The sequence below is a fragment of the Taurulus bubalis genome, assembly GCF_910589615.1.
Source record: "Taurulus bubalis genome assembly, chromosome: 20".
Classification (NCBI taxonomy): Eukaryota; Metazoa; Chordata; class Actinopteri; order Perciformes; family Cottidae; genus Taurulus; species Taurulus bubalis.
This window is the reverse complement of record NC_136608.1, coordinates 11724424-11787421: the sequence shown is the minus strand read 5'-3', so window position 1 is coordinate 11787421 and position 62998 is coordinate 11724424. Positions and strand designations below refer to the sequence as shown.

General features: G+C 42.6%; 1 protein-coding gene across 1 annotated transcript; it reads right to left on the bottom strand.

The window, feature by feature from the left end:
* Positions 1 to 17027: 17027 nt before the first annotated feature.
* sema3aa (sema domain, immunoglobulin domain (Ig), short basic domain, secreted, (semaphorin) 3Aa) lies at positions 17028 to 46604 on the bottom strand (the record flags this gene model as incomplete). Its single annotated transcript, XM_079236228.1, has 17 exons — positions 17028 to 17744; positions 18847 to 18992; positions 19102 to 19169; positions 20958 to 21115; positions 21351 to 21392; positions 21505 to 21596; positions 22065 to 22284; positions 22426 to 22570; positions 24914 to 24983; positions 25090 to 25204; positions 25351 to 25493; positions 27539 to 27658; positions 27752 to 27842; positions 28680 to 28799; positions 32049 to 32111; positions 33484 to 33644; positions 46499 to 46604. The coding sequence occupies 17 exons, from the start codon at positions 46602 to 46604 to the stop codon at positions 17028 to 17030; spliced, it is 2577 nt and encodes an 858-aa protein (XP_079092354.1).
* Positions 46605 to 62998: the final 16394 nt, after the last annotated feature.

Below are 62998 nucleotides of genomic sequence, written 5' to 3'. Positions count from 1 at the left end.
TCGCTGAAGCGCGGACTGATTGTCTCTACGCTGTGAGGCGGAAGCAACCCGTACATGCATGCTCGCTCTCTCTCCCTCTCTCCTTCCCTCCCTCTGTATCTCACACACACATTCACATAAACACACTGACTGAAGCATCCAGCCGTGCAAAGCAAACGCATTCACCCAGACAGACAGACGGACACACGCACACACAGGTGTAAACACACAACATCAAACACAGGCCTGGGGACAAGCACTCTCTGAGGCATGTGCAAACCCTGCAGTTTATACAGACACACACACACACACACCTGCATACAGTGCACACAGAGTAGACTCACTAGTACAATGCTATCAGGGCCCTTGACTCATATTTCTGTTTTAGAGCAAACAGCACAATGAAATTGCATCTGTTATTGAAATGTATCCAGTGATTGAAGAAGTACTCAGATCCCAGATAAGGATGCCTTCAAAATTATACTTCATGTTCAGAAGTATGTGGAAAAGTACTCATTTAGCAGAAGAATGACCCCTGTGATGTATTATCATTTGTGACAATAATGCAATTGTTACTGTCACAAGCCAAAAAGGTTGGGAAGCACTGTTTGATATTTATTAGATATTTATTAGTGTAGATTTTCAGCATATCATGTATATTATTACATTATGGTATATTAAGTACCTTACAACTGCACATAAGTACAGTGTAGTTACTGAATGTATATTTGACACAGACAGCTTGTGTGAGATGTATTTGTGCCGCGAGGCCTGGCCAATGTAACTTGAGGCTGGTAACCGGATAACACACACTGCACTGTGTTCATTAAATTTGAATACTCAGTCGGAGTATGAGGCAAAGACACGAACAAAAGCAATTGTTTTTGCTGCTGCAGTTGAACTACAAAACCTAGCTTTAAATTACTAATAATATCTTCCTAAATACCACAACTTGCAGGTTTACCCAATAACACAATTTCCCCAAAAACACCTACGATGCTTTTTTAGACATACATGTACCACAACGGCTCTTTTTCCCCTGTGAGAAGGTTGAGTTACTGTCTCAAACAATCTACCAGAACCTTCCCCAGAGAGCTTTATCTCCATAATCCCCTCTTCTATCCAGAATCAAATGGTTACTTATTCAAAAGACAAGCAAAAATGTGTGACATACCTTCACTTAAGTGTGTTACAGGCAGGAGTATGTTTCCTTGAAGTCGCCGTGTGAGGAGGTGAGGCAGCTCCCTGGTGACAGCGTACTCACACGTGATGTTTAATTTCTGGTATATTAGGACTGAGCCTCTGTCATCCCTATTACCAACCTGGCACGCGTCTAACACCGCCCCCTCAACGCCAAATTCTCCAGACCAGCGAGACACTGTGGACTAAAAATACCTTTAAAGTCATAGAAGCTCCCTCCCTCACCTCACTCAATCTCACCATCTACATGCCTGCGCTCATGCACACGGGTAGGCAAGCGTGGGTGCACCTGCTGCCAACACACACACACATACATACACACACACTCCTGCAAACACAAGCTGTGACACAAAGACACACTCATGCGCAGACATAAGAGGTCCCTCTAATCCTCTTTTCTTCTGAGAGATAGGCCAATCACACACTGCTTTGCACCATAAGCTGTTTTTTTTGTACACACAGTGCATTTAAGTCCTGCTGTAGCTCTCTGCTATAGTTGAGGGTCAAGTTAACTCACTGGCAATCGACTGAAACAACAACAAAAAATAAACAGGAAGAAAAAGGCTCCCAAATCAATTATTCATACCGTGTCTAACTAGATTTTACCCTCAGAATACTTTCTATCACAGCAGCCACCAACATCCCAAGAAGCCATAAGACCAGCATCTGTTGAGCCCAGGAAAAGAGAACAAATGAAGTGGATGACAAAACTGCAACATTACAGGAAACATGTATTATATCTCCGCGTCTTTCTGTCTCACTGCATGCAGAGGCAGTTTCCCTTCAGCTAGATTCTGGGACTCATTCTGGGACTCAACACAATGCCGGCGTTGTACAAGTCACTTTTGTTTCATACAAATACACAGCAGCACAAATACAAAGGCACCAGCATGGAAGAAATGTGTGCATCGAACTGAGGAAAAAGCTTGAATTAATGCCTGTCTCTGATATTTAGTGACATGGAGTGTGTTTTAATATCAGCAACGATTTGCTGAAAGCTAAATCTCACATACCGTGTTTATGTCTGGTGGCTCAACAGTCATTCTGGTGCACATCACCTCATCTGCATCTGAGGTGGATTTAGAAAAGGTGCATGGAGTTACTAAGGGAGCATAGTGTTCACTTCCAATTATCCTTTCAGTCTAAATCACCGTCAGGAAGTCCTAAAACTGTATCTTTCAAGGAAAAAGGGGATGCTTTTCGGACAATGAAACAATTCTGAACTTAGTGCCTGTAAGATTTCTTGTACGGAGGTTGTTATGGTGTGTGGGTGAAGGGCGTGAGGAGGAGACTTTAACTGGGAACTGTTAATAGGATTTACTGGTCACAGTCTAGAAGCCAATCTCCAAAATCCACTAGTCCAGTGGCTGGTGGAAGTAGGTGAGAACTAGGACACACTATAGGTGAACAAATACACTCATATTTGTAGTTATACATCTAGAAGGTAGCCACAGTGGCATCCCTGATTTAACTGGAGCAATTTTCAGTTTGTTCCAGGCACTGTTTTTCTCACTGAGATCACTCAGATAGTGTGACAGTTCTCTGATGTCTTGTTCCTTGCAAGTTTTCCTTCCTGCGAGTATACCAGACAGCTTCTTTGTCTCTTCAATGGAGGCTGCTGCTGCTAATTAACAAGGTTTTTCCACAGTGAATCACACACAAGCTGCTGCCAGAAATGGAAACGCATCACCGTTGAAAGACTCACCTAAAACCGGGGTTGTAAGAGCAAAAGGCATGCATGAATGGACATTGCGTTTAAGATGCATCATGGTGTTATAGCTCACATCTGACTCATGCTGCTGTTTGCATGCAATTCATTTTCTTTGGACAAATGTGGCATTTGAGAGAAATCTTTCAATGCTTGGCTCACCAGTGTAATGGATTTGTGTTGTCTCCTCCTCTACTCATCACCCACTCCCGCTCCACATTCCACTTTCATTTTTTCTAAGTGAATTGACAGCAGCAGACATCTTTACTAATGCCGCTCTCGCGTCTAATGGGCTGATTCATCAGAAGTGGAAGCGGACTAAGATGAGTCCTTCAGGCGGAAACAAAATAGGATCATTTTAGAAAGAAATGGATGGGAGATAATGTCAAAGTAATGGGGTTTAAATGCCATTTGAAGTCATAAATAACCCCACAGCTCATGAATCATCAACACCACACACCTGTTGTTAAGGTAGTGCGTCATTGCCAGTGACGTCATCAATTGGCAACAAGGGGGTAAGTCCCTTGAGTTAAGCTAGACTAAACACAGATGAGTCACACCGACGGCAAAATGTGAGCACATGCAAACATGACATTATGAAGCTAACGAGGGGGTTACATAAAATACTTCAAGGCCAACTGTCTCTGTAGGTCTTGGCAGTTTCCAAATGCTGCTTTAAATCTTTGTTCTTGACTTGTAACGTAACAAAAAAGTGACGTTTTCACCAGAACGCGTTGGCAGTCCATGGTGATTTACCAAGTCCTTGATCGTAACCCTGCAGCACAGAGCGAATCAGTATTCTCGTCAGAGACAAAGAGGAATAGGTCATTGATCACCTCATCAATCCCATGTAATCAGTGAGCGGAGAGGTCAAACTTTATATCTCTCCCTGCACTGCTGCGTAAGGCTGTCTCTGTTTAGGACTCCCAACCTTGTAGACTGTGTTGAGGAGGCGGGATCACAGCCATAAATCATGGATTCTCAACAACAGACTAGGAAACAGCACTCCCAGAGGGCACTGGCTATACCGAGGACACCTCAGGGAATATATGTGCAGAGACAAAGCGCTTGGTTATGTAATTAGCATTTTAAAGTGACAGGTAAACCTGGCTGAGTAGCTTTTATTTTCGTCAAAATAGATATATGTTGTTGGTCAGTTAATGCTCTTTTAAGGGACTGTATGGAAGTTATTGGTGTCGGCAGAGAGGTTGAACCTTGCGTTTCACTTTTGAAAAGAAAGGAAGAACGTCAACAGCATTAATTGGACTTCTGCTAATATATATATATCATTATCAATTAATCTAACGATTAGTTTCTTAATTTAGCGATTAATCCTTTATAAAATGTAAGAAAATACATGTTTCCATTATGTTTACGCATACTTGTCTGCACTATTTGACCAATCGGGGGAAGGCAAAAAGAGAAGGCAAAGAGAGTTGCACCTGGAGATCCCAGTTAAGGCTCAGTGGGGTTCGGTCTTCACGGAAAATGTCATCGAGCACCAAGGAGAGCTGCTCTGTATCAGATCCCTCCCCAGTTTCCATGGTTTCCTGCAGCAGCTGCCACTCACCTACAGTGTTCCTAATTATGGGATCAGTTGAAGATTAGTTCAATGCACATGGCAGTTCCGCAGTACAGTGCAGCGCACCTACAAAGCCTACAGCTGTGAGCTTTCACTTCATGGACGTATGTGAACTTTGTGTGTGTGTCCCGGCTTTTTACAGAAGCTCAAAGGGAGAGAGAGAGAGAGAGAGAGAGAGAGAGAGAGAGAGAGAGAGAGAGAGAGAGAGAGAGAAAGAGGGATATGAGCACAAACGTATTAGGCAAACCAGGAAGTGAGAAAAGATGGAGTGATGAGAATAGAGGTGTCGTGATGTACCGGTAAAACATTTATTATTTATATAATAATAATACACTAGACTTGATTTCCCTCAATTCCTTGTGTTTGCTCCTATGCAAGAATGAATGAGCTTCTGAATAGAGACTATTTTCAAGAGTCGTGAGGAGCTTTAGATATACACACTGTCTTGTATCTTCAGCACACACACACACACACACACAGAGAGAGAGAGAGAGAGAGAGAGAGAGAGAGAGAGAGAGAGAGAGAGAGACAGAGAGAGAGAGAGAGAGAGAGAGAACAGTGAGATATAAATATTGAACAGATGTATTGATGCAATGTAAATGTAAAATACTTTAGCGTTTTCATTTCATTTAAAGTTTAGGTAAAACATCACCCATCAAACTCCTTCTGTGGAGTCAAATTATGTTTCGAAAAATAAATAATTTTGGCCTTAAACTTTCTCTATTTTTAGTATGAAGATATCCCCCCAAAAAATCCTCTTAAAAATGTCTCAAATACGATGTCATACATTTCAGATTGGGATAAGGAATTTCAAAATGTAACGTTAGATAAATACATTTGCTGTGGAATTAATTTTCCAATAAATGTAATACAGTTTGCTGTGATAATAATATAATAAGTATGCCTTTTAAATGCTGAATTTGTATGTATCCTTTGACAGCTAAATTGTTGTTGAGAGTCTGCTGTAAAAAAAAAAAAAAAAGGAAGAAAAGAAATGTAGCTGTGAGGAGCAGAAGAAGGGGAAACGCTTTAGACAGTGAAGAAGCTCCCTCAAGCAAAGGACACAGTAATAAAACCCCTCCAACATGATGGTCCAGACAACTCCTTGCTGTGGCGGAAAAATGTGTATTTTTAAGACCGAGACAGACCCACACACATATGCACACAGACACACAGGACATTCAAGGACAGTCGCCATGGTAACAGGACCAGCAAATATATAACAAGTGTGTGAATCTTGAGGGCCGTGGACGTGATTGCAGCACTCTAATCACTTCAGCTGACATGTGTGTGCACGCACGAGCACACCGCTTCTGAGAATGGGTAATTGTGTCCGACCGTGAAAAGAAGAGATTTCCGTGGAAACATTACATGCTAAGATGTTTCAGCTTCCTTCTACAAGAGTCTGATGGGCTTTGACGGACGGGCTGCACGGGCAGTTAGACAACAGTGACCTCTGGTGGTTCCTCATGAGAATCATCATCGTCTCTGCAGGCCGCAGTCCCCTTTGTTGTTTGAGTTTACAGGCATTTTATAATGGAAGACATTTTGACATGTCGCGGTGGAAAATAATATAACTTATTCAGAATTTCCTTTTAGCTGATTGACTGTCAAGGTGCTGGTATTGTGCATGCTGACACGCTGTCACACTGTCATGGTTTCCTGGGACACGAGAAGAACAGAGCCCATGTTCATGTATTAGCAGACAAATACACAGTCAATTTGTCAGTCAATTTTACTCAAACTGAAAAATAAAAATTGGATTCAGTTCTACCTGGAATTGGATTCAGTTCTATATGGAATTGGATTCAGCTCTCTTCTGTCCCATAAACCATCAGCTCAAGTGTAGTGTGTAGAGGTGTCATGGCGGCGGATACGGAACTTATTAAGGAACCGTGGTGGGTGTGGGGAATCGATTCAGCATAGTATCGCGATACTTTGCGTGGCGATATTGTATCGATACACGGAAGCCAAGTATCGATCTTTTATTATATAAATTATAAACTTTTTGTCCAAAATCAATTGCTTTTTCAGTCCACTAGATGGTGCTGTGTTATTTTCTGGTGAGGTCAGCACAGGTCCCGGATCAGCGTGATTGGTAGGAAGGAAATAAAAATGGAGACACCGGAGAAAGAAATTAGAAATGTGCCGTACGTCTCGACTTCCTGCTACTCGTAGCGCCGCTGCTCGTACAGCACTCGCGACACAGCGCTCGTCAAAGACGTTAAAAAAATGAATCAAACCGGCTGCTGGTGCTATAGATGATTCAGATTCAGATTCAACTTTATTGAATAGCAGCGTTGGAAGCGACTGCCATTCAGATACACTTCCTGGAGAAGTCGGTGAAATTCACCGAGCTGTGTGCGCCTACGGATAATATTATGAACCCAGACACGAGGGTGTTTGATGTTCCTGCGTTTTTGGAATTTCCACAACAAGTATAAAGCAGAACTAGTTATTACTAGTTATTTCCATTGTGGATGGCGGAAATGAAAACTGTTTGCATAGAGATAAGCCCCGCCCCCATCTCCGGCGCGAATGACGCGGCTATGTAGACTGTAATACAAGCAGTTCAGTTTGTCAGGTGCAACATTTATGACATGTTGCTCAGTTTGTCTGCTTGACAATCACATTTTGATGCAATAAAAATTATTGAAGTGAGATGAACAGACTGAAAGCTTTATCTTATTAGAACCAAATATGTTGACAAACTTTTCCTTTGGGGACAATTTGCAGTTGGAAAAAGGTAATAAATCACAATATATCGCAATGCTCAATATATCGCAGTATCGTGATAATATTGAATCGTGACTCAAGTATCGAGATAGTACCGAATCGTGGGACCTCTAGTGATTCCCACCCCTACTGCAGGTACATATGTTCTATAGCTGTATTAATGTAGTTCCTCTAATTTCTTTTCACAAACAAAATGAATTACTAAAATAATTAATTATTATTAAAATAATTAGGGCCCGAGAACTGACGTAGTCAGAGCGGAGGACCTATTGTTCTTCTAATTTGTATTATTAGCCCTCGCACCGACAATGTTGAAGAGGGACCTATTGTATTATTAGGGTCCGAGCACCGACAACGTAAGTCTGGGAGGACCCTATTGTATTTGTAATGTTATTTTTATTTTTGTCACTAGGCCAATTCAACTGCCTTTTGGGGGCTTTATCATATCCCGAAACTTGTTAAATTTGATATTTTATCTGAAAGAGGGCTTGTTAAACTATAAAACAAATATATTGGTCAAGCTCAGGATATGATGGTCTAAAAATGTTGACCAATTCTTTACATGTGAGCAAGACCAAATGCCAACAGGACATTCACATCTCTATTAATTTGTTTTTAATACACAGGTATTGGGATAATTACATGTTCTAGGGGTAAACATGTCCCTTACTTTAGCTATAAAATATATTTTACACAGTATTTACAAACAAGCATTCATTTGAAAAAGGTTATTCTCTAGTTTACCCACATTTCTTTTAGAATTAAGGGGAATTTCAATGGAATCTTACCCCATTTTTAGGTTATTTAATTTTGCCAATTCATAACCTGCAAGCAACCACAAAGATATGCTTAATATTTGTTGATTTAATTTAATTACCATGAAAAAAAAAACAGGTGGAAATCATATCAGTGAACAATACATTTCATTAATGAAGGCAATTCAATCACATTTCACATACAAATGATAAATGTAACTTCCATTAACAACCATTAATCATGAACAGACAGATGTAGGTTCAAACTAAAAACAGGCTGCTGCTTAGCTACAAACACTCGGGCAAATATGGAAGTACAACATTGAACTTAAGTCATTTTGGTGGAAACATTGGCTGAACTTTTCAACTGTTTGTGAGCCATGAAAACAATTAGAACATTACTTGAACAGCTGTTACAATAGTAGTGAATCAAAGAGAGAAAGTTCATTCAACAAAAGGTAACATATTCACGTCCTGAAACCCTTCACGTCCTGAAACCCTACATCTTAAAGAGATGAGATCTAGAGGATGATGTTAAAGAAGAAAGAACGATGGAGATAATTAACCACAATTATTTTTTCATTTTTAGTTATTCTTCAGTCATGGAACAAAAGGCAGTTTAATCTTAAGTAATGAGTTTAAACTAGAGAGAAAACATTGCTGAAGAGAAAGAAGGTTCAATATTTACCTCCGTTTCATCACCTTTGATAATTCAGCTCAAACCATAGTGCTGCATAGGGGACAGGGAATACTTTGACAATTTAAAACAATTTAACATGGCAATACAGAACACATGAAACATAATACAATATCAGAGAAACACACACCAAAGAATTTAAACTAATGTGTAGCTTCATCTTAGCTGAATACACTAATTTTGGAGTCTGTCAGCCTGACAGTTTTTAAGTGTTTATTTCTGACACTTTCATGAATACACTTGAATTTTTTTAAATAACCGAGACAAGAGAATCTTGTTGAGCAAACACCACGACTAATGTGTTTCTCTAGTGTGGATAATTAAATGTTGTTTCATATTTTGCTTTTGTGTAAATGATTTACCACAAACTGAACAAATAAATGTTGTCTCTCCTGTGTGGACACGCATGTGAGCATTCAGGCTTCTCTTGTGTGAAAATGTTTTACTACACACAGAACAACTGAATTTCTCTCCTGTGTGGACAGTCATGTGATCCTTCAGGGTTCCCTTGTGTGAAAATGTTTTACTACACACGGAACAACTAAATGGTGTCTCTCCTGTGTGGACAGTCATGTGATCCTTCAGGGTTCTCTTATATGAAAATGTTTTACTACACATGGAACAACTGAATTTCTCTCCTGTGTGGACACGCATGTGATCCTTCAGGGTTCCCTTGTGTGAAAATGTTTTACTACACACGGAACAACTGAATTTCTCTCCTGTGTGGACACGCATGTGAACCTTCAGAACACTATACAATCCAAATCTTTTGTCACAAACCGAGCATTGAAATGGTTTCACTCCTGTTTTGGATTCGGAGTGTTTCTCCAGATGTCCCTTGTGGTCAAAGCTTCCAGCACATTCAGTGGAGCTGATTGATGTATTTCCAGTACTACAGTTCACATCACTTCCAGGTACTTTATTGTTTTGCAGAGGGTTTAAATCTGACCGAGGTTCCTGAGTCTCCATCCAGTCTCTACTGTCATCCGTGTCATCAGTATCTGGTCCTTGATGTCTTTCTGGATCTAACTTCCTGTCTGGTTCTAGTCCTCCACAATCCACTCCATCAGCTTCTGTTTCAGTTTGTCTTTGATGAAGCTGTGAGGACTGAGCTTCCTCTTCATCATCGTCACTCTTTACAGGAGTGAGTGAGAATTTGAGATCAGCCTCCTCCAGCCCTTGAAGCTGCTCTCCCTCCTGACTGATCCAGAGTTCCTCCTGCCCTGGGGGCTCTGGGTCCTCCTGTTCCTCTTTAATGTGTGGGGGCTCTGCGTCCTTCTGGTCCTCTTTAATGTGTGGGGGCTCTGGGTCCTCCTGTTCCTCTTTAATGTGTGGGGGCTCTGCATCCTTCTGGTCCTCTTTAATGTGTGGGGGCTCTGTGTCCTCCTGTTTCTCTTTAATGTGTGGGGGCTCTGGGTCCTCCTGTTCCTCTTTAATGTGTGGGGGCTCTGCGTCCTTCTGGTCCTCTTTAATGTGTGAGGGCTCTGGGTCCTCCTGGTCCTCTTTAATGTGTGGGGGCTCTGGGTCCTCCTGTTCCTCTTTAATGTGTGGGGGCTCTGCATCCTTCTGGTCCTCTTTAATGTGTGGGGGCTCTGTGTCCTCCTGTTTCTCTTTAATGTGTGGGGGCTCTGGGTCCTCCGGTTCCTCTTTAATGTGTGGGGGCTCTGCGTCTTCCTGGTCCTCTTTAATGTGAGGGGGCTGTGGGTCCTCCTGCTCCTCTTTAATGTGGGGGGAGCCTGGGTCTTCCTGGTCCAGACTGGAGTTCCTGTCTGGCTGCTCAGGGGGAACCTCTTCTTGAACCACCAACAGCTGCTGTACGTCTGTAGAGAATAATAAAATACATTCATACGTCTGAGAAATCTCATATTAAACTCTATTACTCAAAAGGTTTATCACTGAAAAAGCAGTGAATTAGTTGTAAATGAGTTTGGCCCACGTGAGGTCTTTTTCTGGTGTTATTGGAGAGTTTTGGAGACTTCTCTGGTGTCTGGGAGACTGTGACGTGAAAGCACATATCGTTCTGCAGTTACTGTCCTCAGCGAGCAGCGGGTGCTGCCGTGAGCTCCTCCGCCGTCCCAAAGCACTCACTTTAGCCCTTACCAGTAGCAGCACATAAACCATGTCATTTACTGTTTTTTTTATAAAGTAATAAAATGAATATTGAGCAGAATTAGGTTCGGCCCTCCACAACGGTCCCAATTTCTCATGTGGCCCCTTGGGAAAATGGATTGGCCAGCCCTGGTTTAAAGTGATAAAGAAAAAAACAGAACCAACCTGCTCTTTGTATCCGGACTTCCGGGTTGAAAACAGCGTCCAGTAGTCTCTGTTGTCGCTCGTTCTCCTCTTTCGAACTAGAAAGTTCCTCCTCGTACTCTGCTATCGTTCTTTCAAACAGCCCAAATATCTCTTCACCAGCCGCAGTTAGTCGCTGGTTGACTAAATATCTCAGCATTTGGACTTTAAACATGTTCAGTAACTCAGTCGCTCACAAAATGTTTCCTCCAGACAAACTCTCAAACCTGCGCAGGAATGAACCAGTATGCAGGACGATGAACCAATGGCTCAGTTATATACAGTGGTAAAAGTAGAAGTAGAAATAGCAACGAAGTAGAAATACTTCTAAAGTAGAAATACTTCGTTACTGTACTTAAATAGTTTTTTGGGGATATCTGTACTCTACTATTTATATTTCTGTCTACTTTTACTTCACTACATTTTGCAAAGAAAACTGATACTTTTACTCCGATACATTTCCCCTGAAACCTTCGTTACTCGCTACAAAATCAAATCTATCTTTAGAAGAAGAGAAAAAACATCCGGGACTGTGGTGGAACACAGACTCCACCAAGCAGGTTTTGCGAATCATTCTGCATTTTCCCTCTACATCCTCTAGTCCAGCGCTCCCAAACCTGTATGCGTCACGGACCGGGTCCGACCTCGGAGAGACGAGAGACAACGACACCTGACGTGTGTTCATTATGTCCAGTCTACTGACTCTACTCCTAACTGACCTTTACTCCAGTCTACTGACTCTACTCCTAACTGACCTTTACTCCAGTCTACTGACTCTACTCCTAACTGACCTTTACTCCAGTCTACTGACTCTACTCCTAACTGACCTTTACTCCAGTCTACTGCTGAACTTATAACCCGCTGCACAAAGACAGGATGTTGAAATGGAAGCAGGTTTCAGAGCTTTTTTGGCGATCTCAGGATACTCTGCCTTGGTTTTAACCTAGAACACCGACAGAGTTGAAACAGACTTAAGTTTCATTTTTAGGGTAACGTAACATCTTGACATGTGTCAAGTGGTTCCGTCAGAGGTTACCACAGACGGATGTATCCGGTCATTTTTCACAATAAAACATCTTTCCGGCCTTGATTTTTTAAATTGAACTTTAATTTTTCATTCTTTCTTGCGGTACCAAGGGCCTCACGGCCCGGTACCAAGGCCCCCACGGAATGAGCATACTTATAACCACAGTTACAACTCTTTCATAGTGTCATATTGCTTTTTGGAGAATTATAATGATAAGTTCATAGTAGATGCAAAAGTATACTTAGGTACAATATATTCTGTTGAACATAATATATATGGATGGATCACAGCCAACCCAGTTATTTTATCAACACAACTCCTTGTCCTTGGTCCTGGTGGCCACAGCACTTTAAAGAATACACTTCATAATTCTCAAAATTCAGACCCATTGCTTTTTTATTAAAAGCATGTACTTGCACTTTTACTTTCAATACTTAAGTACATTTTATATCAGAAAAATACTTTTGATACTTAAGTACAGAAAATATCAGAAGGCTTTTACTTAAGTAGTATTTTAATAGGTGACTTTTACTTTTACTGGAGTAATTTTCCAGTAAGGTATCTTTACTTTTACTCAAGTACGGCTTTTGGGTACTTTATACACCACTGGTTACATAGCACACAAACATGTTCGTGTGTTATGTAGGGAGGAGACTTCATTCATGAGTTGAAGGTTGTAACAGACAAATAAGAGCGTGCGTCTTAGCAAAACAGGTGTAACTTTTTAAGTTGGCAAGCTAGGGGTTAGAAAAGAACGTGTTGATAAGGGAATGCCCATAAATTATGTGGTTTCCCGGGAAGTTTGACAATAGAGAAAATGGAGGAGTTTCACGAAATAGGGGCCTCAAGGTTCTTGCCAGCCTAAGCACAACATGATTATATATATATTATATGATATGATTCAAACCTGCAACAATTATAAGTGCAGTATTGTTTCCATTACATATTCACCCTTTTGTTTATATATAAATTTCAATCACACAAAATAAGAGTAAGAAAAACATGAGAGGCAAATGTCATGAGGACTTCAGAGACACATCATAGGGCTGGGGAGAGAAAAGATGAACATTTCCCAGAGTGTCGGCAAAGCTGGAGGAGGAGTGGGGCGCTGACTGCTCATACATTAACACAGGGGATAAGGTCAGTGTCAGGGCCACCGTCAGGTTTTTTGTGTTCTTACCTGTTATACAGTCTCTGAGCTGTTACCCACTCTGGATGTATCTTATCTTAATCATACTGAGCACTTTAATGCAGTGGCGGGCCGTGGATTTGGTATCTACGTCCGCTGTCTGCATAGTATCGCGATACTTTGCGTGGCGATATCGTATCGATACACGGAAGCCAAGTATCGATCTTTTATTATATAAATTATAAACTTTTTGGTCCAAAATCAATTGCTTTTTCAATCCACTAGATGGTGCTATGTTATTTTCTGGTGAGGTCAGCAGAGGTCCCGGATCAGTGTGATTGGTAGGAAGGAAGCACAAATGGAGACACCGGAGAAAGAAATTACAAATGTGCCGTACGTCTTGACTTCCTGCCACTCGTAGCGCCGCTGCTCGTACAGCTGTTGCTCGACACACAGGATAACACTCGCGACACAGCGCTGGTCAAAGACGTTAAAAAAAGCATGAATCAAACCGGCTGCTGGTGCTATAGTAGCGCTGGAAGCGGCCGTCTCAACATATCGCAATACTCAATATATTGCAGTATCGTGATAGTATCGCAGTATCATGATAGTACCGAATCGTGAGACCTCTAGTGATTCCCACCCCAACTGGCTACTAATTATGCTCCGAAATTATGAAATATTACTACTTTAGAGGAAAATAATTGTAACACCGGAAAAATGACCCTGTTTTTTCTGTGCACCTGTGCAAAGTCAAAATGTCTGTTGTGTCTGCTGTGAAAACCTGTAAATTACCTTGAATAACAACTGCAGGTTAAAGAATGTTATATGTTGAGCACAACAGCGGGTGAGTGCACTTAGCGGTTGTTTTTGTGTGTGATTACTTAAGTGTGGTGGTTTTCTTTGCCAGCTGTAAAACATTCAATTACAGATAACGACAACAACAAATCCCAGTTATCTCTCGCCGTGCAGATAATTTTAGATTCATGTAACATATCCATCTGTGAGATTTTTGCCTCAACGCAAGGGAATCCAATCTTGAAACACTATACTTATTACATTTTAACAATGTAGGAACACCGAGCCCCCTTTCCACAGAAAACGTTTTCACTTGTCACAGTGGGGAAACAAATTTAGTTAATGATGTCTCAGTTCCATTAAGTGTCCCAGTGAGCAATGGCAGTGAGCCAGCATGCACACTACCAGGGTCCTGGAACAGGCTCAACACATGGGGTGCAGTGGTTTCTAATATTCTCAATCAAACCTGTGCTTTTCCTGAAATGACATGCCAAAATATGTGCTGTGAAAAATAATTGGTTGCAGTTACTCTTGATAAACCAAAAAGCTTGCTTTGATGATTTTTCTAAAATTGTTGTTTAATAGTTCAAATCTGTTGACAGCCTGTTCTGTGAATTAGTGCAGGATAATGTGGGAAGTGTTTCTGAAAAGAGACGTTGCACATAAAGTATCTGCAAAACTATATTGACCCTCACATCAGCCTCAGCTGGCGTGCTTTGTGAGCAAACATTAACACGTTAACATGCTAAATTATGATGGTGAACGTGATCAGCATTGTTGTTAAACATCAGCGTGTTAGCTTTCGTTCTGAGCATGCTCAGATTAGCGCTCAGGTAAACCCAGCCTCACACAGCCGTCAGCGTGGCTGTAGGTTATTATTTTGTCTTTTAAATCATTCGAGTGAAAGAAAGTGTTCCAGAGGGTGTGTGTCTCTCTCCGTGCAGCTGTGTTTTACCGGACTGGCAAACATTCATTGTTACCTTGTATAAAATGAAGTGCAGCTGAGGACACCGTGTGTAGGAGGTTTTTGATTGAAATAACTGAAATGAGACTGACATTTTTTTTTTTGTAACGGAGATGTTTATTTAGACAACTGAATGCATGCCAGAAAGAACTGTGCTACAGCAGCGGTAACTTTCAGCTCTCTCACTTTACTAACTCTGAGGGAGAGACCCGAATCAGGGACACACCAAACTTTGGAGTATTGGTAGAGAACACTATTTGCTCTGAATTATTGCATTGACACATTTCTCTTGTCATGTATTAGGGGCACAGGGGAAATGGGTACCATTGTTGAATCGAAGTTTAAGCAGCGTGGATCTCAAACAGCTTTGGCTAGAGTATCATGAGCTGTTAAATATCACTGTTTTGGCAAAAAGGACAAAAGTAAATCACACCTTGCGTTAAGGGAACTTTACCTCTCACACAAAACACGTAAAGAGACGATAAAAAAGATGCATACTGTAGGTAGCATTCACATGCAGTATAACGTGTCTTCTCCTTTAGACTAAATTTAACTTTTTTCTCCACTATTTCTTACAGAGAGTCACAGCTAAGGTTTTTCAGTTTTGGGGAATTATCTTACACATAATGGATACTGGATGAACAAAGACATGTTGAATGGATTTGGGAGAAAGGAACACGTTATGAAGTCATCTGTTATGAAATCATCTGTTATGAAAGTCAAAAGAGACAAAATTGTGCTTATCGTTAGTGGGATCTCTATCAAAAATGTAGCAATGACACAAACCCCTACTCGTACGTCATTTTCAATCCTTTTATCCCCAAAAAGGGATTCCTTGACATTCTTTCACCCAGTTGGTCCATCAAAGTTTTCTCAGTTGCTGTTGCCATTGTTTCTCCAATATATTGATGAGCCAAAAACACCATAATATCAAAAATAAATGCAACCCTTTCACAAAACAATGAGCAATAAATAATAATCAAGTGGTGTTCTTGTACTGTATATGTACTGTATATACACAGATAGTTAAGTTTGTTGTATATATGTACACAAAACAACTGGCAGTCTACTTCAGACTGGGTTTATAGCATAGCCTACAACTGGAATTCGTGCCCAGATTCTATAAATCCCAGAAAAAGCAACACCATAATAACTTACACAGAATCCTCAAGAGCAGAAGGGATAATGCACAATGAGACTACTATGTTGCTTGTAACTTTTGCCTCCCAAAATAGAAGCACTGGTCTGGAAAGGAAATATAAAATAAAAATGTAACATTTCTTTAAGGTAGGGTGTAAAAAAAAAAAAAAAAAGCATCTAGAATTCCATAAAATAACTAGCTTATTAAAACATTGATTGACAACAACATGCACAATGCTTCCCCAGCCTCAGGTGGACATGGTTCTGATGAAGCACTTTCTCTGCACCGTGGCATGACAGTTTCTGCATGTAATAATGCTTCTATTTGTTTTATGAGGGACACAACCCCTCCCTTTGCTCTTTATGGGCGCTGTCGTCTGTCTTCGCTTGAAAGACGGAAGGTTCTTTTCCTCAAACAGTTCTTCAAAATAAGAGTTCTTTATCCATCCATATACGCAATCTTGCAGTTCACATGCTCAGGTCAAAGAGGACGGCAGGTTGCAATGGATGCATAATTGATTCTCCAGAAATGTCTGTGTATCTGTTAACGTCTCCAAAAACTGTCCTATCAGCATACCAAGTCCAGATGCTTGCCAAGAAACGCCTCACTAAACATTTTCGTCCCAGTCTTATTTTAGTAGCTTATGTACAGGAAGTTGAAGTGTCTGCCAGGCAGTATCCTAGGCCACCCGCCATATCCTCACACATTTACAGTTTGCATTCCAGTATTTCAGTCCTCTGTTGATGTCCTCTTCACAATTTATGTGCATTTGTGTATGCGTCTTTGAATTTGAGTTTCATTGTTACACAAGTGCAGCTCATGTCTATCTAAAAGTGTGTGCTGCAGTTGTTCTTTTTTTTTTCTTACGGGTTTTTGTTCTGCTGTTGTGATGGCGAGGTCACTGAATCTTACATTGGACACACAATCTATCGAATGTGTTGGTGTGTTTATGTGTGGATGCGTGGGTTTGTGCTTGTATGTGTAGATCTGGTCGCATGTGTGCATCTCAGTGCTTTTTCTCAAACGCTTCGTGGGGGTCTTTGAAGCTCATGGGTCCTCCTGTTGCGTCCCTTCTTATTTTCCTGCATCCGCCTCCACTTGGCTGCGTGCTGGCTGCTCGCCCGTGACCCCCCCGCAGCCTGAGAACCAGCCTGGCTGCCCTGCCCCTTCTGGCCGTTTTGCGTCTTCTGATTGTTCTTAGGAGTCTGGACACTCAACATACCCAGATTTGGTTGAGCTTTCTGGAGAGTCTGGTTTCGTGCTGACCCTTCCACTGTTGGCCCTGGCCTGCTCTGTGGTGGACTGGCTTGCTGCTTCTGGGCTTTGGGAGGTAAAGCTTTAGGCCGTAATGCAGGGTTTGAACCGCCGGTGCTGTCGGTTCTACCCTGATTGTTTCCGTTGGGCGTCTTCACCCTCTTCTGTTTGCGTTCTTTCTTCCAAACTCGATCGCAAAACTCTTCAACGCTGTTGAGGTCTGGGTGGTCCAAGAGAGACAGGAAATCGCGATACCACAGCCTGTGCTTGGGAGAGTGACCGACCCCGCCTCCTGGGCTGGGAAGTCCGGGTAAGATGTCACCCAGTTTCTGGGCAGGGATGACCTGGAGGTTGAGGCGCAGTAGGGGCTGGATGAAGCCGTGTTCCACAGCCTGGCAGTGGTAGGTACCTGTGTCGGACTGGGCCAGACTGCGTATGAGCAGACCCTGGTCTGTACGGAGCACCCGGTCATCTAGCTTGATCTATAAAAGGAAACAGAGAGAAAATAAGATTTTTATTTTTTTTATTTTAATAAGAGCAAGATATTGGTAAGAGGGAACTAGGCAAACAAACATAAAAGGCAAACAGATGTGTTCCCATCAGGACCAGAGTTTCTAGAACTGCCAAATTCTATAATTGATTCCATGTTCTAGGACATTAAAATACTTTGCTTGAAATAAAAAAAGCATGTGTTGTCTCGGTATCCGCAAAAATAAATCCATTATCGCGTTATAAATTTGTAAACGTCCACCTCAGTGACCTCACACGTCTTTAATTTGCATATTGGACCATAATAAGTTTCCAAACTATTTGTGATGTCATAAAGTCATGCTTGAAAATATTTAAGTGAGCACAGAGAAACTTATACCCTTCAGCAGATGCGTGAAAACAGGCTTATAGTGTCAAACTCAACACATACAACAACACATTGTTCTGCACAGTTAAGCTCAGCAAGTGGAGCAACAGTACTGTACAAGCCAGGCACATGTTCACAGACAAAGACACTGTGTGAAACATGCACCCACATAATTAATCTGAAAGAGACTATTGTGTTATAGCAGTGAGGGCAGTGGCGTGAAAAGAAACACACGATAAGTTGTGTAAAAAAGATAGAATGATTGCTTTCCAGAGAAACAAAAAACCTTCAACATCATATTATAATGATTTGCTTCGGATAAGCCTTAAAACTCTTGGATCTGTTCCTCAAACTCCCTTGATTGTATTTATTTGCATCATCAGTGCCTAAAACCACAGACTCTGAACGCCACAGTAGAAAGTCAGGCAATCGTAATTAGTTACATGATAGGGTCAAAAGTTAATCTAACCATACACACCCCTAGGTTACCACCCTTTTCATGTCACTGAGGGTAAAGGCCACAGAGGTCAGAGTTCATTGCATGATAACACAGAGAAGGAAACATGTGGCCTTTGCCAGAGAGATGTTTTGTTTGCGGCAGTTGAATTAGCGTGACATTGAGCTGGAGTTCAAATTGGGGATGTGTGAGTTTTACAATCATCTAGTTGCATTTTCTGTTGCCTGCTTTTTGAGAGGCAAATCAGCAACAACGTGAGAAACATACACACCTCGTGCTTGCGGTCCTCGTTGGGCTTCTGCAGCTGCCAGTATGTGAGTGCTCTCTGAGACTTTGGGCTGCACTCAAGGAACATACTGCTGTTCTCCACGCCGTACACGCCCCGGTCCTCCACGCCTCCTAAGCCGTCCGCATCGTCTACTCAAACCAAAACACACACAGGTGGGGGGGAGGAGGGGGATGAGGAGTGTGTGGCGAGAAGGGGGGAGAGAGTGTGTGTGTTTGTGTGTAGTGGTCATTAAGCTACCGTGATGCTGAAGATCTGAGCATTGGGAGAGAGGGTCTCCGTTTCTGATGTCCTGTCGTCTGGTTCGCCTGGGAAGAAACCACAGTGAAAGTTAATGGCAGAAGTGGGTGTACTGGTAATGCTGGTAATGCACTTCTCACGTTTTGTTCTCTGTACTGTTTGGTTGCAACCACTAGGGGGCAATGTTACACAATACTGTTCCACATTCAGCTTCTCTTTCCTTTAATAAGGACTGGAGAGTGGCTATTTATTGAATCTCCGCTCCACTGTTAAATCACATTGAGTGAAAAAAACTAAAAACTAAATCCTGGCAGAATTGTAGGACAAATAAACCTGCAGAGCAATGAAACCTTGTGCTTCATTGCTTTCTGATGAACCGTTATTATGAAACACACACAGCATTGTTTCGCCCTTGAAATGACTCGTAAAAGCAGCCCCACTCTTTTTCGTCTCGATATGAAAGTCCACTTTGTCATTCAGATTTTTTTTTACAGTTTGACGGCAAGACGTTTTCACAGCCTGGCTTTACTGAATAACTGCAAATGTGTCTCTCCTTGCTCCTAGTTGTCATGGTCACGTTTAAAATCTCTGATGGGCGCTGCAAAAATCAAAGCAGGAAGAGGTGGGGTAGGTCAAAGGTGAGGTGAGGGTTGGACAGAAGGAAATAAAGTAGATAGAGAAAAAAAGTAGAACCGTTGTAAAAAAAAAGAAAAAAAGAAACGGATGGAGAGAAATAGTCAGCTCGTGTTTGAAAATTCTGCACATAAAATATGGCCGCTAACATCCCTTCCCCTTTTTCTTCTGTGTGCCATATATATCTGGACACTCGTCTTTCTGTCTCTTTCTCACACATGTCCCTCCTCTGTACGCTTCCTGGGCTAACATTCCTGTCTTTTTTGGCCGTCTGAGCACGTGCGGAGCCGGGTGTCTGGTTCTCATTCTGGGAGGGAAAATATTTGCAGTGCAGAGGAGAGCCGAGAGGAGCCGATCCTGGCCTTAACCGCGGGGTGTGCCACCACCTCTGTAACCCTGCCAAGCTGGAGTATACCCGCTGGCCTACTTCTGCTGGTGTGAGAAGTTCTGGATGAATGAGATGCAGAGGTATAGTGCTACGTGTGTGTGTGTGTGTGTGTGTGTGTGTGGGCTATGGTGGTCAGCCTAATCCTGCTGGATACAGCAGAGGGTAATTTGAGGGTGTGTATGTTCATACCTCCTGGCTGCAGTGTGAAGCGGTCAGACAGCTCCTGTTGGCTATAATTTAGTGTGTGTTTACTTGTGTAATGTATGTTCCTGTGCGTCTTTATATTACTCTGTGTGTGTGTGTGTGTGTGTGTGTGTGTGTGTGTGTGTGTGTGTGTGTGTGTGTGTGTGTGTACATCTTGGCTGTAGGGCGACGGCATCACAACTCAAAACAACTATTGCTGGCAGAAGTTATAACCCCGGGTTGCTGGATTGTACCTCTCGGAATGCATACTTGGCCTGTGCGTATTTAATGACTGTATTTTGTGCCCGTATAATATTCTAACTCCTGATTACTTCCATGCTTAGATGTTCTGGCATGTACCGTGAAGCTGTGTACTTTTTTTTTGGGATTCACAGCACTCGCTGTCTAAATGCTGGTTGAGGTCTGAGGTAAAAGGAACAACGTTGTATATTAGGATGCCTTCGAGCAAAGCATTTAAAGCCGATTGCAACATCAGGCTGCAGGTGCACTGATAACTCCCAGGTGTGACTGCGTGTGAAGGCATTAACACAAAGGCAGGATGTTGCTGAAAAGAAGCATGCAGGTTCAAGAGGCCCTCTGAGGACAAATAAAGGTCAAAGATGTGTTTGGTTTGGTGCGTGCATGCTCCTACCTCTTGGCGGTAGGAAAGTATCTGGAGCACTCGCTGCCGTCCCAGGCGCAATAAGGGTCTCTGGCCAGGCAGCACTCGGCGCAAGCTTTCCCATACACCTCACACCGATGTAAAGACATCTGCGATACACCCAGGCCAGAGCCAAGGTACAGCTGTTGCTGTGGGAGCAAAAGAAAGAGTGATGATGTAAAACTTGAGTATCCATGTGAGGCTCAGTTGGAAAGGCTCTTGTAAAAAGAAAGGTGGTTGTGGGTTTGGCTCTCAGTGGGCAGTGTTTGTTTAATGGCCCAGGCGTCCTCACTCTTTAGTTTCACTTCTATCCCTGTCAACAATTAATAAATAATAATAAATAATAATAATAATAAATTATTATGTGTGAAGACAGGTCCTTACCTGCTTGGTGGACAGCTCCATAGCAGTAATGGGAGTGGGTTCCTGCACAAAACAAATAGCAGCAGCTGCTTTACTTTCACATCTATGGACATTGTGTTTATTTCTATTGGCATCAGCTTCATACACTGTTGACGCTCAATGTTCAACGTCTTACCCTAAAGACAGTCATCTCTTCGAGCACCACCTCTTCCAGGTCATGCCAGCTCTCTCTGGGTATTGTCACCACCTTCAGTACTGTGCCCATGTCTGAAAGAATACAGTATATGTATTATATATATATATATGTATATATAAAAGGCTGTTTTTTTTATCAAGTATCAATCATCTTTGTTTGCTATTCAAAGTCCTAACCTGAGGCTGTTGGAATATGTAAACTTGCTTAATGCGTATTCTAAATACAACGATTTTTCTCTCAACATTATCGTTTGATATTTTTTGTATATAGATGAAACTGTAAAGTCAAAGAAAGAAAGAAAAGTTACTATTTTCATGTGTTAGCTGTTTATCCCAAATATCTATATACAGACAATGTATAAATATCTAAGAGCTTAGGTGTTACATACAATGCAGTGCATTAAACTATTTTTTAAATACGTAAAAGTGCACAACAATCAACATTAAATAGCACATAACTGTGATGGATTTAAATAATTAAAAAGTGTTGAGAAAGTCACGTTAAAGCACAAAGCAACGGCAAACGGTGAAGTTGTGTACCTGTCCCAATGAACATGACGTCATACTGTCCGTCCTCGGCCTCCACTCTGTCCACGACCAGCTGGGAGAACTGGTAGTCCACGTCGGTTCTCACCATGATGGGATGCCCGCCTATCGGGTGCACTGGGTTGTACATGGCTGGGTGACCTCTGGCGAAGGTGATGACATCATCAGGGAGGTCCTTGGTGGAGTCGAATCCTCCAAATGTCTTGCTGGGACACTGTAAATCAGACCAAAGTGGCAGGCAGGTAAATTTTGGATTACAAAATTACTCAAAGATGAGAAGCAGTGTTGTGCTTATTTGACTTTATTGCTTGTAAAATCACTACATTTGTGGACAATTTTTTAGGTGGAGACTTACAGTGCCAGGGCGGGGGTAGGGCACCCTCCCCTGGAAAGGCACCCACTGGTAGTTGGGTCCATCTCTGTGGGCGTAGGGACCCAGGAAAACCCTCCTGATGTCGGCCATGTTGTACATGCACACTGCTGAGCCTTTAAAGATGTTACTGTGGGGAAAGAGACAGAGCAACTTAGTAGGGGTGAAAGACGAAACAAAGATAGAGAAAGATGAAGAGAGGGAGGGAGTGAGAGGGCGGTGGAATCAAGAGAGATGACACGCACAAGGGATTCATAAACAACCGGCCACAAGACAGGGATTAAGAGCTTGTGAAATACTGAAGAAAGACAACAAAATGACCCTTCATCGCACAAAGACGGAGGGGAACGCGGTTGTCATTACCTAAGGATAGGAATGACAGATTGGAACTTCTCTCTGATTGCTTCCAGCCTCTTGCGAACAGACAGGAATTTGGGCACACCACCAACAAAACAGAAGACCTGGTTCAGAGCATATTTGAAATCCCCTTCAATATTTTGTGAGCGCTCGCTCGAGCCAGATGGGTGGATTTTGATCTCACTCGCCAGAGAAGGCCTAAAGCAGGCAAGGTCAATCAATCATGCGAGAAAAAAAAGGATATTTTGTGAATTTTATTTCAATTCATACTCTGCCCAGGTCATCCAGAAGACAAGCGATTTGAGCTGTGACTCATTACAGTGGAACATTTGGGAGTTTCACCGGAATATTCCAAGATATATGTATTCCAAAAGAGTCATTAAAATGTTCCTGTGGAGATTGTGACAAAGTAAGCTGGCTGTTTAAATAAATCTGCACACCATGAAGTCCATTAACCTTACCACATATAAGGGGGATTTGTTTCATTATTTTACAGGCTTGGAATTTTTTGTTTGGAGGTCAAGATGTTCAAAAATCAAGTTCATTCATCAGCTTTTTGTCACTTTTTACAGATGGCAGATTTGAATTCGTACAGCCAGTCTCTTGCATAGGCAGGAACCAAATGCTTCAATGAGAGTCGGCACGTCCTTTGTCTTGCTGACTGCAATGGGAAGTTGTATCAGACTAATTAGGGAAGTGGCTGGCATAAACACAGCCGACAGTACTCACCAAAGCATGGAAGATGAATGGATTAGCGTTTGAAAATGTTAATTACAGAGAAATTCAATTAACTCCAGAAGCAAAAAAAAAAAGGGACACTCCAATATATATGCTTAAGAAGAAGGAAGAAACATGTGTTGTAGCAGATACACACAATTTGAGAGAAAGGCACACATATTCAGTCGACCCCACAAAAATGCGCGCACACACACACACACACACACAAAAAAACACACACACGCAAACAGTCCAATCAAACATTGATCTGTCAGTGGCAGCTTCTTTGTGCCTCATTAAGCAGTGATATTAAAAGCCGGTCCCTCTGAATCTCTGCTCTATTCATCTCTGAAAAGCGGCCACTTAGAAAACCAATTAAACCACTTTAATTCCTCAATGCCCCATAATTGAATTTTAAAGCGTGCATGTGTGTGTGTGTGTGTGCGCGGGGGGGGGTACGTAGGTGTACACCCACCACCAACGCACCGACCTCTAGCTTTGAATACATCTCCAGGACGCAGAGAAAAGCTTTACGGGCCTGGTGAAGCAAGGCGCCTGTCGGTATGCGTTAGCTAGCGCCGGTCTGCTATTCAGCCTGTCTTATCATTAGCCGTGATTGATGGTGAAGTGTTTGTCCTCCTTTCAAAGCGGTTCAGAGACACCACTGGACACAAAATACCCCCCCTCCTTCCCAAATGCAAATTCATCATCATCATGATAAGTGCCACCATCTGTGCCATTTCAACTCACTTATCTACACTGCCCCATGCCTTCACCTCTCCACATGCTTCAATAGAGCCCCACCCAGCCTTCTGAAAAACCCATTCAAGTCTGGGGCGGCGGCCAAGGCAGAGACGCACGTTCCTGCTGAGTGAATATCATGTTTCTCTCGCTCCCTCGTGCTCCATAATCTGATTTCCCCCCAAGCCTCTGCCAAGGTTTCAGTGAAAAAGGGGACAGGTAGCGAGGAACCGGCTAAACGCAATCTCCATCCTGAGATGTGGGGAGGGGAACAATATGAGGGGAAAGCAACCATAAGACACCTGTAAGTGGATTACGGGACAAGGACCGCTGTCTGGGAATTTGAAGGGGGCACGCTTGGTTACTCGCATCCTGCCATGTAATTTAAAATGGTTATGGAATTACAGATAAAGGCATGGAATAAAGGTTGAGAAACGGAGGAACTCCTGAAAGGAAATATGAAGCGTGTGTGTTTTTCAAATACAGAGGAAATAACTTGTCTAGGGTGGCTGCCGGTTGAATTTATATCCTTCTGATCTCCTAGCAACAAATAAACCAAACAAATATGATAGTACCAGCACCTGTCAAGCTGTTCTCAAAGTGAGCCTTTGCACGCACATTTTGGAGGTCATATGAAAATATGTGGATGGGTCTGTACCTGGATGTGGTGAATACAGCGTATATAACCGGGTTCTTTGGATCCTTGGAGCTCATGAGAAACACATCCTCTGAAAAAACAAAGCAAGAATGGGTGAAGGTGATGTTTTAGTCATCAGCATTTGAAAGAGAGATTTAAAAAAAAAAATCAAATACAAATAATGAATACACACTTACGAAGCTCATCAAAGTGTGTATCAATGCCGTTGAGCCCGGGCACTGAACACATTAACCGGGCCTTGAGGAAAGTAGTCCACTTGTTCACCAGACTCCTGTGACCTCCCATGTCGTTCTGTGTTACAAACCCCAAAAAACTCAATACATTTCCTGCAAACTGACATAAACATGCAGGCATTTCTATAAGACCATGCATATTTTAAACAAATCATCATGGATCTTTCCAACTGTGATACGTTTTTTGTATGTGTGTGTTGTTACCTTACACAGTTGTCCTATCCTGGCGATGGTAGCCTTGCCAGTGTGCTCTCCGTCCATGGCGTTCTCCTTGAAAAACAGGAAGATCTTATCGTCTTCAGGGTTGTCACTTTCTGGGATCAAGTGAACGCCTATGAACCTGGGGTCTAGAGGGGAAAAAAGGAAAAGAATGAAGCACAGAAAACGACGTAGCATGCAGTAAAATAAGCAAACATTTGTTCATACCCACTTGAATCCCACACAAAGCTACACAAATCTAAATTTACGATCCAAACCCCGCCCCAATGACAATCCTTTCACCCCTATTTTACACCTCCAAAACCTAATCCCCCATGATATTCTCCAGTCACGGCTCAGTAATAACAGCCATTCACTTTACACACTGGTGTTACAGTATCTGACTTTACTCCAAGTGAGCGCTCCAAGTCCAAATCCCACATAACTCCCTTCTCTAGGCCACATCCCCACAAACACACATGGCTCTGATTGTCCCCGGTAACACTTGAATAAATTGATCTCGACCTTAAGCGCGAGAGGAAATCAAAGCTAAACGGGCCTTAGGGCTGAGATCTCTCCGAGTTGAAGGGGCAGAGGGACTAGGGGAAAGTGGCCGCAGTCACTGCGGCGGCGTCACTCGTAAAACGAGCCTGTGTCTAGGAGCTCGGGGTTAGCTGGAGAGAAACAAGCCGTGCCATGTTACGCCTCCATGGCCGTTTAGGATATAGAGTAGCTGTGAAAAAGACTAGTGTGGCCAAAGTGGAAAGCAGATTTATAAGCAGCGCTGTGCGGGTGTGAGACCTCTGGTATGAATCATGTACCCCACACACTCCTCATAGATCTATTGTGAATGTGTGCCATTTAATCTACACATTCAAAAATTCAACCTTGCATGCCCTCGCATACAAAAACAGGCTTCTGCCAGTGTCGCCAACCATTGAGGTAATTTTATATACAATTTATTACTTTTATTCCCAACAAAAGGCCACTGTATTCAGTCGAGGTCTACTTGCACCTAAACGTTGAGTGAGAGGGTATTAACGGGTGAAGGGATGTGTAAATGAATAAAGACCATCAAAGCCAAAGCTATACCATTTAACCCTAAATCCTTTTCAGAATCAACTACTAAGAATGAATTCCCAAGTGTCTTTTTCTTGTTGCATTTGAGCACCATGTAACTTTGTTGATAAAGGCTCAATAGAATATCCCCATCCCAGTAATCCATGCAATTACAATCCCCCTTTTGTGCAAAAGGAGTTGGATTTTGCCGGGCCGAATGGCTACAATCCCCGGCGTATTTGTTTGAACAAGGTGAAAGATCGATGGGGATTAACGCTGCAACAATGGCTTCTCCCTTTGAAATCGCTCTTCATTAATATGTCATAGCAATCAGCACTACATAGAACAGTGTTTGTGATTTCTGATGGTGCTGGGGGAGGAGAGGGGGGATGAGAGGAATTTGACTCCACTACAGGAAAACAGCTGAGAGCGGATTAGTTCTGTGGGAAAGAGGGGGAAAAGGGATGGCACAGCTTGAGGGAAAGGTTCAAACTGACCTTGTGAGGCTCCCTAAGTCCTCCGCGGTGCCGAAAGATAGCCAGACAGACTGAACAGTCAATAACCCTCACTGACTCGCTAATCTTACCAGCGCAGGCAAATCCAGTGACTTTGTGAATGGGCTCTGATATCTGATGTCTGCACATGAATGGAAATGATTGGAGACTTGAGGCTTGTGAGAGAATGTAATGCTTCGATGTCCATTGAAAAGCTCAATGGTATTCTTTCTCCAAAACTGGCCAATGACAAGGGTTTACTTCCACCTGCTGCTGAACAGTAGAGGTTATTGTGGGTCACAAGTGTCCAATTTTACTTTAATGGTAACGTTTGTTGGAGTTTGTGAGGTTTGAAATTGTATGTTATCTAGTTTTTACAGTCTGAACCCTATTAACTTCAAACGTAAGCTTCAAGAATGAAATGGCCTCTTAAAAAACAGGAAAGGCAACATATTTGTGTAAACTTATAAAATATAAATATATTAAACAACTCCCTTTTTCATGAAGAAAAACTAGATTGTGCAAAACACAGATCATCTTTTTTCAGGAAAATGTTTTTCTTCAGGAGTAAACTCAATTTATTTCAGCCATTGATACTTGGCTTACATTGAAGTTGTATTATTTGTCTGCTTTTTCTTTACCGTTCAGCCATCTTGAATCGTGCTGCTCTGTTCTAATTGGATGATGATCTCCCAGGGTACGGAAAATAGCAAAGTCCCTTCCCATGAAATCAGCAGATGTGCCAGAGTACAGCTCTCCATCTGTTAGTGAGAAAAGTGTAGTTAGGAACAAATGACCAGTTCTGAAGTGAATGTGTACTTCCTGGAACTAATCAAGGCAGAGATCAAACTCACCGATCAGAAGCGAGGCAGAGAGCATTCTGGGGTCATAGGGGCTTTTCCCGCGGCCGTTCTCGAAATGCGAGGCCAGTCGAAAGATGTTTTCCTGTGGTGGAAAGGGTCAAAGTTCAAGATGAGGCCAGCAAAAGCCACATTCAGCCTGGCTAAAGGTACATTTATAGCCTGTGTTTCAAATTACACCAAATTCTGATTATAGCAAGCAGCATTTGGGACCACAGCAATCATTTCTACAACAAAGAGGAAAAATGGAGAATAGGGAGCAGCAAAAGCACAGCTCACCCTCAGACTTCAATAGAATTGTATATAATAAAAAGAAAATACACAAAAGAGAGACCCAACTTACTCTGTTTTCTTTAAATCAATGACTGACAACACTACTTTAAAGTGAAGTGAACTCCTGCAGGGTCTTCTATACTCAAAACCTGCATGGTGCAAACAGCCATCCCCCGCCCCATTGTCGGACTGCAGAACCCATGCTGGTACATTGATTAACCCGTAGACCTTTATCAAGATGACTGATTAAACTTTTATGCAGGGGAGCGGTTGTTTAATTTCCAACGGCTGAAATCAAACCATGTAGTTTTTTCTACTTCTTCACACAAAGGAAAACATTGATGAGAAGACAATCAATGGAGTGAATGGTTACTGCTGTGCTCGACAGAAACGTGTGCACATGTTAGCGTGCGAGAGCATATACTTAGTGCAGCCAGTGCAGTTGCTGTGGACATATTATTTTAAGGGGAAACAATGACTTATACTGTCATTAGTTTGCTATAGCACTGGTGGCACACTTCATGACTCATTAATGGACACCCAATTGAGATCTAAATTACCTTTTGCATATATATAACTGTTTAAACATGTCGGGGGGGAAAAAACTACAGCATTTGGTGAACCAACATTAATGCAGCCGATGTATTACCTCTGCCCTCTTGCCCATTTCCAGAAAAGAACAGATGGGGTGGAAGGCTCCTGTGCCACAGATGTACAGGTGGGTCTGGTTGAAAGGTTGCAGGACCCGAATGAAGTTAGAACACTCCTTCTGGGGAAAAAAAAAGGGTATAATTTCATACATCTGGCAAAGAGATTTTAATGAATTTTGTGTTTGCAATACTTTTCTCTGTCTATATAGTAATACTACCAGTATGTTATGTAGCCTTGCAAAGCATGTGAAACTTTTTTTTTTTAATAAATTGCATGTTAGCATTGATTTCCAAAAGCCTCCTCCATGTCATAAAGTTTGAATTAAGTTTTATCCTTTGTGAAAATAACATTGACACTTTTAATGGAGAAAAGTCCTGCGGTGATTCAATTGAAAATGGAGACTAATAGGAAACATGCATGATGAAGAATAAAGAAAAGCTCTGTTGGAATATTCCCTTTAAAGCAGGGACTTTCCAGTTGGACTGGAAGAGACTTATGAAACTTAGTCTCTTTCAAGGAAATCCCACCTGTAAGTCAAATCAGTCACTCAGATCTTTAATGATCCATATGTTTGAATTTACTGGGGGTGTTTAGGTTGGCGCTCCAGCACACGTTGATAGTCCCAGTGGTGTGAGACTGTTTATTAGAGTGCTAATCAACAGGATTGGTTAATGCAGGAGGGCTATTAGCAGCCTGGAGGAGTTAATTTGGGCACATGTGGTTCAGAGATTAGGCTGGAGTTTGCCTTATTATGAATACATGCCGCATATCCACCTAACAAATAAGGAGACATTTGCTTGGGGGTTTGAAAACGCAGCACTCGCATCAAATCCCATGCAGACAGCCAAATTACCGCTCTCTCTTCCTCCCTTCAACACATGTATCTCTTCAGGCTTCTAGGCCTCACAGCTATTTACATTTTTATGATTTGATTGCGTCCCTCATATGAGACATAAACTGATTGGAGGCCTCACTGTGTTCAGGTTGGAGTGATGACATTTTCCAGTAGAGAACCAAATGAACTCTGGGATTACACACTACTAAGACTTTCCAAAAAACGTAATTTCCTGCTATTACTCAGAGAGGAAGAAACTTGTGTTTTGGCTCTGTCTCTTTCGCTCCCTCAGTGATGTACTTAAAGAGTTTGACATTTTGAAAATGTATGCTTCGTCACTGCATCAGCTAGCAGCTTGTTAGCCTACTTTAGCGTAACGAATTAAATGAGAGTGAATGAGAGAGTCATATAAACCCCAGTAACCCCAGTTTTGTACTTCAGGTTTTGTATGATTACACAAACCAGATATAACAGATATAGACGGAGTGTGTTGACTTTGTAGGCAGCCAGGGTAGCTGCTTTCTCGTTTCCAGTCTTTCCGCTAAGCTAAGCTACCTGGCTGTCAGCTACATCGTCAAATTGACCGTACATGAGAGGGCCATCAATCTTCTTGTCCCATTCTCAAATAAACATTTATTTATTGTGAAAACTTAATATAAATTGTATGTCAAAATATTAACTTGTTTAATACAAAACCGTAGCATGCTAGTGGTTTCTAACTGACCTGGGGTTCATTCAAGCAAGCAACACCTTTAAACTGCATGTTATCATTAACCCAATAACATTCTACTGCTTAGTTCACAGACTAAACTTCCATGATTTCTTGTGGCTGACCTCAACCCTACAAGTCTATGTGTCTGTGATTGTGTGACTTAATGACTTTACCCTCTGTGTTTTCTACTGTTGAACAGCGGGAGCTCATGTTCCTCCACATCACTCTCACAACCCTATTATATGCATTTCACCAACTTCTATAATCCCCCCTCAATGTCAGGCCTGTTTGGGATTTTACATGGCTGTCTTCGAGTTAGACTCATTAGCTATGTGGTAGGTAAGTTGCACAATAAACACTGACGGACGTTTGTTATGCAAGTCACTCAAGCTGTCTGGCCCGCAGGTGAAAAATGGTTTCCCTGATCCCAAACCATGTCATTATGTGAAAACCACAACACCCGCACAGGATAAAGGAGTCATTATTGGATCAAACTAATGACTCTCTTTGGCCTCGCTATTGATGATGACTTTCCGTTGGAGAAATGGACAGATTTGTACGTGGGTTTGTATACATATGGATGAGTTGTGTGCATTTTGAGACTATAGTGAGCTATCTAATTGAATATGGAAAATGCATTGGAAATGAAGGATAACATTTATGTTTCCTGTAGTATCTGGAAAAATACTCAGAAATGACACGAGGCAGTTCCATGAGATTGTGAATCCAGAATCTGGACCCTTTGTTAGCTGAATCAAATGCAACAACCTGGGCCATGTTACACACTAGTCCTGCCAAGGAGAGTGATACAGCCATGAGGCATTTTGGAAGGGGCAGCTGTTACATTTGTTCTGCGGCTGTAAATTGTGGTTTTGGAGAAATGCATCACTTTGGGAGCTCTGAATGCTTTGGTAATGTCCTAATCAAGGTCTCTCCCTGCTGCACTCCGTCTCCGCTCTCACCGCCTCATTTTCAAGGGTAAACATTTTCACAGCACGCAAATACCTCATCATTCTGTTTTGTGTGATTTTGTGCTGCCAGAAATATTCCCTTTCCACTGTGCGAGGGAGCGAAGGTGTAGTGTTGCTTGTGCGGTGGCGACTTTGTGTTTGTGCGAGAATCCCAGAAAGCTGGCGGCGAGTTGGACTCAAGTAAAAAGCTTTGCGTTTTAAAACGACTACGTAATTCTAGATAATCCTAAACCCTGCAACCGCTGCACTCCAGACTCATCCAGCCATGAAATTAAGATCGGATATAACAAAGAGAGAGCCTATCCAAACAGCAACACAGAGATAACACACACCAACACTGTGCTGTGCACACAAACAAAGCTGGTGGCATATAGTATGTGTTCAGCAAACTTGTGCACATGTGAGCTAACACAGAGCGTCAGATAACGAGGACTCGAACAATACACTCCCACATAAAAAATGCACACATGCGCTCACTCCGAGGCACAAACATACTCCCGACATTAAACTGTACGTCACAGAAGCAAATAACCTCTGAGGTAGTGCGTGGATGTCCTCGTGCCACTGGGACACTGTGTACACCTTTCTGTGACCGAACATCTGTCGTACAGTGTGTTTAGTTGTGGATGGCAGTGGGGAATGGCCGATAGAGAGTAGACTGTGCCAGAGGTACGATGGAGCATGGCTACTGTACTATCACTTAATCTATCGTACCGGGGCTTGATCCAGGCAACTTCTCCCATGCTGTACTGCGGCATTACAGAGAAATTTGAAGATGTACATGGACACGGGACAGGCAAAATGTCGGGAAAAGCTTGAATGATGATGCCATCATGAACGTGGATTTACCTCAAGGTTTTTCCCTGCCCACTTGCATTCGTCCCGCTTCGAGGGGGTGGCAGGCCACGCAATCTGTGCAAATGAGAGAAAGACAAAGTCATACTATGCTGGAGGTGGAGTGTGGACATTTACACATGTTGTTTCATGAAACGGGAAAGGCAATGAGTCAATGCCAGAAATCAGCGGAAATCAAGATTTGTGTAATTCCCAGGAGAAGGACTTTGTATTGGTCATGCTTTATTTTAGTTACTCACTCCGTTATTTCCCTATTTATTCATATCCTGAGAGTTGCATGTGCATACAATAAACTAGGGATGGTCTTTTAAACAGTATAGTGATAGACTGCATTAAAGTGGAATTGAAAATGAGGGAAAACAAACATATAAAAATGTGCTGTGTTTATGTGAAATTTGATCAATTCCATATGGAGGAAGACATGGAAATATGACCCTCTATATTGCATTTGCTGTGTCAATATATATATATATTTTGTTATATGGTCTAAATATGAGTTATGGTTCAGATTATGACATGTGAAAAGTTAAACTCCTTTCTACAGCTTAAATCCTGAGCGTATGGTTGTACTTTTCACTTCAAAAAGCAGGCTTTTGCTACTTTTGGAAAAGACGCATTGTGAACTAAATAATGGCTTTGTACTGTCTTTAAGGCGAATCTATCTGGTGTCACATGAATGACATACACACATGGGGCGTGCAAAGGTACATGTGTAAGGACATTATTATATATTCAAAAATTGGGTGTGATTGAGCTCTTTTCTTTTGCTGGTGGCCACGCAGATGTGGAAAGACAAAGGAAATGTATGCACATGCATGTACATGCATTATTATGTCCATGTAACACACACGATTACAATTCCTAATTCTATTCCGAGACTTTATCTTGTCTCTGTATCAGCTGAGATTCTCTCTCTTGTGACTATGCGCTGCACATTGCATGGTAATTACATAAAATGTGCTTAATCACTGCTTTTTGGGCTTTATCTGATAATGATGCAAAGATCAGAACAAAATAGCAAAAAAGGGGGAAAAAACACACATCCGAGCCAAGGGCAAAAAGAAAAACGGAAACACACTCTCTCTCTGCATTGACTATGCATTTTTCAGCACTTTCATTCCCTTGCCCAGCTCCCTGCAGCCTGCAGGCAAGTCTGTGTCAGCCTTGTGTGTCTAAGATAGCAGCCTGAATCTGATAAAAAGCCTGTTAACCTAGTCCAGGTGGAGTAATGGAATTACGGACGGCCCTGTCTGGACCAAGACAGACAGTGGGAGGGAAGAGGGGAGGGAAGAAAGAGGTGGAGTAATGGACTCCAGAGGGAGCAGCAGGAAGAGAAGAGTAGAAAAGTGAAGAGATGTGGAGTGAAGAGAAGAGAAGAGAAGAGAGAAACCATTAAAATATAACAAAGTTTAGTATATCTGACTGTTACCTGTTTGTGGTCTCTGTTGATGTTGACGAGGTCGAATGAGAAGATGTGGTCCTCGGCTCCGACCAGCAGTCTCCCTCGCTCCTCATCCAATAGGAAAGCGTCGTAGCTCGAGCTGTTGGCCAAGCCGTTGAAAGTGACGAGGTTACTGGACTCTAACATCTCTGGAAGAGAAACAGGAGAAGGATTTAGTGTTGATTGTGTGTTGAGAACGGCTAACAAAAGAGTAAAAGAACAGTTTGAAAAATGAGGAAATAAATCCCACATTTGTGCATGTCCACCACAGCAGTCAGACAAGTTAGTAAACTAAAAGTCTGGACCAAATGGGGTAATATTTATTGTATGAAATCACAATTATTCATGATTTTATATATATATATATATATAATATATTAGTCAGTGTCTCCCAAATTGAGTACTTAATTGTTTGAGTGCAATATTTGTTTTTGTCTTGTGATAAAACATAAAAAAAATATGACGGCTTCTACAGTCAAGATGTCTGTATGAAATCAGCAATTTTATCCTTTATTGCTTTTCCATTCACATTTGCACACACGTACACACACAGACACACGTCAGTCAGGTATAGCGTGAGACATTTCAAGTGAGCACAGCGTGCCCCAATCAGGGACACAGTTCAGCCTTTTCAGCCGTGTGATTGGTTGAATAATTCATATGGAGTGAAGGCCAGGGGAGACACTGTGTGTAGGTAAGTACGTGTGGGTGTGGGTGACATGTAGCTGTAAATGGGTTATTATGTAAATCCACACTGACGAGTGTGTGACTGCACATGGATTTCTGCAGAGTGTTCCATCCAGGTGTACAGAGTGTTTAAGTTGATACTAACAATATGCAGCCAAGCTAAATGGAAACCAGCACAAGACTTCACATGTAATGGGCAGAAGTCTAGCCAGACCTCTGACGGTCGGTTCATATTTAACCACCGCGAGTTCCATCTACTCTGTTATTACATTAACAAATAACCACACTCCCTTCCTGAGACAGAGTTAACCCCCTGATTGAATTTGGTGCCAGTGAACCTCATGTGCCACAGCACAAATATCAGTTCATTTATCAGTGTACATTTATTAGCATAACTAGATTTCAACAGCCATAGGTGGTTACAGTGAAACCAGTAAATCCAACCAAGTGAATCCATGAAAGATCCAGCATATCTATCTTCATTCAGTCTGCATTCATAATAACATGAAAATGATTACATGATACAAAAATTACCACACAAAATTAACACGCAGACATTTAGATGATTGATTAATCGCTTTTGTCAATTATCAAGTCAAAACAACGAACCTCCTCTCGCTCTAGCTTTTAGAATGAGAGGATTTGCTGTTTTCCCTCTATTTTATAGAACTATATATATATATATATATATATATATATATATATATATATATATTTATCCGATACACAGTATTTATATTAGAGTACCTTGTAAAAAATGTTTTAAACATTTTGTAGACTAAGCGAATAATCATGTAGTTATGATAAACCATCAATTAAACAATATTCAAAATGATGGAACCCTGGTTAAATGATGTATTCAAATAACCACCATTAATACTACTGTATATAAATACACTTTATTAGTTACTTTTATGTTGACAAAAAATGCCCCAAAAAACATCTTCAATTGTAATTAGGGCCAAAACAATGGAACTTCTTCATCTTATTGAAAAGCAGCTCACACTATTAATGTGCAATGTGTCATTCAAGAGAAGCTCATTTTGTTTCATACAATGTAGGTAACAGTAGAATTTGGTTTACAATGAAATTAATTGAAATGCAATTAACCATCTGCCTCTTGTTCCTGCAATGGATACAGAACATGTGCTTTATATTTTCACCACCGGTACAGTCTTCTAAAACATCAGCCTCACTATCACACTGGATCATCCATCTTCATCAGTTTCAACATACAGCATGGACACACGCAGGGACACAATATAGCCCACATGTGCACACACACACACACACACACACATATATATATATATATATATATATATATATATATATATATATATATATATATATATATATATATATATATATATATAAACACACACAAATGCACACCCAGTCCTGTGGATTGTGATCTCCCTGCTCTCCCCACAAAGCTCTGATTGACGGGCTGCTATAGGAGCCATCTGCGCCCACTCACAGTGTGTAAGATCTTGGACATCTGTGTCTACATAAAAGAAGGGATTGATGGAAGGGGAGGTGGAGGAAGTGGTGTGTCAACCATGTATGTGTGTCGAGTACCAGTGGGGTGGATGAGGACTGTGAGAGGGAGTGGTCGTCACCTAATAAAGTCGGTTGCAGCTCATCTGCGTCAGTTGGACTTTGGTTTGAGGCAAATGGAGTGGGTGGGTGTGGGCATGAATGGAGTTCTGTGGGTGTGTGTGTGTGAGAATGTGTAGTGCACCACAGATGGGTTGAGCGTATGTGTGTGTAGGTATATTTCTTTCTGTCACTGGCCACTCCATGCACACCAACATCCTGGCATTGACGTTTATACACACTCGTAAGTCGGCAACCACAGAAAAGGCCCACCGCAATACTCAAATTACGACGACAAGAGTTCACATTTTGAAGATAAGAAGTGTCGTCAGAGCCGTTTTGTTAACACGTGGTAGCCAATCAGATGGCCTCTCATTCTCCAGTTTACCAATCATACACAAAATCGCAGGATCAGGGAAATGAATTGGAGGGTAGTAAGGAAATGAGATTTCCAGCAGACAGCACGCCAGAAGAGGTCCTCCTGTATTTCAACTATGAAGGAAAGGAAAACGAATTGGATGTGACAGAAAGCCAAGGTAGGCAAAGCAATTGGAAAGGAATGAAAAAATAAATAGTTTGAAAGATTGGAAAGAAGCAAAAAGAGAAGACAAATAAAAGAATGGCAGACATTGAGAGACAAGGTAAAGGAGTCAACCGCAGGTAAACAAACCAGAGGACAAATAACACTAGTTTAAGGAAAGACTTTTCTTGTCTTTTCTTCTCTTCACTGCCATCTCGGCTGGATACGTGAAAACCTGTCTCGTCTGAGAATGTGAGAGGCCGGAGCTGAACCCAGGAGTGCTGCAAAACAGACCGTCACGAAAGGTTTCCCCCAGATGGGCCAAAGCAGAAATAACACACGTATTTCAACACGTTTGCGATCTCTGACAAAGACACGGTGGCCTGCACACACAAACGCACACAGAGAGGCTTTATCTGAGCTGGGATCTGCTGTGATTTGGAGAATTGGAGGAACTGGGCGTGAGCACCTAAGGACCTCTAACCCAAACACAGACACGCTCGTTTGGAAATGGGAGCATGGGCAGAGACAGGGCACCACGGCTCATACAAAATACAGTAACCAAGCAGAAGACAAGCACGGAATAACATTACACACTCTCTCTCACACACACACACACACACACACACACAAGCAAAGCAACACAAATCCACTGCGCTCTGCTTTTAAAATGTGAGTACACACCCTTGAAGTGACATGAATATATTAATATTGACCTAAATGTTTACACCGCATCAATTCTTCCTGAACACACTCGCACGCAGACATACTTCCCAGAAGTTAAGTTGTAATCCAATCATTTCATTTCTGCTTATGCAGCATGAACTAGTCGAACAGTCAGCGCACTCAGCAACTTCCACCTCTAACATACTCCCTGGCCCCGGACCTCCCAACACACTCATACACGCACACACACACACACACACACACACACACACACACACACACACACACACACACACACATTGAAACACACCGCGTCTCATGCATGCGTGCACTCACGTGCCACGCGCTCCCCTCACCACACACAGTCCGCTTACTAGCCCCTGGATACGCAGCAGAGACACCCGAAACACACACACACACACTCCACTCACATCACACACGCATACACATGGGCGACACACACTCCGTTCAGTCCCCATTCCAACGCACTTTCTCTTGTTACACGCATCCTCTGTCTGCTCTTTTTCACTCACACATTCTGTCTTTTACAGATTCAAAGTATACAGCACACATCCAGGCACAGTGGCCAATGCAAACAGCCACAGACTCGACACACACACACACACACACACACACACACACACACACACACACACACACACACACACACACACACACACCTGCATGCATCCAGAGATATAGTTAAGCATTAACATATGGCTGAAAGATTTGTTATATCCTAAACTACAGACACTTACTAGACTGAGGTTATATTATTTTTCATATAACGCTCCATGCACAAATACACTTATGAAACTGGAAAATACAAGCAATTCATTTAAATACATTATCATTTGTCCCTTTGTCATACGCCATTATGGAAAACAACCTGGCTCTTGTCTTAAAAAGCTCCGGGAGGGGGGGAGCTACATTCAAAATTCAAGTGCAATTGTCTGTGGAGTACTCTTCACTCCCCCATTCTCCAAACAGGCAGGCGCTTTAGACGCCTACATGCCACGCAATAGCGGAATAATGAAACGGCATGAAAGAAAGGCGACAGGGCATTAAATTATGTTTATCTGAATGTGTGTACGCGCCGCTGTGCGAGTGTGTGTTTGAGTGACACTAAACATAAAAGCCCGACGGAGGAAAACACTTGACTGAGATTCAACAGATGGGTAATATTCCATTAAACTAATGCAACACTGTTTAAGTGTCTCTCTTGTGCACACGTATATACAGTGAAGGCTGAATGAGAGAAGACACACTGTTTGATAAGTAAAACACATTTTACTTGTTCATTTCCTGTTGGTTGACACAGCTTTGATTTTCTTGGCAAAAGGAGCATAACTTAGAGCCGATAGGTGTGTTTCTGTGGTTTGTCAGAGCGTGTAAAACGGTGTATTACTACAAAGCTGCTCCATTGACAGGCAGGGGAAGAAGAAGAAAAAATGTGAAAAGAAAATGGCAGCTCAAAAGGAACTGGCGCATAGAATTACACATGTTTATCTTTCAAAAACAAGGCTAGCTCCATAAAAGCAAAGACCCACAGTACTGCAATATCTCCAGCGGTTTGGTTTGGCCTGTCAGTCTCTCTGTCTCTCGAATGCTTTCTTTTTTCTCTGTGTGTGGTGCGGTGTACGTTTCCCCGGCTCACACGACGGCCACGGCTACAAAACACAGGTGCTGGAGAAAAAAAAGAGGAGACAGCCGCCCCATGGAAATTTGCTGAGAGCTTTGCTTAACAAAGTGTTCAAATATTATCCTAAACTCAAGGATATCCACACATGCCTTTAAAAGTTCACCTCCCCGCTCGTACTCGCCGCCTCCCTTTCTCTCTCTTTCTAAGCACAGAAGCAGGTGTAGTTTGGTTTCCATGGTGATCGTCTGTCTGACACAACCTGGGTCATCGGATTTCTCGCTCACGTGCATCCGAGCGACATCTCTGACAGGAAATGCGCTCCCTTACACACACCGCTGTGACCTCTGCAAATTAAGAAGAGCCGGCACGCGTGTTTTAATCCAAAAGAACAGAGGGATGTGCGCATGAAGTGTCGCGTTGATTAAATATGTGAGGTTTGCAGTTAAAGCCGCACTGATATTACTTTTCCAGTTCTGTTAAACACACCGTTCCAGTTGAGAAAGAAACATAATTTTATATTCTTACACACTAGGATTATAAAGTGACTCATACCCATAATTCATAGTCAAGTACTGTATCTTATGGGACATTTTAATACCATATTCGGCCCTGTGAATGTGACTCAGAGTGTGTAGGATATGTATCAGAGGGATTAACAAGGAAAACGTGACCACATCCCAAACCACAAGAATCTATATGAGTAGCCTAAGTATGTGTTCAATTTCACCATACAGCACCATTCATCTCTCTCAACCCAAATGCTCGGCTCCCTCGTCACCGCACGGCATCGAGGGAGAGAGACGGAGAGTGAACGCGAGGGTATACCAGACGAGTGGACAGGAGAGGAAAAGCAGAGAAGGCAACATGATGAATGATACAGTAGAGACGAGAATAATGAAAGCAAACAAAGGCAGAAACAGGAGCCGGATGAAAAGAAAATGCACACACGTAACAAAAGCGGTTGAATATGGAACCGTTTCATTACTGTGTGTCTCCTCTTGTCATTGGTCGGCTGGACTAAGGAGAGCGGTTTTCCACCAGCGTTGTGACCACAGACGGCTCGAGGCCTGGCCATGCGTACCGCAGAAAGCCCACTCACACACCACTGAAATGCTCACTGCATAACCAGGCTGCTCAGCCTCTTTGGCTCCTTTTACTTTAGAGGAAAACTCACACTGGCACACTCGCGGATATACACACACGTCACTTTTGTATGTAAATACAGTCATCAAATCAAACCTGTTTGAATGCGCACAAACGGGGACAATGTGCCATGTGTATCCACACACACACATACACACACTCACACACACATATTACTCCTCTGCAAAGCTGTGCAGAGAGAGGGAGACGGTGCCATTGTGAGGCAGTTTGATGGATGGACTTCGAGAGGAACCAGGCTGTGGTTAGCGTGGTCATGTCTGGAGCCACTGCCTGTTAGTGCCGCCTGTCAGCAGTACCGTGTAGCTGAATGTCAGCTCTGCCATTTTATTAGAAATTAATGAGGCAAAGGCTACAGATCTGAATGTGTCCCAGGCAAACTGTGACAGCAAACACGTCGATGTGACAGAGACACTCCAAGACAAAATCCACCGGCACACGGATGCACATTGCAGCTCTGCACACCATTATTTAGGTAGTAACAAAACAAGGGCTCATGTCATAAATTTCATGAAATGCATTTGCACTGGGAAATGATAATCGACCACATTTTTATAATGTCAAGATTTATGTTTGTAATTTCACAATGGGGTAATTATGGTCTCATGTTGCTCCTGGTATTCATGGCAGAAAGAGAAAAATAACAGGTCAAAGGGAAAGAAAGAAAAAAAAGGACTTGTATTTCCAGTTAAATTTCAATTGTGATATTAAAACAAATGAGTGGTGGAGTTGGATTAAAACCGCTAACGGTGGCTATTATATTACATATCAGGGCACGTCCTTAATAGCATCAATCTTGGTCAAAAAGTCATGACACGCTCTACTTTTACACAACTCGTTTAACATGTCTGTTCCTGTCCCTCCCGTCTCTTTGTCTGTGTGTCCGTCTGTTGTCCATCAGTCCTTCAGCCCGTCTGTCCGCAGAGATGTCCCCCTCATTTGTAACACGACTCTGTTCGGATTGAATGGTGCACCCTTTCTCCATCTGACTGACAAGACTTAGCAGGTGGCGGGACCCATTCATACCCGCGGTTCAGCAATCTGCACCACGCTGTAACCCAAGCCCACATCCCAAACACAGATGCAAGGGCCCAGGGTATTTTTCCTGTGTGCATGTCCATACAACGCTTATGCACACACACAGACACAAATGTACACTGAACACACACACAATTGCCCGCGTGCACACTCGTTAATCTTTCAGCAAACACGCGGTGCACTACCTCCTATTGCGGTCGATGAGCACGCATCCAGATTGTTTTTGATAATCAGTCGGTTTAAATAAAAAATGTTGGAAGAAAATAGAACTAAGAACATTTTAATAACACTGGGGAAATGCATGACATTCCCACACACACACACACACACACACACACACACACACACACACACACACACACACACACACACAAACTAAAGACGTGCAATTGAAAGGGTCATAAAACTCCCAAATTATAGCCTATATTCAACACGATGTAACAATAACACATGTTAATCACTCCTCCCTTCTCCAGTATTACTTTGAATTACATGCAATGAGATAAGTTAGAGCACGAAACAATCCACGATAACAAACAATATCACACTCCCTCCCTGTATGCAACGGAAACAAGTGACGGATTTTTCTGCGACTTGATGGATGCCTTTTTGTGTTGCAAGTGCGTTGTGTCATTGTACAATTATCTGTGGAGGCAATGTGTCAACACATATACACACTTAATTGCACAATCTTTCAACTTGTGGACTTGTGGTCAGGTGTGTGAGTCAGTGTAGGGAAACGGTGTGTATCCCGGATGCAACATAGGGGCACGACTGAAAAGCGAGCCACTGCAAAACATTGGTTGACACAATTGGAATGTGGCTGTGTGGGAGCGAGGATGAGGGCAGATTGGTGTGTGTGTGAGTGAGAGAGTTGAAAAGAAGGATAGCCAAAAAGATGTGTATCAACCGAGCTGCAATCAAAAAGACGGGAGCAGGAGACAAACACACACACACACACACACACACACACACACACACACAGAGACACAGAGACACACAGCCTCGATGAACATTGTACTTAGGGTCTGCGGTGTTGTGGTTCTTCGAGAAGCGGCCGAGCCGCAGGAGGAGGAGAGAGAAGAACTCTGAGAAATACGAAGAGAGAGAGGGAGAGAGAGAGAGGACGACTCCAAAGTCTCCAAAGTTGGCGCTTTGGGAGAACACCTTATAATTATCTACATCCGCCCCAGCCCGCAGAATGGACAGATACAACAGAGGGGAAACGGAGGGCAAGAGAGAGACTCTCATTCACGAGTCAAAGAATGAAAAGACAACATCTCCTGATAAACCGACACACATGCAAACACCCACAAACAGTCTGTATTTTTATAGGCAGGCACGCCCACACACAAACACTCACGGACGCACTCACACAGACGGGCTTATTACGGGGCTGCGATCCAGACTGCGTTGAGTGCGGTTCCACATCAAGTGTCTATTTTGAAGGTTCGTAAGCCAATTCCAGATTCCCTGTCTCTTTCTCAGTCCCACCCATACAGCCAGCGTGGGGCCGCTGCGATGGCATTAAGAGGTCATACAGTCGGCTCCGTAATTACCCACGGCAAGGGTAATTATCAGGTTTGACGAGGCCTTTTAAATGTTAAAGTGCCGCCCGCTGGCTCCTTTTTAAGGGATCACAATAGGGTCAGGTTTTGCCGTTTCTCTGTGTGCTGTATGTGCATCGATTGACCTTTAGGGGTCAGTGTTCCTCCTGAGGGTTACTGAGAGTGTGGGAGGCGCTGTACTGTAGATGGATTGTGTTCAGGAATGTGATTGTGTACAGGCATGAATTGATCAATGGGAGTGTGTCATTGTCTTATCCTTTCAATTCATGTGGCTGCAGTGGTAGTAAATGTGGTTGTGCAACAAAAAAAAACACAAGTATTTTAGATGATTTCAACATGCATTTTGCTTGGCAACTCTAGGTTATTTTGATTCACTTGTAATACATTGGGTTGCCGTTCCCCACCCCCTGAATATTACCACACAACATTGGTTTCTATCAGTAGTTCAAACAAGTGAGCTTTCATTGTAATCGATACACCCTTTGCCGAACACGCTTATTTTAACTGGGACTCCAGTTTCACCTCACGGCTCCCTTATGTTCCTAGTCACGGCAAGTTGGTAAGACCTATCCTAGTCTCAAGGAGGAGAGAAAATCATTAACTCGTGTGATCATCATTCTGTCCCCATGAAGCCAGATCCTTTTAGCTGAGAGATGTCTAACTGACCCCACTGGGAAATCATTTACTCTGCACTTGCTGCGCCAGCCGTCCCATGAGAGGTAATTGTATCTACCTGCTTCCATTTCTCAGTCGTTCTACCTCTCAAACTGCTCACTCTGCAGCCGTTCGCCTGTCCTTTCCAGCAGACGACTATCAGTCCCTGGAGGCATGTCATCAGCACTCATTTGAGAACGCTTTCATGCGACCCCGCTCGCATGCTCATATGTATCCGACTGCCCAAATCACAGACTTGTTCCCTGTGAGTGTCCTACTCCTGGGCCTCGGTCTCTCTCTCTCATTTTCTGCTTGTGTGATCGTCCCCCACTCAAGGGCCCGGCATACGGTTTGACTGTCCATCCCAGGAGGATTCCTCCTTGTCGTTTATTTGACTTAATTACTATGCCGGCTGCGTGGAGGGAGAGGGGATGAGTGACACTTCATTTAACGACCAGCCTCCCTTTTCCTTCTGGGTCGTCTACTGTACGTCTGCCAGCTTTTCCTTCATTAAAAGCAGATCTCCTCCCCTCCACCGTCACACACACCATGCCTCCACCCTTCTCTTCCTCCCACCACCCGCCACATTGTGGGTGTTTACCGAGAATTGTCCCCTGACAGGCATCAAGAGAGGCATCAAACACCTGTGGGCTGCAGACACATGCGCAGTTACTGGCTAGCAGTAACACAAAATCCTCATTTCCACCGTATGGCACGGTTTAACTCGGCTTGGAAGCTGTTTTTTGGAGTTTTCCATTGGCAGAAGTTGTGAATAGTACCTGGTGGTCCCGTTGAGGTTCCAAGCATACTGAGCCAATACTAGAAGGTGGAGTTAAAACAGAAGGAATCTCCATTGTCACGCTCATCCTGCACAAACCCACCTTTTTCTTAAATAAGCACGCTTAGCGCTAATAGCGGCCGCGGTTTGTTTATCCACTCGGTCTTTGCAGATTTCTTTTAAATGGCAGCCCACAAAACCATGACGTGGTCATTTGACAAAGTGCAGATATTCCTCTGAGTGTCGCCTGAGATATGATGTTTCAGCATTTTACGTGGCGTCGGTAAGAATATCAGCGAAGAATCCTGCAAGCATCGGCGGGCTACTATCTGCAGTGGAAAACGGAAAATTGAGAAAGGTAGCTGGCGCCAACAGTGAGTCGAGTCAAGCCGAACCATGCAGTGAAAATGAGTCAAAGGCTTTTTCACCCCATGTTCACGCACACAATAATATACATCAAGCGCAGACAACAGAAGCCGACAGCAGTTTGCAATCCCACATGATTACAGAAACCCTGATTCAACAGAACAATAGAACACACTCATTTGTGAGCTCATAGATACGTGCATGGGCACACGCAAACCAGGTGTCTAATTATATGGGCGCATGCCAGACCTGACACATTTTTGCCTCGCTAAAACACACACAAAGTCACACACCAAGACACCATTTACAGTCTAAGGGAAATCACAGGAGAGGGTGTTGAGTCCTCACACCAAGACGTGGCAAGAACATTCACACACACACACATATATAAACAACCACGCTTTGGTGCACTTTTAGCAAAAAGATATTGTACATCTACTGAAGTACATCTATCATGACAGGCTACTATTTTGCTGCAGACCGGCTCTCTTGGTTTGAAGATACACATCCATCACTCGTACAGTCAGTCACTGCACAGTGTGATGCTTGATGACAATTCTCTTGTCTAGTATTGTTGTCAGCAACATGTTCACTTGTCAGACTGAACAGTGAGGAGGATCATGAGAGGGTACAAGAGGGAACTATATTCACATACTCTAAACAGATGGCTGGGCAAAGAAGGGATGACAATTTCCCATCATGCCTAGAGGCTCCGTTCCGTGTGAACTGACATGGAGCCCAGGGGATGTATGACTTGTAGCAGGTAAGTTCAACTATGATTCATTTGAGATTTATTTGGTTCAGGTGGTAAATGCATGTCATCGCCCTTTATGGTGACATGCCAGCCACACTTCTGCTAAAATACAAAAGTCACATGCTTTTTGGGGGAGGGATTTAGAACACAGAGAACACCATACACACTGGGAAGTTGAAAAGATTGATGAAGGGAAACATACGGTACCAAAATTACAACTTGCACTCCATCTAAAGAATAAAGCATGTCATAGAGCAGGCCTCTAAACATAAGTTACAGCTAAAACGTCTCGGCTAAAGATAGAGAATGAATGAGAGTGACAAACATCACATTCACTCCCTTCATGACTGAAATTTTCCCTCAACGTAGATTTAAATCATCCGAGGAGCCGAAGCTTTGGGTGACAGTCAAACGCTCAAGTGGATGCTGCTAAACAACGGCAAATCAGCATGTTCATAGATTTTCAGAGAGTATGTTTTATGAGAAAAACGGGACTAAAATAAAAAAATCGAGAGAGCGTACTCTCAGCCATATACTTTTGGTCATGTTTTAGGACAAAGAACCACAATAGCCTCCCTGACTGACATTAAAAAGCACAAAAAACCTCCCGAAAATATGCCAAAAATGTTGCCAGTTATTTCTAGCTGAGATGAAAAGTCTGCTATTACAAAGAGCCTGATTTAGTGTAGGGTGTGAGAGAGGAGACGAGACAGAAAGAGAGAGAGAAAGAGAGAGAGGGAGGAGGAGAGGAAGAGCCGGCGCTCCGCAGTCTCCCCTCAAAATAACACAGAAGGAGAGAGAATAACATGTTTGCAGTATACGTCAAGAACTTACACGTGCACAATATGAAAAAGACGCACGAAACTCCCTCTCGTTCTGCTGCACATAGATTCATTTCAAGCACACGCATTAAATCAACATGCATGTATAGTTTTCCATTTAAACAAAACTCTACAACTGTTGGATCCATTTAGGACAGAGTAATGAGAAGTCGGGAAACCTGCGTGGCCCCTCAAAGAAAGGCTCTGTGTCATGACCGAAAGCAGAGTTTTTGGGACAGAAGCCATTAAAACCGAGGCTCCACTGCCTGTTTGGAGCACTTAACAGGGGCGCACAGTACTAGCAGAAGCGGACAGCAGAAGGGGAAAATTGGTACAGGGGCCAATATATACATTTAACTCCAGGCTAGAGCATTTCCTCAGCATATGGAACCAATCTGAATATTTGTAAGAAGAACAGGGGATTCAGAGAGACAGACAGGGGCGAGTGGGAAGGAAGGAGTGAGTTAATGGGAGAGAGGAATATAGACGGGTAACCAGAGAGTTAGATGCTGTGTACTGACCAAGAGGGAGAAAGAGTGAAAGAGAGAAACACAGAGGCAGAAATAGATTCACAGAAATAGAGGAGAAAAAAGGGATATTCAACATAAGAAAGAATGGATGAAAAGAAAAGCATGAAAGAGCACCCACGGGCAAGAAAAATAGACTAGACAAGCTACGTTAAAAGCACCAGCAACAACCGCGGTCCCATATATATCCTGGAGACAGGGGAGAACGGAGAATGGGCTTACCCTTGTATGACAGCTTTAGCCTGGGTACGTTGTGCTTGGGCTCAGCACCTCTTCCCGGCTGCACCGCCCCGCACAGCAGCATTACAATCCCAAACAGGTAATCCATGGTGCTGGAGTGCTGCTGGCTGGCCTCCAGACCAGGGGGCACTCACACCCCGACCAGTGCACAGAGATGAGTGTCTCCCGCTGTGGTCCGCCGAGCCTGGAGAGTTCCTCCACGCGAGCCCTGACAGCGGAGGGTTCCAGGGAGGGGGAAACACTCCTGGTTGTGCTGCCCCAGCTTAGAGAGCAGACAGTGGGGGGGACTTCTGTAGTGTGAAGTGGGTGGAGGGGTGCCGCTCACATGGCTCCCCGTGTGGAGGTCCAGCCTATACAGTCCCTTGGCTTATCTGTTCTCCCCCCCAGGTGAAGGCTCAGCAGGGCTTCAGCTTGGCGTGAGATGAGAGGTAGAGCCTGTGTGAAGGTAAATCAGATCACTTATCCACAATAGTAAGGCTGTCCTTTTCTAGAGATCTTTTCTTTTCTTTCTCTTTTTTTTATCTCTTTCTGTCTTCTGGCTTCTTCTCTTTGAGCAGACACTCACAGCAACCCTCTAATCCTTGTGTGCGGCTCTAACAGACTGCGAGAGAGAGAGAGGAAGAGAGAGAGAGCTAAACCATCCACGGGAAGAGAGGGGAGGGGAGGGAGAGCAGCTGAGAGAGAGAGAGAGAAGGGGAGTGCTGGTGAGAGGGAGAGAGAGGGGGGCAGGATGGCTCGAGAGCAGCGATGGAACCAGTATAGTGGATAGGAAGTATAGTGGATGGTTAGGTTTTTATAGTGTTTTCTCTTCCCCACTTTTTGCTCTTTTTTGTTGTCAATCATTAGTTCTTTATTTCCTTTCTGCTAATATCTCACACAAATTACTTGAACCATAAACAAGGCATTCGCTGGTTATATTGCCCGTCCGTTGTTTTGCAGCTCCCCCTGTATGTCCTCAGGCTAAAGTCAGAAAGAAAAAGATTGACACACTGAACTGATAGCTGCCAATGCATTCATTTAATAAGGCCTCACATAGATCTGTAGGATCTTTTTTCTGACGAAAGTCTTTTAAAGGAGCAATTTTTCTGGTTAACACATTTTTGCTTGTAAAAACTCCAGAAAGTGTTTTTTGTTTTGTTTTTTTAGATGAGAAAGCACATTTTTGATCTTGGAAACAATAATTGACACAAACATCTCACCACGAAGCCTAAATAGCTGTTCTGCAGTCTTCCTGAGTAAATTGCCCCCTGTGGTCATTGTTTTTTAGATGTTAAACTTTTTTATTTACTCTTAATTATTTCAAGCACTTTTTAAGGGCCACACATTCATGTTGAAATAAATGTTGACACTGGCGTTGTAAACAGAACGGACATCTTGTTGGAATTTTCGAGAATTTGGAAGGAATGTATACATGTTACAGCTTTTTCACCATCTGCCCACTTTATTTGCTGCAGATGGGTCATTATGTGTGATTATTTCAAGATTTCTTCAGGAAATACACAATATACAGTTTTTATAATTAGCAGTTAAATTACTAAATGTGAAAAGCACTGAGGATCATATTTATGACTGCTTTTTTCTTCTTCTTTTGATTCAAATTCAGGCTTGAAGTGGGTTTGGGAGTTACTAAGAATCGGACTGGTTGACATGGATGAAGAAAAACAGTCACGGTCCTGGGAAAAGTTCAGAGAAATAAATCACAGCCAGGAAAGACAGAACAAGAGTTTTTAATTCCTGTAATAGCCATATCATGTACACTCCAAGTACCGCTTCAACAAAGTAGATTATACGGAAGATTACTTAGAAAGGCTTGTGTCTGTTCTTTTGAGTTCAGAATTGACATCTTTTTCAGTGAGTTATGAGGAGTGTTGCACATAAATTACAAATCCCAATTTTCCCACAGAGAGTAAAGCCTACGAATGTGTTTTTGACTTATCCAGATAAAAAATCCGCCGGTTGAGGGGAACACATGCTGGTAGTTAACCTGTGTAGTCTGAGACGGATCCTGTATCTGGTTAAGTCATTTACATCAGCAGGGCAACCTAAGCCCCCTCCTCTTTCTCAACCCCCGCTAGCCCGCGCAGGTGTTTGTGTGTGAGTGGGCACCTCCTGCTTCCTCTCGGAGGGTAACATAGCAGGGGTTAGGTGATAAAAGCTTTGATAAACAGGAGTGCTGATGTGTCAACTCACACACCTCAAGACAGCAAAAGAAAACAACCTGAGAATCGAGCTGATGTAGCGAGGCTGGTGAGTGTGTGCTTGCGATATAAGGGTACCCTCATCATTCCAGCGCTCCCACCGGTGCTTTTGTGTTTTGAAACTATTGTTGTTGCATTGTCAGGCATATCCGTTCTGGGATATAGACAGGGATGTTGGTGTCCGACATATTTATGTCTCCTTAAAGGAACACCATCTTTAAGCCAACACCAGTTCACTAGAACTTGGATGTTATTTTGGTAGTTTTGGCCATCATTCCCATTGGCAATGTAACATTGTACTCTCCGAGATAACTGCTGAGAACTGGAAAAACAGCTTCAAAAAGGTCTTAGCCAAAGTCATCTAGAATAGAATGGTAGGATGAACATCCAAACTGTCCATATTAATCACAGTTTATAGAGCATTTTCCCTGATTCAACTTTGACCTAATGTACTAACCGTAGTTGTGGGAATGCAGTTTGTCTGTGTAGTGACACATTATTCTGGCATTTCAGGCGTATTTTGTTTGGGCTTACTTCCAAATAAAGTGGTTTAGATAATCTGGCTTCACAGTCTACAATCCATTTTGTCGTTTTACTGCCATGTCACCATATTTCCCAGATCTCAGCAATTTACAATATTCATTTAATTAATTAATTAAATTAATAGAAATTAAGGCTAAATCTATTAAATAAGGCGTTTTTTTAAGTCATGTTGACCCTATTAGTTTAAGTTGTTATGAATGAATCTTGATGAGTGCCAACATGCATCCGTGTCTTCTATTGTGCATTCACTTCCACAACCATGGAGCCCACGTCCTCGTCTCTCATCGCCCCTTTAGTCTAAACAGCCTTTTTAGCTGTTTACCCCAAACAAAAAGATGTGTGGACAGACACATGAAAGTATTCTCCTCTCGCACTAATCCTCTCTCCATCGACCTCTGCCTCTCTCCTCTGCCCTGCTCAGCCACCTTCCTCCCATTTATCTGCATTAGCCAAACTAATGGCAGCCCGGCTACCTGCATAGATCTTCGCCGGTGGAGTGAGATGTGCTGGAACACGCCTTTATGGCTTGCCCTTTAGGGAGTGCAGCAACAGTCCGACCTATCCTTGCCGATCTATTTGCGACAACCCCCCGGCACCCCAGCCGATGGAGTGGCCCTGAGTAATGACGACTTAATAAATGGTGACACGCCGTTGGCGCTGGAATGAGATGCCCATTGACAAGGAGCTTCCAGAGGCTTTCAGCGCCTGCCGGTAAAAATAGAAGGGGACACGAGACACCCCGCTTATGAGGACACGGCGGATAGGGGATAGGCGTCAAACAGGTCGGTGTGTGTGGCCAGTGTCAATGTGCTGTTACTGATATGATGGTGTATCTTCATCTAGGGCTATGGGAAGTACTGTTAATGTTCTGTGTGTATGTGTGTGTGCATTAGAGAAAATGATTACGGTAACATGATCCCAGATGTCTGTTTTATAGAGAACATCGGAACTGTCCCCACCCTGGACACACACACTTCCCTTCAATCTTTCGCCTTTTTTACTGTAACACACGCCTAAAAGTCGGCCGGCTCATATCCTAACTGACCTAATGTCCCCGAGGCCATCCCCACTGCTAGCACAGGATAACTAAATGCTGTTTCGATAAATGACACACCAAGTTCAAGGTAGAAACAGCCATCACTTCCTTTATACCGCGGGAGTTCCTCTTCCTATTCACTTCCTGTTCAACGCCACCTCCTACTCAATGTTACGGGAGGTCAAGCAGCAACCTCTTACTCAGCAAATGACATGTCCAGGAAGCACGGATGAGGAAAAGGTGGGAGACAGTCAGGAAAGGCAGGCGGAGGGACAGAGGAAGAACAGTAGCAAGGAGTGGGTGTTGTGACAAAGCAGCATTTCAATTTGTGAGGTTGTGGACTGCTGACCAAGGCCTTAAAGCTGCTTATTGAGCAGGCTAACGCAAAGAAAGCTTCAGCACATGGATGAGTTATATTGATGATGTTTATTGCAAAAAGGAGGATAAGACGAGACACATTAGTTACAGAGTGCAACTGTGCAACTCTGGACTTTTTCATCACCCATTTGGCTGTAAAAAAGGAAGATCACCTAATATATCACCAGTTGCGCATGCAGTTTGGCACAATTAAACATTTACCTGAATGTGAAGGCATGGGAGGGGAACAAAAATGAAGAAAAAAAACACACAAGTGTAGGCAATCATTGTTGTAACTCTGTAAAACTGTCCGTCTCTGTGAGAGCTGTAGTATATGAAGCCTAAAGTGTCAAGGTCCTTTTAACAGAAAAGACAGACTGCAGTGTGATAGGAAGTTGGTGCGGCAATTACACGACTACATACATATACTTTTGACCTCTTTTATATAAAATATATGAAATCATCCCACCTGTCCAGTCAAGAGCTGACACCTGTTTCTGCTCTCGCATGCTCTTTTTGCCCAACTCTTACTCTATAAACAAAGTGGCGGTTTCATTAAAAATCCATTCTCGGGCTCATTAACAATGCTTCCTCTCCACCAGAAGATCCTTCAAACCCCGGACGGAGGGAAATGGGAGGTTTCCCTCCATTTCATCGCTTCTCAAAAGGTCAAAGGTCTGCCCCGAGGTTTACAATGGGGTCACGCAACCCCTCGGCTTGAGTAATCTCTTTTAGCCGGGCCTTTGCATACATACACGCAATTCCATGCGTGCACATCCAGTTTCCGCATCCACTCAAGACAAGTACGGGAATGAGAGGGTAAATAAACAAAAGTGGAACCACATTGCACCATGGGAGAGAAAACACTACCAAGCTGGAACAGCTGTTGCAATGAGGGAGGGGTGAAGGGAAGTTGTTGGGCGTATTTATTCATTGCCGATACATTTCCATCCATCTTCTGGTGACGGAAGTCTCCTGTGGAGCCTTGCCTCACACAGATGTGTCCGCTCCGCTCAAGTGATGACGGTGGTGCAAGGCAGATCAAGACCCGTTTACAGGAAGCGGGGAAACTTGACTGAAACCTAATACTGATTCATAAAATCGGATCTTTTCCTGCTGACGCTTGTGTGGGGGAGGACGTAGGAGTTGTGTTTGGTCCGTTATCAGCTGTGTGCACTTGTTGAGCAACAACATTTGCTGAGCAGAAGTGTCTTCTGAAGTAAATGATATTGATATCCACTACATTTATATCAATGGGCTTTTTAAATGAGCGCAGATGAACAACAAGCATGACGTTACAATTGAATGACTGAGCGACTTCCAACTTCATGATGAAAGACTTCTAACTTGTTTGAGTCCAAAGGAAGCTCATCAAGAGGCACCACTGATGCGTAAAGGACCGATAGAAATCTTGAAGTGAGGGGGGCTGTGGACTAATCCGAGACCTGAAGGATTCCTTTAAATCGTATGTATATGTAAATTCAAAACACACCATTTGTGAATGGAGGCTTGTTGGGGGTGGACTTAAGTCCGGAGTTGGGCTCAGACAACAGTGGAGAGGCTCATTATTTCCTCTATATGGCCAAAATCAGGGAGCTTATGGACCTTGGAGAAATCTGCTTTCCCTCACCCTTGCCTCTCATCTACACCCACAGATCTCTCAAAGAGCATTAGCCACTCTGCAAGGCCGCTGAAATTAAAGTGTAACCTAATTGCGTGGTGAGGATTTGTTAAGGTGGGGGAGTAATGATGGGACTAAAAGCATTAGGTTGGGACCTTGCTTACGCCAGGTCCACACTTTTTTTGAATGTTTTCCGAAAGTCCCCCACACTGAAATAGCAACAAATATATATTTTCTATACGCTACTGTGACAAACTTTCAGGTTTTCAGACTTAAACTATTTCAGAATACAGGCATTTTACATTGTTATAGCTTTATGTGTCTGAAATTAAAGTTGTCCTCGTCTTTGGAGCCAGCTGAGAAAATATTGTTAAAAACAGCTATGATTTATGACCATAAAGCAATTCACTTTTTATACGTGTGCAGACTCCAGGCAACAGTAACTCGAAATCAAACATCCCCAATGTCATAAAACATATAATAATAGCTGACAGGCAAAAATGTAACACTAAATAGAAGCCAATGTCCCCATCAATGCCACAAAACAATCACTCACTGAGGGCAGCAACTAATGATGATTTTCAATATAGATTAATCTGATGATTATTTTCTAGATTTGATTAATATTCAAAAGACTTGTTTTGTCCAACCCCCAAATAAAAAAAGAAGGTGCAGTGGATCTTTTTTTCAAGTTACAATCTCAAATATCTCAGTTTTTCTTTCTTTGGCGGCACCTATGGTCATTGGTGGTAACTGCAGGTATGTCCTTGGATCGAACTTCCCAAAGGTCAAAGAAGTGTAGTCACGCTCCAGCCACCTAGTTTGCAGTATTGATAATGCCAGTTCCTTGTGTGTATGTGCTATATAATTTTCCGATAGTCACTTAAGATATATATTTCAATGAAAACTTTTGAAATTATTAATTAAAAAAATTATTTCGAAAATCATGATTGCCTTCATTGGATCGTGATTGATGGAAAACAAGGGCAGCAAAAGAAGGGGGTATGACATGCAACAAAAGTCTCCAGCTGATTTCAAACTTCATCTGCAAAAAAATATGAATGGGAAATGCTTTGAGAGCATCTGAAGTCCCTCCAGCCTTTGCAAGCATACAGTATGCAGTAATAAGAATAAGTCTTGCGTATGAATCTTGTAGCTGCTCCATAAATGTCTCCTGTCAGGAAGACATTCTCCCAGTATTTCTCTTTCTCTCCGTCTGTACGGCTGACAAAGCAGGAACAGTGGCACAGCACTCTGTCCTGCTCTTCTATTAAATATTTACACGCTTGTGAAACATATAAAACTAACCACCGAAGCTCGCATTACTACTCCGGCAGAGGAGTCAGATTTAATATGGCTCACATTCGCTTCCAAGAATATGTGTGTTAAATAAGGAAAGCTAGACAGAGACAGACAGACAGACAAATGGATTTAAATGCATTCATACTGCTGAGCAGGTGTCTGGCGATCAATTGGCATCTTCATTTATTTATTTGTATTGAATTTTTCCTCCATCAGAAAACCAACTGTACTTATATCTTTCTGAAAAACCTATCAACCCATTTTATATTTTATATATATTTGACTGGTTTTATAGATTATGTGCAAAAAAGTTAACAGATTCTGGTCAGTGTTGACGTTACAAACAAGTGTTTTTTTTTACATTTTTAAAATGAATCATAATTCAAAATGCAATGACTATGACTCAGCGGAATCATCATGTTGTCTTTTAGGGTATGAGATAACAAATCACTCAATAATAAAATTACTTGAGCCGTCTATTGAATGACTATTTTATTCCCAGCAATTGTCTTATAGTCAGAAAGTATTACTTAGTTTTGTTAGTCATGTTGAGTATTACCCTTTAAGATTTATGGATTAGCATGAATTATGAAAAACATGACACCACATCCTCCAAATTATCATCACCTCACATGTTGTGCGTTTACTGCTCTTTTCATAGTTTAGGTATTTCCACTCCTATTCAGGATGAATGGGATATTGGATGTTAACACTATTACATGTCACTTTTATTTGAAAACAGATGTAACTGATTTGTTCTAATTCTTAGGAGTAATAGAAGAAGCGCGTGGCAATTCATGGTGTATCATGAACAAAAAGAGAGTTGTACGTGATAATATTCCTCCTGAAATGATGAATGAAAACAATATATTTTTTGAGACGCAACCCCAACATTGATCACTGCCATATGATCCCAGTGAAAGCTATCATAAAGGAAAATTATGTATTTCAGTGTGATTGGATGTCTACTTTTAATATAGTAGATACGTTGTGGCATGTCGGTGACTCAGCCGCCACATTTTTCTCCACAGTGATTTGCCCCAGCTGTGTGAACAGGCTAACACTTCCGCGCCAAGAGAAAACATTTCTGTGTTTTATCAGGAGAAGAAAACTAATGGCAGATAAGCGGCTCGACTGGCACCAAACTTCATCATCTCCCATTACTTAAACCTGTTTTTCCTTCCAGATAAAAGACCTTACTCCTAAACGGTTAAGCCCCCAATTTTTATCAACGTAATTACCTTCTTTTATTTATTGTCCCAGTCTTCTCCCGAAGCCATTAGCAAAATATTATCAGTTCAAATGTATCAGGGCTCATAATGCAACCTTGGGAAACTGCAGACAACCTTTGTGCCCCCGGTCTGTCTGGCAGGAGTTGTTCATGTCTGTGGCCTTTTACTCTTTTATGAGACCCCTTGTCATGTAACCATGAGAACAAAACTATCATGTACTCTCTATTCATTACTCTATGCAGACAAAGTCATCCTATTCCGCTTGCTTTACAGCATTCATATAGGGCCCTGGGTGAATGCAAACCATCTGTGTAAACAAAGACTTCTGACAGGCCGGCATGGTGAGCGATGAGTCCCACCTGTACAAAAGCACAATACCTCAGAAAAAGTCTCCTTCTGAAGTGGTTATGTACCTTTTTATAGAAGTTACACAAGCGCAAGCAGACTTTCACTGTGTACCTGGGAGAGGTCATTCCTCATAAGAGTAATGCCTGAAATGACTCACTCCAATTCGACAAGGGATAATTGAAGGACAAGCTGCCATGTTAATGAATGATATATCCGACCATCTTCTCTCTCTCTAGTGCAATCACCCACTCACAAATTGATGCTTCACATTTTCTGTCCCTTAGACACCTTGTAAATCAAGTATAATTGACAGACAGAAGTGATGAAATGCAAAGCAGTGCAACTAAATGACTCCATCAAAGCAGCTCCATTAAAACCTCCTAGGTGACCAATTATCTTTCACTCTTGCTTGGAAAATAACACAGGCTGGCACATACTAAACAGAACACGTTTGCCTGTACACTATAGACAAGTATATGAGTATATGTATGTAATGTTTGCTGCATGTGGTTTTATAAGCTTGGTGTCATAGAGCTAGTTTATACACTAATGCTGTGGAATGCTGTAAAACACATTAACCAGCCGTGAACATGCTAGTTAGTACTGGTGAGTTATTATAGCTTTTTGATCTTTCTATTTTCTCTGTGCCGGTCTGTTAACTAATCGTGTCTGGCATCTTGTCCTCGATGCTTTACAGCGTTTTATTAAATAAAGAATAAAGTGAGAAAAGTATCTCTCCAAAGGAGCTTGCTAAGTGTCAGTTAGAAAGCTAACTAGCTGTCCATTAGCAAGCGTGTTAGCTCAATGACTAATGGGACAATAACTTAAAATAGTTTATTTAAAAGACATATTTGTAACATCAACTCTCATGATTGGCTGCAAACCATTCCTTTTTTGTGGAGCAGCAGAGATTGGTTCAATAAAAGTGAATACTTCCAACATAGCTAATAAATTGCAATTCCTTCTTCCAGTTTTGACTTTCCAGCTCTCTGTCCCCGAAAAGGTCAGCTCTGTGATTGGTCAATAGGTCAGGGTTAATGGAAGTTGAACTCATCCCTAGAGACTCAGCCAATCAGGGTGGTTCCATTGGAATTAATTGATATTGCCGCAATATGTTGTGTTTATGAATGCTGGTCTGACCAGGCTTTAAAACTATACATATACTGTTGTTGTGCAGTATAGTAAAATGAATAGTTTAATTTCTTCCAAACTAATTATTTTGAGAATTAGAATAAAGAATTCCCCAGAATCTGTCAGAACTCAGCTTTTCGCGAGGAGGAAAGACTCTCATCCTCACACTGCAATCCTTTAAAATGTAAACCCTTCCTTCAACTGCTTTCTCCGACATCCTGCAGACCGAGTCTCATTCTGTTCCACGGCTCAACTTGGACTATTAAACCACTGGCCACATGGATTCAAAGCACTGTCTACAGGGTGATTAGGTTTCATTATGGCAAATGAAACACACCATTACCCTTTACTGTCTTATGATAAATGTCTTGAAAGAATGTCATGAGTTAGAAAAAAAAAGCCTTCCAGAGATTAGGAGGAATGACCGTGATGCAGACTTTTGAGAACTTGTCTTTTAACCAGAGAAACCCAGAGAGACAGAGGATGAGAGACAGAGGAGGAATGGACTATAAATGTCAGCAGTTTGTGTCTGTACAACCAGCCTTGTTAAAACAAATAAGTCAGTGTGTCATTTGTATTCTCCGTTCGACCGGCACAACACAGTCCATCTGGGGCCTGAGAGAAAATATCTGGAGCTCAAGCATGAAGATCCAGATTCCACAGCCTTGCATCTTGCCAATTTAAGAGAAAAAGATACAAACACAATCAATATACAGGACAAATATTGAGCTGTGGTTTGTTCCACTACTCAACGGCACAAATTGGACCTTTATTTTCCCTGTTAACATGCTGACAAAGCAGCGGCAGCCGATACCCATCTAATGAAGTAATCCCCATTTGTATCCAAACCCAACACACAGCGCACATTGCAACACAGGGCATTCTGTTTGGACAGTTCCCCGGAAATTCTGTTATCAGTGCACGTCCAGAAATAAACGCGGGGAGGGTGGACAGTGGGTGGACGGTTTGTGGGGGCGGGGTCTTGTTGAAAAAGTCAATTGGATCGTGGCCCCCAGCTGAGGCTGTCTGGCAAAGGATCAGTCTCATTCCTCTTCAGTCGGAGGCTCCTTTTCTCTGACCCGTCAGTCCTGACATCTCGAAGAACTGACGCAAGAAATGCAGCTATAAAAACAGCCTCTGGTCCTGCTGGTGAGAACTGGGCAAAGATCACTGTACGCATTCTCCAACACACACACACACACACACACACACACACACACACACACACACACACACACAATGCAAAGACATACAGACACACTGTACTCTAGCCATCTTGCATTTCAATAGGGAGAGCCCACAAAATACTGTACATGAGTATGTGTGTGTGTGTGTGTTGATAAAAAGAAAAGATTGAGGTGATACCAATGTATTGAGTGTCTCAAACAGCTGTAGGTCGTATGTTCTGGCACTGACTCACACTTTTATACTAAAGCCTTTGTCATGACTGTAAAATAAGATGTAGACTGCTGACAATAAGAAACCACATCAGTCACCTGAGTAGTGAATGGTACATAATGGTGCACTGTACAAATAAGCACAGCTTTTATTTTATTAAGCCACAATAAAAAAGTCCCCAACTTTAAAAGAAACGCCCTGAAGCCTGGAGTCTATTCAGAGCTTCATGTCTCATTGATAGAGCTGCGAATGCATCAACTTTTTCTTTTAGACACATTTTGAACAGTTATCGTTTTATACTTTTGTATGAATGCAGCCACTGTTTGCTCCACAGACTGTCACATGCTACAAGGCCGGTGGCACAGGGGTTCACCAGTCACCTCAGGCACAGAAACCCATCCCATCATGTTCCCTTTGTGCCAGCGAGGTTGGACAATAGCGGCACGTCTCATCCCCGTGTTTTTCTTCGGGGCGGATTCTTGTTGGATGATGGATGCAGCAGTGTCCTCCTGTTTCCCTCTCATGTTTGGGCTCTGGATTATCCCTCGGCTCAGTGTGGTTGTTTTTGGTGGATTCGGCTCTAATCTCATGTGCTTCTGCCACACTGCGATGAAAGACGGCTTGTTGGTATTGGCTCAGTGCTGAAGCTGACTCGCAGGCACAGGTGCACCACGAGAGAGGTCAAACTACTAGCTGAGCCTTACATTGCATTAACATATTCAGTCATATTCATAAGAAGTGCAAACAATACGAAATAACGGGGTTCATCCGAGGAACATTCAATACATAAATGAAACAAATGACCTAACTAGCAGGGATTTACACACCAATTTCTCCCTCAAGCAGTAGACACATACTGGTTTGAACTTGTAAAACCTGATTTTGCGGTGACTAACCTGACAATTTGCAGAATTCTGCCCTAATCCTTGAAAAAGGGTGGAGGTTTTTTAAAAGAAACCACTCACTGCGTTCTTTGTTGCGGGACTTTGCAATCCTGACAAGTTTAACCTCTGCAGCTAAGCTATTTGTGATTAACATGTCTTCATCTTCTATACGCGGGATTACATAAACACAACAGTTGTCAGGGGAAAAATGTAGACAAAACCTACATCACAAACCAAGACATGCCCTTTGACAACATGCCTACTTTTTGAATCTTCTACTATTATCTACACCAACACTGTATGATCATACTGTATACACACTAGAGCAAGAACATGTCTACTAACACCTGCATACCACAGGTGTGTTTGAGTTCTTTTGAGAGTCAGCAAAGTTTGGTCTTTTTGTACATTCAGTCATTTATTAATGAGATTCATTTGAAAAATATTTAACATACATTGTTCAATTTTGTCTGAAGGCCATCATTCTTGTGTAATTTAAATCGAAAAAGTAACAAAAAAGATTGTTGTTATTTTGAAATCAGGTCTCTGGGATAGTTTTTTCTCTCCAAGTTTTTCTTTGCCACTTCATGCTTTCTTGCCAATATCCATGTTCTCCTGTTAAGATTATTGCGATTGACAGCTGGTTGATTAAATAAATAGACTCATTGAACTAGCAAATAATATCCCAGTGGACTAGGTGGGTTTCTCAACCTGCTGCTTCACAGTGTGAAGCCTGTAATCTTGCCAGACAACTCCTATATTTTACGCTTGGCTAGGGAAAAACATGTTTTGATGACAGCCATTACCCTTAAGAACACACATTCATTGTCAGGGTGGGGAAGTCTTCTTCTCTGGCCCTCTACCTGCTGGGGTGTGAGGAGTAAACAGTGGCTCTGATGGTGGTTGGTGGTCTACAGCATTCAGTGGTTTACTCGGGATTCGCTCCTCTGGAGAGCAGTCCTGAAGAGGAGGGGATTACCTCAATCCTCTCTCCCTGCTTCACCCCTTCCAACTCGATACTTCAGATTCAAACAAAAGCTCGGGGACTGTGGGCCTCAGGCCCCTGGCGGGCTGCTAATCCCATTCCAGCTGGACAACAATCTGTCTGGCCGGTGGCCCCTGCGGGGCTGTAAGCCCCGAGTAAGAGGCTTGGAAGAGAAGTCAGACAGCTCATCAAGGATGAGGACTTAATTAGCCTTGCAAAGTCAACCTGGCTAATTGAAAAGATTCAACCTGAGTGCCGCCACAAGAGCAGAAGACAGCATTTTTTACGTTTTTTTCCACATTGTTCAAGGTGTTTTCGTTGCCAGGCGAAGAAAAATGCCAGGGATGAGGTACCCCTGCTGCTTCAGAGTTGGCAATGTGAAAAAAGGGCCCGCTTGTAAGGTTAATTGGGCTGGACACCGTGCCAAGATAAAGTACGGGGGAACATGTCTTGAAGTGTTTTGCTGGATCTGAGCTTAATCGTTCACGACAGGCTTTATCGGCGGGGTCAGGAGTGTAGTTCGAGGAGTGATTCTACATGCTGGTTTTATTGGATGCATCAAGTAAAAAAAAAAAAAAAAGAAGACAGACTGGGTGTGCGTGTCAGTTTGTGACTTCATTCACATGTGCATCCAAGTCTATGTGCACGTGTGTGTGTGTGTGTGTCGGTGTGTGCCAATACACCCTCAAGTGTTCTTTAGGTGAGACGAATCACTCCGGTAAGTTTGTGTACCCAGGTTGAGCTGATGTCAAAACTCAGTCAGCACTCAATGGGTAGACAAAGCACACACACCTCGGCGAAATAAAACAGAAACTCTCTTGACCCCCTCTCTCTCCGCTCTCCATCAACACTCTGTTAGAGCATGCCATCGCCGCTACGGCGTAATGTGTTTAGAAATGTTGCATTCCCTCAACCTCTCCGACTCCGTAATGCATTTTGCTATACGCAACCCCCATCTCTCTTATCCATGTGTTTGAATACGCCACTTCTTCCCAAACACGGCGTGTTTAAAGAATGCCACACTCTACCTCTCAAGCCCAATCACTGTAACGTGTCTGAGAGCACAGGCTACCTCTCTCTTTGTGTAATTTGTTTGGCGATGCTAGCCTTTCCGACGCCACTTACACCTAATGTGTTTGAGGGTTCACAGAATCGCATACACCCTCACACACATACACACAAAAACATTTTCACTATGAGCAGAAAACTGATTAAGCTCAATGCAGAGAAAAAAGCCGTAATTCATGAAGCGAAGCAGCAATTGTGCCAGAAATTGGGTTTAATTAAACATCATGATAACATGTAAATGCTCAAAGGCTTGAATTAATTACACTGAAAATAAATAATGAACATTTAAAAAGGACATTTTACCCCGCTGAGAATTTGAGGATGATTGGATTTTTCATTAAAGTATACTGTTGGGTGCGCAAATGGCATGGCTCTATGGATGGTAATAACTATTGAATACATTGTTGTGCAATTGTGTACAGTCATTCATGGTTTCCAGATGATACATCTCTCTGGGTTTGGTGATTCTCAGACTTCTCTTGTGCAACAGGAGATTCAAATATGACATTTCCATCATCCTCAGCTGCACTTTGTGTTTAGTGCTAATAAGTAAACGTTAAAACTAAGCTGGTGAACATTATACCTGCTAAAAAAGCTCACATTAACTACCAAAGTAGTGCACCCTTAACAAGAATAAATGATGTTCCTCATAGGTTATTTTTGTATTGATTAATTGGGATGCGGTGCGGGAGATTTAAGGGGTCAGCACATTTAAAATCCGAGAAAAACTAATTAGTGAGTTACTGCAACCACCCGTAAACGTTTTGGAGGTTGGGTCATTCTTTCACAACAACATTTTTCCGCTTTGTCAAGTCAAATGTATCATTCGGTTAATCCCCCCTCTGTCTGTCTGTTTGTCCGTCTGTCTGTCTCCTCTGAAACCCTCACTTTGATCCACATTGTTCTTTCTTCCGGGTCTACCTCAAAGTAAATCCAGCGCTGACCCTGAGCCGTACAAACCGATCACCCACAGCTATGATGCTAATGGTCTTCGTGGGATGACGATACTGCACACAATGTGGTCATAAGGGATCAGCACAGCTCTGCACAAGGACCCATCACTCACGAGTGAGGACAGCTGAGGCAGATTCAACCCGAAAATGATTTAACAACCAACCATGGCTGCCACTATAGTCTTAGCTTTATTTTGTGTGTTTTTCTCCTAAATATCTCTATTATATACATCCCACCCAAAAATAGAGCATATCCCATTCATATGTGCAAATACTGTGTTGGCACAGTGTGTTATCGTCACAGCAATCTCTTCTCTGTTTAATATCAAATGCAATGCTTCTGGAATCAGCTGAAATAACACCGCTGGTGTTTTAGGTAATTAACCTTTTCCACCGTGTAAATGGCTCAGGAAGGTGGGGGGTAGAAGAGGAGCTCGAGTGGGAATGAATGTCTGCCTGTGCGCTTCATCCACTCTGGGAGAATACATGGCCCGTTACAGGGGGGCCCCAGCTGAGACACACAAGAACCCTGCACTGTGTGTGTGTGTGTGTGTGTGTGTGTGTGTGTGTGTGTGTGTGTGTGTGTGTGTGTGTGTGTGTGTGTGTGTATAGAAGGGTGGGGGACGAACGCAAAAGAAATCAGTGTGGTCTCCAAAGCACCGTTTGGAGTTATTATAATGGGGGAAGGGGAGTGATGTGTGGAAGCTGATGGTCGTGGGGGAGAATAGGGAGGTAAGATATTAATAAAAACCAAATCAGTCAGGCTTGACATAAACACCCCTTTGTTCTTTGATGTGATGGCAGCAGCCACACAGTCGGCAACATGATACATCATGCAGAGGAACGTGCAAACCTCCCCCCACTTCCATCCCCTCTCTATTGCTTCATGAAGACCACATATACTCATGTTCTCCGTGGCTCCGTCGCCAACTCTCTCACACACACACACACACACACACACACACACACACACACACACACACACACACACACACACTTTGAGGCTTAATCTCCCCTCCACCTCCTACCTAGGAGCCTAATATCCAGGCCTTGATAATAGGGCGCTGTGTCTGATTCGTGTCTGCAGGAAGGAGCCATGAAATTACCTTCCTATGCATCAAGGGCTGTACCATAAAGCCGCACCTCAATCACCAAGAGAATAAGGCCTATTGTTACAAGCCAGAGCTTTTACGAAAGTAAGCGATCCTACTTAGAAAAAAAAAAAAGATGATAAGACTTGATATCCCTGAATAGTATGACTGTCGCCCAGAGTTAGAGCTTTACAGAAATCCAGGTCAAGCCCCTCTGTGTCTTTGAGAAACTCTCGAGTGTGTGATTATACATTAACCCACAAGTGCAGGAGAAGCTCCGTCTTCATGTTCAGAGATGGTTAAAGGAAGGTAAGTTTACAATTGGTTTCAGTCGG